At 34.6% G+C, this 71,804-nt stretch overlaps 6 protein-coding genes across 13 annotated transcripts; 1 reads left to right on the top strand and 5 right to left on the bottom strand.

Moving 5' to 3' along the window:
- Positions 1-10,682: 10,682 nt before the first annotated feature.
- LOC121237922 (NAC domain-containing protein 12-like) lies at positions 10,683-12,898 on the bottom strand. Its single transcript, XM_041134854.1, has 3 exons — positions 12,474-12,898; positions 12,067-12,335; positions 10,683-11,731 (listed from the first exon to the last, which is right to left on the bottom strand). The coding sequence occupies exons 1-3, from the start codon at positions 12,658-12,660 to the stop codon at positions 10,934-10,936; spliced, it is 1,254 nt and encodes a 417-aa protein (XP_040990788.1). The 5' UTR covers positions 12,661-12,898; the 3' UTR covers positions 10,683-10,933.
- A 14,555-nt stretch (positions 12,899-27,453) lies between these two features.
- LOC121237972 lies at positions 27,454-28,464 on the bottom strand. The gene is made up of 2 exons (XM_041134906.1): positions 27,576-28,464; positions 27,454-27,487 (listed from the first exon to the last, which is right to left on the bottom strand). Exon 1 carries the CDS (start codon positions 28,253-28,255, stop codon positions 27,641-27,643), a length of 615 nt encoding a protein of 204 aa, XP_040990840.1. The 5' UTR covers positions 28,256-28,464; the 3' UTR covers positions 27,454-27,487; positions 27,576-27,640.
- Positions 28,465-30,746: 2,282 nt separating this feature from the next.
- On the bottom strand, positions 30,747-35,681 carry LOC121237265 (polyadenylate-binding protein-interacting protein 12-like). 4 transcript variants are annotated; one of them, XM_041133938.1, is made up of 11 exons: positions 35,428-35,681; positions 34,718-35,287; positions 34,349-34,462; positions 34,190-34,234; positions 34,036-34,108; positions 33,830-33,942; positions 33,679-33,738; positions 33,538-33,585; positions 33,361-33,429; positions 31,271-31,332; positions 30,747-31,153 (listed from the first exon to the last, which is right to left on the bottom strand). In XM_041133938.1, exons 2-11 carry the CDS (start codon positions 35,252-35,254, stop codon positions 31,096-31,098), a joined length of 1,179 nt encoding a protein of 392 aa, XP_040989872.1. In that variant the 5' UTR covers positions 35,255-35,287; positions 35,428-35,681; the 3' UTR covers positions 30,747-31,095. The 4 variants fall into 4 exon arrangements, 3 of the variants coding, with proteins under 3 accessions (XP_040989872.1, XP_040989874.1, XP_040989873.1); XM_041133940.1 differs by having other exon boundaries at positions 34,349-34,456; positions 35,428-35,674; XM_041133939.1 differs by having other exon boundaries at positions 34,718-35,282; positions 35,428-35,673.
- A 7,893-nt stretch (positions 35,682-43,574) lies between these two features.
- LOC121236432 (ubiquitin carboxyl-terminal hydrolase 9-like) lies at positions 43,575-52,707 on the top strand. The gene is given in 15 exon segments (XM_041132859.1): positions 43,575-43,970; positions 44,076-44,242; positions 44,909-45,163; positions 45,956-46,103; positions 46,428-46,487; positions 46,584-46,679; positions 47,405-47,525; positions 47,528-47,802; positions 47,921-48,061; positions 48,642-48,812; positions 49,720-49,977; positions 50,084-50,232; positions 50,980-51,540; positions 51,666-51,936; positions 52,086-52,707. Coding segments are annotated over 14 exon segments (2,823 nt in total). The 5' UTR covers positions 43,575-43,970; positions 44,076-44,090; the 3' UTR covers positions 52,251-52,707.
- Positions 52,708-53,228: 521 nt separating this feature from the next.
- On the bottom strand, positions 53,229-57,096 carry LOC121236433 (glucan endo-1,3-beta-glucosidase 11-like). 2 transcript variants are annotated; one of them, XM_041132860.1, is made up of 3 exons: positions 56,580-57,096; positions 55,324-56,453; positions 53,229-53,396 (listed from the first exon to the last, which is right to left on the bottom strand). In XM_041132860.1, the coding sequence occupies exons 1-3, from the start codon at positions 56,632-56,634 to the stop codon at positions 53,307-53,309; spliced, it is 1,275 nt and encodes a 424-aa protein (XP_040988794.1). In that variant the 5' UTR covers positions 56,635-57,096; the 3' UTR covers positions 53,229-53,306. The 2 variants fall into 2 exon arrangements, with proteins under 2 accessions (XP_040988794.1, XP_040988795.1); XM_041132861.1 differs by having other exon boundaries at positions 55,324-56,485; positions 56,580-56,961.
- A 1,235-nt stretch (positions 57,097-58,331) lies between these two features.
- LOC121236846 (granule-bound starch synthase 1, chloroplastic/amyloplastic) lies at positions 58,332-63,091 on the bottom strand. Of its 4 annotated transcripts, none has more exons than XM_041133323.1 (14): positions 62,960-63,091; positions 61,996-62,372; positions 61,778-61,858; positions 61,401-61,499; positions 61,209-61,298; positions 60,607-60,670; positions 60,409-60,509; positions 60,201-60,310; positions 59,847-60,090; positions 59,584-59,760; positions 59,300-59,491; positions 59,097-59,183; positions 58,851-58,979; positions 58,332-58,694 (listed from the first exon to the last, which is right to left on the bottom strand). In XM_041133323.1, exons 2-14 carry the CDS (start codon positions 62,350-62,352, stop codon positions 58,578-58,580), a joined length of 1,848 nt encoding a protein of 615 aa, XP_040989257.1. In that variant the 5' UTR covers positions 62,353-62,372; positions 62,960-63,091; the 3' UTR covers positions 58,332-58,577. The 4 variants fall into 4 exon arrangements, with proteins under 4 accessions (XP_040989257.1, XP_040989256.1, XP_040989259.1 ...); XM_041133322.1 differs by lacking the exon at positions 62,960-63,091 and adding an exon at positions 62,862-62,931 and having other exon boundaries at positions 61,996-62,368; XM_041133325.1 differs by lacking the exon at positions 62,960-63,091 and adding an exon at positions 62,635-62,823 and having other exon boundaries at positions 61,996-62,368.
- Between the last annotated feature and the right edge of the window lie 8,713 nt (positions 63,092-71,804).

Below are 71,804 nucleotides of genomic sequence, written 5' to 3'. Positions count from 1 at the left end.
GAAGGTTTCCACGACATTCTATCGCTCTTATTACCTCTTATCCTCTTGGAAGAAAGCAAGCTGAAAAAACCTGCTATCTCCTCAACTTTCCAATCCTGTGCATTTCTAGAAAAAATCATATTCCGATCAATCTGAAAACACCTAGAAAAAAAGAAAATAGAGCTATCTCACCACACCATTCATCAAACCAGAATCTAATTTTTGTGCCCTCTCTAACTTCAAAATTAATGTGTGTTGCAAACACCTTCCACCCATTTCTAATAAATTTCCAAAGACGCACACCATAAGACCCCTAACCCTCCTTGGAACACCAACCCCCCCAATCACAACCATACTTCTGACCTACAACCATTCTCCACAACAAAATCCCTTTTGATTGGAATCTGCACAACCACTTTCCTAATAGAGCTTTATTGAAAGTAATCAAGTTACACACCCCTAAACCTCCCAACTCTTTTGGACTGCACACTTTTTGTCAATTCACTAGATGGAATTTATTTTTCTCTCCCATGCCACCCCATGAAAACGCTCTAAATAACTTTTCAATCTAATTAGCCAGCCCCACAAGTAAAGGAATAAGGAAAAAAAGTACATGTCAAGATTGAAAATAGTATTTTTTATGAGAGTTAATCTCCCTCCTTTTGAAAGATAGAGTCGCTTCCAACCCTACAACCTTATATCTACCTTCTCCACGACACCATCTCAAATAGTTTTCGCTTTAAAAGAGGCTCCCAATGGGAGTATAAGGTATTTCATAGGAAGAGCAGCCACTTTGTATCCCAACAACTTGGCTAGAATGTTGATATTCGCCACCTCCTCTACCAGAACCAATTTCGACTTGCCCAAGTTCACCTTAAGTCTCGAAACATCTTCAAAACATAATAGAACAACCCTTAAAGCTTGAATCTGTCTGCTTTCAGCATCACAGAAAATTAAAGTATCATCTGCAAATAATAAATGGGAGATGGATAAAACCTCATTATTAACATTACCCACTGAAAAACCAGCAAGAAAACCCTCCCCTAACAACAGCCTCCACCATATACTTCAGGGCCTCCATTACTACAACAAAGAGGAAAGGAGATAACGGGTCCCCTTATCTCGAACTCTAAAAAAATCCACAAGATTGGCCATTTACTAAATCAAAAAATCGAGCAATCGAAACACAATGTTTAATCCATCCACACCACCTATCCTCAAAGCCACATATTCTTAACATATATAGCAAAAAATCATAGCACACGTGATCGTAAGCTTTTTCCATATCCAACTTGCAAAAGACTCTCGAAATGAACATAGGTGAAATTCTATGCGCAGTGAAGGAAGAATCTGTCATGAAGCCCGGGATGAATGTGCCACTGACAATTGGCATTACTGATCTCTCTCTCTCTTTTTCTCTCTCAGTCTCATACACACACACACCCCCATTGCTGAGAGAATCACCATTAGGGGTGTAAATTGGTCGGTTCAGAGGGGTAATCTTTTGTCTATCATTTCTTCCGAACTGGACCAAACATCCATAGGGATTGGACCGAACATCCATACGGACCAGACTGGTAGCTATCGGTCCTTTCGGTTCGGCCCAATTATTTTTTATTTCTTCTCAAATAAATTAATAAAAAAATTATTTAAATTACTAGATTAAAATTAATTGAATTATTAATCTGAATTATGTAACTAACTCATTAAAAAAATAATTAATTATAATTATATTGATGATATTAATTGCTAATTTGTTACTAACTTAGAGTATATCAATGTATTATGATAGTTAATGCATAACGAATTATATTAAACTTTTTACATTTTGTATATGAAGCATAAATAATTGAATTATCCATAGGTTCCCATCCATACATGCTTTATATTTGCTTGAAACTTAGGTATTTTACAAAAGAATTACCTAATAACTTTAATTAGATCATAAATGTAGATGTTAGTAATTAGTTAATAGTAAATTGGTGATATATTAGTTAATTGATATCATATATTAGTTAATTATAATTTACAATAATATTTGTAATTGCTTTATATTTACAATTTAGGTATTTTACAAAAAAAATTATCTAATAACTTTAATTAGATCATAGATGTAGATATTAGTAATTAATTAATGGTGAATTGATGATAGATTAGTTAATTGATATCATACATTAGTTAATTACAATTTACAATAATATTTGTAATTGCTTTATATTTACTAGGGGTGGGCAGCGAGGCCCTACACCCTGTTGCATCGCCCCGTTCCCCCTGCACCCGCCCATGCAGGGCGGGGCGGGGGTTCCATCCCGTTTGTGCGAGGAGCCCCACCCGCACCCGTGGAGGCCAACGAAGGTGGGGGAGGAAGGGGCTAAGCCCCGCTCCGCTTTTCCCCTGCCCCATTTAATTATTAAATTATGATTAAAATTAAAATTATATATATATATAAAAGTCTATAAGTAAGTGAAACGACACCGTTTTATCTCTCTCTCAGACTCACACTCTCTCTGTCTCTCACACTCAGACTCACTCTCTCGCGCTCTCTCAGTCTCTCTCCTGATCTCTTCTCTCTCGCACGAATGCACGAGCACCACCGTCGTTTGGGACTTTGTTGCACCAAACTCCAAAGGTAAGACTCTCGGACCTAGATTTTTTTTTTTTTTTTTTTTTTTTTTGAGTTTTGGATTGGAGATTGGAGGAATGATGGGTTGAATCGGAGATGAAAGATGAGAATGATTGTGAATTTGTGTGATGTGGATTCTAATTTGTGCATGTGTTTGAAATTGATGTCGCCTTTGTTACTGTGTTTGAATTTGTGTGATGTCGCCCAGTAGGGCGGGGGCTAATGGATTGACCCCCCCACCCGCATCCCGTTATCCGGGATGGGGTACCCTGCCCCTGCACGCGGGGGCCGAGGGAAGGGGAGAAAAACGTTGACCCCGCCCATGTGGGGGCGGGGGGCGAGGTGGGGGCTACTCCGCCCCGTAGGGGCAAGTAGCACCCCTAATATTTACTTACAACTTAAGTATTTTACAAAAGTAACTTTTATTACATCATAGATGTAGATGTTAGTAATTAGTTAATGATGAATTGATGATAGGTTAATTTATAATATACATTAGTTAATTAATACAATATTAATTTGTAATTACATATTTAAAACTTTATATTGTTAATAATGATAGGTTAGATAAAAATTATATAATTAATTATACAATTATTATATAAAATAATGTCTATAAAATATATTTAAAAATTAAAAATATATATTTTCCTATTCGGTCAATCTGAGAAAACCCCACCCCGGGACTGGACCAAAAACCAAAAAAATGAAATTTTTAGACCAAGACCGTTCGGTCTCAACTTCGGGCTGGTCTGGTCCGGACTGAACTAATCGGTTTCTCCGATCTGAACAGACCGGTTTACAACCTATGCTTTAAATACTGTTTCAGTCAAGGCATTGAAATGAGATATTTCGGTACCGGTACCGTTTCAGAATAATCGATATATGAATAAATTATATATATAAATACATATAAATTATATTCCAAAATAATAGTCTATATATGAATAAATTATATATAAATTATAAATAGTCTGGTATGAATTGGGGGTCCAAAAATGAGCTTGCAGTTTGAAGAAATGAAAAAAAAAAAAGTAAAGGTCGAAATCTATATATCAGCCAAAATCCAATATATTGACCTGTACCGGCCGAAATTATGCCTGGTCCGAAACAATGGTCTTTTATGTACTAGCTACCCGGCCAGTACGGCATATTTCAACCATACCGGCCAGTACGAAATGAAATTTATAACTTTACATACAGCCCTAATCACCACCCAATTTCACAAATATTGAGTATCCTCTATTCACTACTCAATTATTGGTCTCTTTCCCATGCACACAAGCAGGGAAGTTGGCAAAGTCAAAACAAATGCAACACTACGATCTGTAATGGACAATACAGGATACAGGAGTGATTACTCAACCATCAGCTGCAAATTGCGCCCTTTTCAAGAGTTAATGATATGGGTTTGCGTTTCGTGTATGTGGTCATATATAGAGTAAGGGATGCATTTCCTTTCCTGTATTATATTATAGAACCTGATGATAAATAGTGCTATAAGAACCTAATAACTCTAATAGATCAGAATATTATTCTACGGTATAACCTTTATATAGGTTAATTCTTGAATAATAAGGCGACAATGGAATGTCAATGGAGGGCAAAACACTTTATGGTTAATTTATCGTGTATATCCTGAAATTTTATGTGAAATTAAAAAATATTTTTCATGAATAGCTCAATGAACCTCTAGAGATTAGCTCAAGTGGTAAAGACTTTGGTTTTAATAGTATGCTCTCTCTAAGGTCCATGATTCGAATCCCATTCGATGCAAACAATCACTAGGATTGGGGGATTTTACCCTTAAATCACCGGATGCATACTTGTAAGAAATTTTTTGCCAAGAGCTTGTGCAATTTCAAGATTAGTCAGGACACTGTCTCTGGACACTTGGTACCAATAAAAAAAATAAATAGCTCAATGAATATATGCTTAAAATCTAGAGACAAGACTTGGCATTATGTACTAATTTGGGGTAAAACAAGCATAATTCTTATTAACATCTAAGGGATTCACTTTCCTACAGTGATATATTGTTGTAAATTTGTAATTCAAACTCATGGTTTTTTTTGTGATAGATTTTTGGCTTCATGCTAAGAAATATGAGACTGGAATACTTATTAAAGGTTTCCATCCCCATTTTATACAACCTTTTAATTTAATAAAGAGAAATACTTTAATTACAAAAGGATTACACATAAAAAATACTTGATGTGATACATAAGTTGTAAAATTACTTTCATCATAAAATAAATATAACGGATTATATGAAGTCACGTCAGTCTGTAAATTTATTTTTATGTAATTTATTTATGTTTGTTGCACTCCTTTTTAATAAAATTAATATCTTGCTCATTTGGGTACTTTTTGCTTATCTGAGTTATCTTCCATTCTGTTGGGCACTCTTTGACATCACCAAATAATTGATAAAGCTTACCTACTAACCTAAAAGTAGCTCAATTCAATCTTCTGGATCTTGATAAATTGGTTGAAAGGAAGTTATCATATGGGCAGGTCAGTTCAATTGTTAACTCTTCCATTCATGTTCGAATATATTCCATTTCCTTGTTTGCTTTAATAATGGCTATATTGAAACCTCCCAAATCTTTCTGCCATAGGTCCCAAAAGGACCCAAACATGTTTTGTTTTGTTGCCAACATTATTTCTAGGAGATAAAGGCCTCTCTACCCTTTGATCGCCACATGTAATAATACTACAATTGATTCCATTTCTATGATTTACTAGCCACGACTTAAACTTGTAGATTTTAAATCAAACCTAAAGTTAAACCATTATTGTAGGGGATGGGGTCCCTTTTACCTTATCATCTTGTCTTTTATTTAACAAAATAATTATGTTTTTTTTTTCTTAATCCTAAACACTTAACTATGTGTGTTATACATACGGTTTATAAATATAATTTTTTTTTATATAAAATTATTTTATTCTCAAATCGGTGTGAAGAGCAACCATATCGATACTATTTAAATGGTAAGATTTAAATGTAAAATTCATATAATCACATAATCATATTTATAGTCTATCAGACATAAAATAAAAATAAAAAATAAATCATGAAATACATTATTTTAGAAAAGAGATTTTGTCCATTTAAAAAAATATATTCAAGTTCTCTCATCAATAAGAGATTAGGACGACAATTCAACTGCTCATGACATCTGAATTTTCTTTACTTCAATATAATCTAACAAAGTTACAAAATTAACCTTCAAGAGTTGCAAATGTTAGGATATTTATCCCAAAAACTCTCACATGAATCCATTTCTCAAAAGATGATACAGGTAAAGCATTGGGGGTATTGGTCCAAATAAAAATGATTAACAAGATTGCTAAAAATCTTTGCTACTTTTAGAATCTGAGTACCCAGAGATTAGCTTAGGATAGGAAAACAGGGGAGTGTCCGTCTATCCGTCCATCCATGGTTTGGACTTTGGACCTTCAGCTTTTGGGCCTACAACTGCAACAAGGATGATTACCCTCTCTGACTCCATCCCTTCCCTTCTATGTGGGGCCCATAAAAACATATCTTGTTGGATCCACACTTTTGTCGCATTCGAGCCCGGTTTCATCCCATGAATATGCACATATTTCAACGAACGTGTCATTGAATTGTGAAAGTTGTCAGGGTGGTATTTTAGGCACGATTATAGGTTGAATTGATTTGAAATGAATTTAATTTTTTATAAATGATAATAAATTGAGATGGTAAAGTAGATTTTATAGAATTTATTTAAGATAAGTTTATATATATTTAGATGTTAAGATAAGTTTAGATGTATTTATAAAAAATTAAAAAAAATTATGAGTCCCGTGTGTAAAGATGTGTTAAGTTGAAAAAGAATAAAGATCTCATATGTAAAAAGATTTTGAATTGAAATAAGTTTAATTTGAGAGTTGAGTATTTAGATATTAGATTCAATTTAAAATTAGAGTGAACTGTCTAATTTGGGAGCCTTAAACGATTTTTCTCATTATAATTATACCAAATAATGTATAAGATCATATTTCCAACACTCAAATATAGTACGTATGCCGCCCTTAATCACATTGCTAATTGAGATTTGGATCATCTAACTAAGTTGATTCTCTATTAATCTATATATATGTCTTGATATATTATTTTAGAGAGAAATATTATTAATCATTGTTTTAGCTATATTATTTCATAGTCGTCATTTGACATCAAAATAAATAGTAAAAATTTGAAAAATGATAGATAATTTTATAATAATTTAATATTACATAGAGGAATCATAAAAAGACTAGTTAAAAAAAAAAACGATAAATAGTATTTTTTAAGACTAACAACTTATTATTTTATTATTTTTTCTGATATAAAGTAGATAACGTATTTGACGGGTGAGAATTGATAGGCTGACACAACGAGTGAATGATACATCCTCCCGGGTCAAGTCAACGGTGGTTACTCTGATCAATTACATTCGAATGTCCCAAAAATAAAACAAAACAAATTAAGCACCCTCAAATTATTACTATGGTGAACAATTTGTTGAACTTCCTCAATTAATCTATGCTATATATATATAGTGAGATGAGATGAAATATTAATTTTAGATGAAAGTTGAAAGTTAAAAGTTAAATAAAATATTATTAGAATATTATTTTTTAATATTATTATTATTATATTAAAATTTAAAAAAATTAAATTATTTATTATATTTTGTGTAAAAATTAAGAAAATTTATAATAATAAGATAAGATGAGATGAAACCGTTTTTATATCCAAATAGAACCTAAGTGGCTCCGTGCAATAAGGAAACTGATTTATTTTCTGAAAAATAAATTAATAATGCTAGAAAACTACACCATTAGAACACCATGCTGACATGATAATTACGTGTAATAATTTTTGTTTTGTTCTTCTTTTTCATTTTTATGAATTGTTATTTCGAAATCTTTCTATTTTATTAGAAGAAAAATAATTATTTGTAACTAATTATTTGTGACAAAAATAACTATTTTGCGAGGAAAATATTTTCATTTTAGTAATACTACTAAATAACTACTACAAATAATTAAGCGTTCCAGATATTAATTACATGGCTCACGGAGCATTTAAGATAACGATAATGATCAAATCAAAGGTGGAAATCAACTAAAAGGAATTAAGTACTACGTGCAACTAGGAATGCTGTATAACGTGTATTGCTATAAAAACTGTAGAAAGTCGGAAATTAAACACGTAAAAGCTTCGTTTGGTAGTTGTAGGGCACAAAAGAAACCGATTAAGCAGATTATATATGATGATCGTGATCGTGATCGTGATATTGGGGTGGATCGATGAATAATGAGAGACGTCGCTGTTAATTAAAGTATACTAATTGATTGAAAGTCCCCTCTCATATATATATGGGTCATCATCTTCAATTACAATTAAGAGACACATTCATTCCGATTAAGAAAATTCATCTGTTTTTTTTCTTGGTTACGTGCATCTGATCATGATCTACGTACGTACATGCTAGCTAGGCCAGCCAGCAGGTCATCAATCGATCGATCATCTTCCAGGTAGTTGCGAAACCTAACACATGAATATATTGGTCAAACTAGCATTAATCCTACGCAAAATCAGCCTCTTTTTGGAGAAGAGACCTACACTTCATTTATTTATAGCTTTCAAAGCTTTGACGGACAGAGGATGGATGGCACATCGATCGGGGACTGCCGCCAACTGTTCCCTTGGAGTCTTGGAGACATTTTTTCTTTGCTTAATTATGTACTTAATTTGTCCCTATTTTTTCTTTTTCCTTTTACCAAAGTATTTTCTACGACAAGGCTGCTTTTTGTAGAGTCATCATGTATATATTGTTACCAACTCCGAAGGAAGTATGATTAATCACTTTCATTAGGTCTAAAATGACGGCAATGGAAGAAGAAGTAGTGCGTGCCTGCTATATATCATGAGTGGCTTTAGATTACGTCGTTACGATCCTTGGGCCAATGCACTGATTTGGAAATTGACCAGTTTGATGAGATGATCCTCAGGTGGAGACCGCAAGGATTCCCTCCCAGGCCAACTTTTGCAGTCCTTTAATTTTATAACACGTACGTACGCATACATATATATATATATATATATATATATATATATATATATGTTCATGCTGTGTGCGCGCGTACACGTGATCCTCTCATGATCAATATCATGTTTGCAAGCATGCATATATTATAGATCAGATATAAAGCTGGAGACATTTGGGTGCCAAAAATGTACGACCAACTTAACGAAAAACCGAAAAGAGAAGCTAGATCTAATTCATGCGAGCCTCCTGTCTATAGAACGACCGGTCCGCCACCACATTGATCTCTTCCGGAAGCCATTTTAATTTGTCGCACAGGCCGGGGGCGGATGATCACTGGCCTCCCTGTCAGTCCTCGTATGAACCGACTTGATCAATACTCGGGACTATATATCTATGTATATAATTAACTTACCATTTTATATATCATGTGGGTTATTCATATTTTCGATTTGTACACATGCACATTAACAGTACTACATGCATGCAACGCGCCTCGACAGGCGTGGTTCTTGTGTGCTGCATGCAATGCTCTAACCTCGTACATACGTGGTTTTTCACTTTTGTGTATAATATGTGTCCATTTTTTGCTACGAGTTTCATACTTTTTCCACCTAAAACATTACGCCAAAGTTTAACAATAATAGTTTCAATTCAGAAATACTAGAGGGTGAACTTTGCAACAAGTGATCATGCATGTCTGAATTGTCTCGAAAATAGCGTGGTGGAAATTAATATTAAGTACATGAGTTCAGGGCCGACCCGACAATTAGCAATTTCTCAATTTATATATTTTTATTTCTCAATCCAATATTAATATATAGTTGCATTGGGTGTTTGTGAAATCTTCCTGATCTTACCATCGATCTGTACATAATATTTATTTTAATATATTCCTATCTAGACATGAAAAATATGTAGATTTTCGATCTATACTAGGCTACTTCATTCTGTTATAGATTCCGAAGTTTGTGAAATATTCTAATATTGATCTTACATGACTTGCAGACATTTTGCTAAGTCCTACAATATCAAATGTATACCCAAGTAAAACCAGATCATCCGAAGAGAGATATATATATACACGGCTTGCATAATATTTATTAAACATTAATTAATGGTAATCGAGAAATTTATGCAGACAACATCAAATTAATACATATTGTAGTACTGGTAATTAGTTTATGTATGTATAATTTGGACAACAACTCTTAAAAATTTAAATCCATTAAGAACAGTACAATATTCATCAACAATAGTACTAATCTTTCTAGCAGCTTGGATTATATGGACGTGATTTGCATGGTTTGGAATTTTCGATTAATGTTGTGACCTAGTTAGTAAACTGATCATGTGCATAGCACGAGCTCAAAATCCATCAATCATACTGTACTTCTTAATTTTCTTCCTATATACTTAATTATACATATATATATATATATATAATGATCTTGACTTAATTATAAAGAGGGGGAAGAAAAGAAGGGCGAAAATAATGAGATATTAATAAATAATACAAAAAAGTGCTAGTACTGATCCATTCTTGGACTCTTCCCCTCCTTTCCCCCGGCAAAAGAGAAAAATATGCTATGTTTTTTTTATGATTCTCGTATGTATATTTACTTAATTCATAAAAGGCGATCGACTTTTGCTACAACATCTTTATTGCCTTATTGGTGCAAACGTTAGGTGCGACCCAAGAATCTCACTCAATTGTCGACACCAGGGATAACAAATAATTCGGTCATTAGAATGACCTCTTACCAACATATATTGTGACCATGCCGGACCATCGATCAGCTATATATATATATATATATTGGCGTTAATGTTAATTAATGTGTGCAGCGCAAGATCAGTACGTAGACCCCAAATAAAATTAACGTACCGATCGATCCGACTAAAAAGTCAGCATAATGGCATGATTAACTTGTCAAGATTTTCTTTGTGGTTAACGAATTGGGGTCAGGGATATGATGATCACAGGTAGAAATTAGTATATAAAAAATCATCAATAGCACCCAAAATATATATAGCTGGCTTTTCTAAACCAATTGATAATAGTGGTGGACCGAAAACATAGTTATTTAGGCAAGAAAATTAAAATTGCCACCCCCACGTACGTACGTACGTACATCTCGAATATATCATGATCGCCTGATTATTCATGCAGTACATGTGTTAAGTCCATGATCATGATGACTTATATATTTATACCTAGCTAGAGTACGTACCAGCTGACATTATTAGATACCAAAGACTTGGGTTATACCGACAAGTGGGATAAAGGGTCGGATGATGATGATATTGGTGATGATGACGATTTGGTGAAGCTCCATATGTCATTCTCGCTAGTATTGTAGACATGTGAGATTTGACTTTGCCTACTCAAACGTATGTCCGAGAATTGTACATCATCACGATGAGGAGGACAGAAAGCCATGTTGTTGGGGTCATTAAAGCAGGATAATTGCTGGGCTGTCTCCTCGTCCTCTTCGGTGCCATTAAGCTGCGACGCCACCATCCGATCGAAGGCAACCCAGTCACTAAGCCTAGTTTTGGCCTGATCATGGTCATGATCATCATCATCAACCAGCTGGGTCTTGTCCTCGTTGCCACCACTAGCATGATTTGTGAACGAAGATGGTTGATCAGTATCTGTGACCATCTGATCATGATGATCAAATGATTGATAAATGGGAAGCGAAGGAAGGGTTGGGCTCTCTAGCCGTGGGAGATGAAGGAATCTGTCATGGAGACCTTCATCGATATGCTTTGCAGTGAGAAACATCATGTTGCTAGAAGTAGTACTGTTGTCAGAGATACTGATGTTGTTGCCGCATGATTCGTTTTCAGGCTTGCAATTATTCCTTCCCATGTATAAGATTATTTGATCCAGGACCCCATCATTTCTCGAAGCAAGTATTTGATGAGAGTTTGAATCCCTAGAGATCATAGACGAGGTTTTAGGACTCTCTAGGGCCTTCTGAAAGTTCTTCTTCTTGAATACACGGCAAACCACCCATCCGTCTTCCGCCATTGATTCTCCTACTGAATTACAAACCTAAATAATGCACATATATAACTGAATATTTCAATACATTTTGTCAATTAATGATTCAATATTTGTCTTGAAGGCTTTAAACTGATTACAAATAATGAATTCTCATTTGACGATTATTCTAATGCCTGCTTATGAGCACCGAATTGAAGAAAACAAAAAAGTTATATATCTTAAGCAAATAGTACACACCGGAAAAAAAAACATCTCTCATATACGTACGAACTTTAGATAAAAGGCAATTTTTAGTTTGTCGCATTGAAGATAGAGATTAATTAGTTACTAGTGCTTGATTTTGAATGATTATACATTGAAAGGCATGGAGAAGAATGTCTTACGCTAGTTTCATGGATGCTTTCATCTAGCCTATATTCATGCATGATCCAGTCTGATTTTTGTCCATGTGGTGCTCGTCCTTTGTAGAACACTAGAGTTTTCCTCAATCCAATTCTTCTAAAGCAGCTATAGATGATCTTATCTCGGCCGGTGGCCTTCCAAAACCCAGCTGCTGTTGCACGATTTGTTCTAGTCCCAGTTGGATACTTTTTGTCTTTGTGACTAAAGAAGTACCAATCATTTTGAGGGGTGGATCCAATCTTGCACTTCTCTACAAGGCAGCAACATAATTATGATCAAAGCAAAAGAAAAGGAGAGAAAATATTTGCATATATATATATATATATATATATATATATGTTGCAATTAGTAAATGCGGGAAAAGTAGACGAACAGGCACCCTAGCTACCTTGAATATCCCATGGCTCGAGCTTATTAAGATCAACTTCGCGGATTACATCAAGGTCAATCTTCTCATCGGCAACTTTCTTCCTCAGATAGTAGTGCAGAAGTTCCTCTTCTGTAGGGTGAAATCGGAAACCTGGAGGAACCTGAGATTTGCCATTTATGGACAGATTCATGGTATCTTCTGCCATTAACAGGAAGATCCTGATAGTTCTAATGATCAGTGTCCAGGCGTTCGATCGATTCTGATCCTTGGCGATGCTGCTGTCCTTAAATCCCCTCAAAATCTTCTTTAGAATTAGTACCAAACAATGAATTAAACAAGAAAACAAAGCCGGTACTATAGAGTCTGGATTAGAGGAAAAGAAGAGAATAAAGAAAAAGGAGAAATAAAGGGCAATAACAAGGTGTAGGGGTGTGCGTAAGGGGTAATGCAGTCATGATAATTTATAATGGTTGTAGGACATGGTCAATAGGTGCATCCAGCAAGTTTCTTGACATAATAATTTACGGTTAGTTTGTACATATAATTTAAATAGTACAAAAGTAATATCATTTAATCTATTGACTTTGGCATATAATTATAAGACATAGACGTTGTGAATTAAAGGTGATGATCACAAATTACTAAATTACAGATTATTATGAAAGCTAGCTAGTGCGTTCCACATTTCATATATAAATATATATATATATATATATATAAGTTATGGATGTGGAGAAGACTAAAAAGTAAAAACAAAAAGAAAAGGTCAGAAAAAATTTGGAAAATAGTTAAAAGCCACACACGCATTCAGAAGAAAACAAGAAAATATATATTTTGAAGATAATTCAAGGAAATATACAAAACATGCACTACATAAGATCAGTTTTTGTAAAGCAATATATTTATATATATTTTTAACTTTTAAAAAATTTTAGGAGCAAACTTTTAGGTTTTTAAGGAAAGTCAATCATTTTATGAGATTAATTGAGACTAGATTTTAAATTATTTTGGCATATATAAACCTAGCTAAATATAGAAAAATGTTATTTGTATTTAAAATTTTTACTTAGATAATAATACGTGCTTATTAATATGTTAAAAATTATGAAATTTAAAATTAAAATTTGAATTAAAAAAACTAATAAAATAAATTTTGTACGTAAAATCATAAATAAATTTATAAGTACATGTGATGTATTATTCATACTTTTTGAACTTCTTAATATGAGGTCGGGGGGGGGGGGGGGGGGGGGGGGGGGGGGGGGGGGGGGGGGGGAGTTGTCTCTGATAGCCCCCTTGAGGGGGCGGGGCGGGCGCCGGAATCAGCCGCAGGGTATGGGAAGGGTCCAAAAATGCTTGGAAAGCTTAGGTAACATAGCCATCAGTGTACTTGGTGTGGGGTCAGGGCCCGCGAGATGAACCAACTACCTAAACCTAGAGACTAGAGAGACAGATAGAGATGAGGGTGGGCCGGGTCTTTGGTCCCACATTAATACATTAATATAATAGGCAGTAAAAATAGGGTCCACCCAAAATGCGTTAATAGTTGAGAGAAAAAGGAAACAATATGTATAGCTAGTGAGAACGGAGGGCATGCCTCCATCTTAACTATGTCGACCCTCGACCTTAATATCTGAATGGAAAGCACCTCCAAAACCACCGCTTTTCCCCTAAAGAATCTCTCTCTCTCTCTCTCTCTCTCTCTCTCTCCCTAACTCGTTTTATTTGTGCAACCAACTCAAAGGACTAGCTAGAGGGTAAAAGAGATAGATGATGAGGTCGGAGGCACTGAGCTTTCATGGTCCCATGGTGAAAGAAAATTAGACATGATCGATGGGCCGGTTTATGGAGACTCCGAGAGTTTGGATCTCCTACTCTCACTTATTTCTGCTATCATTGCTCCCACCAACTGCAGGGCACTAAAATCAACGCATGTTGGTACCCAAAAATTCAAAAAAGATCAGAGGCCAGGTTAATCACTGCTAAAACTGTCATGCATGATCATGATACGATCAGTCATGCTATATCTGGAAGAATATACGCATGCAAATTTTAAGTCCCACAAAAATGGAATGCGCACGTGTCAAAACCCTCAAGATCATCTGCTATGTCTGCAGTAATACTCTTGATCAAATGCCCTGATTAATGAAGGTGCTGCCACTCTTTTTTTTTTAATACATGAAGGCTGGTTTGTACCGCTGGTTATTTTTGTATTTTTTTTTATCATTTTTCTTTTCACATTTTTTTAATATATTTAAATATTTTTAAAAAATAAAAAAATTATATTAATACACTTAAAATCACTTTCTTAATTACTAAATAAAAAATTAAAAAAATTGTCAGAGCGGTATACGGTCAAGTATGGCGGCATATAAGCTTTTCTCCTCACTTCAATTCATTAATTGTGAAAGTGCAGGTCCCAACCGTTGCATACATTTTTTCAAAGTAACTTCCTCATGTCCTGCATATTCTGGAGATCTTTCTTTCCATGACTGTGTCGACGTACGGCCTGCTAGCTTTGCTTCTTTTGAATCTTTCATTCCATAATAGATGATATTTCGAGATCACTAATGCATAAGTCTTGAAGAGGCACCAACCTTTGCCATAATCAACCTCTCTTCTCTATCCATTTTTTTCTCTATTTTTGAATTGTCTATCTCCAACGTCTGATATTTCCCGGCCGGCCTCGTCCATATTAATGAGCATTCAAGTCTGTGCACGACTATTAGCAAGTATAGACCCTACATGGCAATACTAAAGGCGTTTCATGTTTATCGCACCTTTTTATTTGTAAATGAAAGAGTTTGGCTAGGACTAAATGACCAAGATCATAAGTCTCGATATGACTAGGTGACTAATTAAGATGATAGACTTCATTTTATGTTAAGTTTTGTAATTTAGATAAATGCAAAATACTTTGAGTTTATCTAAAATTGTTTTGGTCTAATCTACAAGTTGTTAGGAAGTGTTTTATATAAATCAAAAAAGTAGAAGTCAAGTTCCAAGAGATAGATCTTATCCAGAGAAGAGTTCGAATGTGAAACTGTCAATGTTGAGAAGATAAGTATCAGGCGCCAGCAAGCCGTCAGCAGAGTTTCACTATGACTTGGAAACTACTTCCAGAAATCTATTTAAATTGTCCTACTAGTTAAGATCTGTAAAGATTCAATTTTAAAGAATTTTTAAGAACACTTTCCAGTGTAAATTTTGGTGAGAAAATTCTTTGGAGAATTTTCAAAAATTTTCATATTGTCTCTCAAAAAGTGTGATCGTTGATCCAAGATTGAGATTGAGTGATCGTGATTCAACCATTGAAGTTACAGGAGAAAAAGTCAATATTTGAAGATCGTTAGAGGTTATGGTTGTTACTGCGATAGAGACAAATGGGTCATTGTCTGGTCAAGTAAGAGTGTCAATTAATAAAGGTTTTGTAATTGAAACTTGCTTATAACTGATTTTCAAATAATAAAATTGATTTTTCTAGGTTTTTCTGCCCCTTGGAAACGTTTTACCTTAAAAAGTTTTTTAAAAGATTTCTATTCGTTACTAATCTTATTGTTATGCAATTTATTTATTTTTATGTTATTGTTTGGTTATTAAATAATTGCATGATTGACGACTAATCAATTTACTGAGTGAATTGGTAGATCTTTGTGTTAATATACAGGGATAAGGGGTAATCTGACTTATAAATAAAAGGGTTGAAAATAAAACCAAAGCAACCTTTTTTACACAGGATTTAATTATATAAATTGTGCTTTGAACTTTTGATAACTAGCCATCGTAATGGATAGATATATCGGAATTGTTCACTGATTTTTCTCCAAAGCATCGATCGAGCGTACGTGTTGTGACAATTAGTAAATATTTCATGCTAGCTGCATGAGCGCACCCTTAATGGCCGTAATTTAGGCAATAATGAATTTTGGCTGCCGGGTCAAAAAGCTAGCTGCTAGGAGATCATCATCATATTAAAATTCATTTTTTTTTCCCTGTTGTGCGTCGATCATGTGTTAATCTTTTTGCAGTACATAATTGCTTAATTTCTACAAGCTCATGATCATGATTAATAATTAAGTTTGTTAGAATTTTTCTAATTGTACGAAGAGATCATAGAGAAGTTCTGCACACAGAACATGAAACTATTTAATTAATTAAGTGGCCAGCCGTGTATCCTGCATATATATATATATATATATATATATATGAATTATGAACACCATGAGTTGTCTGTTAGTTACCTGAGAATCCAGGTTTAGTCAAGAGAGTCGGTTACTTAACACGGATAACATATATAGTACTGATCGATCAGGCGACCCCAAGAGGCGGCAATTAATAAATTAGATTAAGCAATCAATGATGACATCTTGCTGGCCTCTACAACTTATATATATATATATATATATATAATACATATAATTGAAAAATGATTTAGCTACAAAAATAAATTTACAAATTGATCTAATCTAGTATGATACGTTAAATTATAAAATTACTTTTATTATAAAATAGATCTAACGTATCATATAAAGTCATATTAATTTATAAATTTATTTTTGTAAAATATGTTCGTAACAACGTGACTTCCCTAATTTGTGGCCTAGCATTCGGCATCAATGTGGCCAACACTGAGCACTCATGTTATAACCGACGAGGTGGGTTGTTTTCTTTGTATAGCACGCTAATTAATATTATATATAGTTTCTCAGACATACTTTATCGCGTCTTGGCCAATTATAATTCTGCTGCTGGCCTGCCGGCTGCGAGCTGCTGTTCCTGATGATCATGATCGGCCTCCTTCCATCTTTCAAAAATATTCAAGTACGGTACCACCTAAGCACTACTACACATATAAATTCCGTTATGAGGGTCTCGTGTCTTAACCCAAATCATGATCCTTACTGCTCCAAATTCTCTTCTTAATCATGGTTTTCTGTGGGACAATTGATGGAACAACCACTTCTTACTGACCTGCACTGGACATCTCATCTCCCCTTGTCATCTAACTTAATGTTTGTTGTAGTTGGTTGCTGTTGAAAATTTTTTTTTTCTCTAATATCTATATATATATATATATATATATATAATATCTAATTACCATTAATGTACAATATTTCTCCCAATTAGTTTCTTTTAGCTAGCTCCAGAAATAATAAATAAATAAATAAAATCTTTCATACTTATATATATGGCTAATTTCATGATGATCAAATGACGTGTATTGTGATGCAGGAGGATTCGAATTAAATGATGTTAAATTGTCAGATTACACATTGACTGCATTGAAATACCTTGAGGTAGCAGATCAGTGTAAAGAGGGTAGGAAAGCATGATCTTTTCTTGATTGTGATAGTTTTGGACACGTTTCGATATTTTGATCATAACTTTGGCTATAGGTATCATAATTGCGCATATGATCCCAATTCGAAAAGTTCTTTTCAACGCGCACATCGTGGGCACCAGCTATGCTAAGTGTGCATCATTATGAGGCCAAATTCTACTGTTTTCCCATCTGATTTCTTATTTTTAATTATTTTGTGTCTTTTATGGTAATATTTCATTTACTATTTTGGAAGTGATTCTTAACTCGATTTGGGCCAGCTTTTTGACAAATTACTTCTTTTATTATATATTTAATCTTGGCATGATTATTGGGACTTTGTTATTTTTGGTAAAATTCTCACACAATTAATTTTCAGCTATTACAGTTCAGCTTGTGGGTTGATTTGGTCATTCTTAAATATTGATAATTTTGAATTGAACATTAGAGATATTTTCTCTGTATTTTTAAGCGATTCTCTTTTTTTCTTTTCTATGAATTATTATCTGTTGAAATTAACCTATAAAATAATTGCTATTATGTCTAGCGTATATTGTGACGACAAATTTCTTGAATTCCGGTCAGAGCCAAAAAAAATGTGATCAACAGGCCATGATAGCATGAGACGATCGAGGTTTGAAGTTTTCGTGACAAGCAATCTTGAGGGATGTACGTACTAATCTGTCATGCTGTCGGTAAAAAGCTTCATTTTGGCGTAATACATACTGTATGTAGCAAGATATTGCAGACAATCCTAGTTAATTTTTAATTAATTTATTATTTCCTAGCTAGCTAAAAGAATAAAATAGAAACTGTTCTTTTACAATTGATCGACGAGCTTTTATTACTACTGGGTTTGGTTTTGCTGACCTAATGCTATTTTGTACTCAATTTGAGTCATAAATATTATGGCTGCATGTATGCATGGGTCACGTCTGTTAAGCGGGCGTAAAAAGAAAACCGGAAAATTGGTTAAATAAGATCGGGCCAGATCAAATTCATAATCGGTTCGGTAGTATGATCCAGTTCGGTTTGATCCGTAAGCGGTCCGGTAGGATACTAATTCTTAAAACCGGTTTAAATTGAACCGGACTTATATATATAATATATATATATATGTTAAATTGTTAATTAATATAACATGAAATTGTAATCTTATTATTCAAGTCTATTAATCTTATAATCTTATAATTTTTAATATAACATTTGATATAACATATAAATTTTAACCTTATAATATAAAATTAATATAACATAAATATTTAATCTTAAGTATAAACATTAAGATGGTAATATAAACTTATAACTTTTGATATATATATATATATAAAAGAAAACTATATTTTTTGCATAATAAATTATAATATATATTCTTCATTTTTACACATTTGATCATATGTACTCATATAAAAAGTCTAAAACTTATATAGACTATAGTTAAATTCAACATTATACTATTATGTGTTAATTATTATAAAATAATATACTTATACTATAATATAAATAAATTAATAGTTTGGTATACGTAGACATCATATTATTACTAACATAGATAATCCGTAACACCGGAAATACTAGAAGTCAATTTCGATAGTGAATCGGTTCTTAAATTTTTAAAACTGGTGTATATCAGTTCAATTTTAAAAAATATACAAAATCGAATCGAACTGAACCAGTTATACCCCTAGCAATATATATATTAGATCATCGCGATCAATCAACTTGTAACAAAATGATAACAAAACTTAATTATTAGGTACTAGTTTGCAGAGCTTTTTGTTGAAATTTTTTTCTACCTTTTCTTATTGCTATTGAATAATTAATTAGCGTTTCAAGATACAAAAATAAATAAAAAAAAAAAAAACTGTCAAAAGAATATTAATGTTATTTTTTTAATAATGCTAGATATAGTCAGAATGTGTGCAAGTCTCGTGTACTCTTTTTTAAAAAAAGTGAGGTCCATCATTAAAAAATATTCTTTTATGTGAATCTTAAATTTGCCTATTTTTTTAAAATGAGTGCATATGAGGACTCACACCCTAAGATTGCATATATTATTTATCTTATTTTTTATCCTAAACTTTATCAATCTCAATCACGCATCAAATTTCCAATGATTTTTTATATTAACTATTTAAATGATATCAATTTAAAATATGTTACATCATCAAATATAACTAGAAATCGTAGATTATAACGAAAAGGAGTATTATTCTTGTGAAAACATAAATATGGGAGGAACCAATCAGTTCCATGTAAAACTACTAATCAATGAAAGACTAAGCCTGCGTTTTGATATTAAGGTGGTCTTAGATGATCTGATTTGATATGTGAATAGTAATATTTTATGTATCCCAATGATATATGTTTGAATGTAAATATATTGAGATATGTGTTTGAATGTATAAAATAGATTGAAATAAGTATTAACTTTTTATAAGAAATTAAAAAAATAATAGAACCAATTAATCATTAATTTGAAATAAACTGAGATGATTTATCTTCCGGTCTTGGCCCACGAATGGTGAAGTGACAAATCCCGTAAGCCATTATTTTCCAATTAGTTTTTTTTTTTTTTTTTTTCCTTTTCTAGAATCTCATGCATACTTATAATGCCCATACTCTATTATATAGCTTAGATTATAACAGTTTGACAGGGGGAAACATTACAATAAATTGACAAGGGAAACAATGTCGACGTGTCGTCATAGCCTTGTAGCTAGCTAGCTAGGATGGTATTCGATCAATTTTGATGAGGGTAAATTTGTCAATAGAATATAGTTGAGGGTCTAGTTATTGTGAGATTTTTTTTTTTTTTTTGATAAACTGAATTCATTCATTCCTATCTACTATTAAAATTAGGATTTTAAGTTTAACTCGGCTCTCTACAAATTTATAATTAGTCTTCAATTATTTTACAACTCTATTTAATATACATGAATTGTAGTTATGTAAAATTAAAATTATTTATTAATGAAGTGATAAATTGCATTGGTTGATTTAAAATGGATTTTAAAATAGTTGTAAATATATCATTACTCTTTTTACGTTTCATGTATCGATGCCCTGATTCTAACCAAACTGTATATATATGTGTATGTCTATATGTATATATATAGTATTGTCGCGACGATCGATTGGAACCTTCGAAATTTTAAACAACATGCTGAATGATGACCGCATTAATAAGATATAGGCTGTGCAGAGATCTAGAGCACTGCCTTTGACCTTCCAAACGATCATAGCTAGGTGCGATTATATTCATCTATCAAGTCAAACTAATGCGTGGGAATTCAACATTATATATATATATATATATATGCATGTACATGCAGCTGATAGATCGATTAATTAACAATGGAGACATCATGCATTGTCCCGTCAAAGTTGGAAAACTTTGATCCAAGCTACGACGACGTTTTCTCCACAATTCACATTTTCAAACAGAAACAAAGTGCGTTAATTGTGGGTTTCTCTGACGGTAATGGAAACGACAGGCTAGCAGTCGTACTTCAGCCGATCGAATTCAAGTACTGTTCAATCATCGTACGTGGAAAATTAATATATAGAGACTGCAAGAAATCAAAAAAGTGAGTAGAATTCGCACCATGTCAATTATATATATAAAGGATCGATAGCTAGATGCTTTCGGCAATAATTCACAAAAGGCAAAGTTAATTGGACAGCTATACATAGAACGACGTACATAGCTAGCTAGGGATCAATTAGTAGCATTGACACATGACACACACAGAGATCAGTAGAGAGTGCTATATATATGTGTGTGTGTGTATTATAGTGTTGTACGTTGCAAAAAAAGCTCCCTTTTGCTTTAAGTAGGCATGGGTTGTTAATTAATCGATGATGACTATCGGGAGGTTCCCATAGTCCAAAATAAGAACTCATGTTTGTCATTGCACACTGTGTTACAAGGTAAAATGGAAAAACACCCATTATTTTACATACTAATTTCATGATATGTGAGGTCTCATGCATGTGTATCCCTTATCTTAGAGTACGTATTGTTTGAACTGTTAATTGAGTCAGCCCGCGTTAGGCCGGGCCAAGATGATCAGTCCAACCAATTTTAATCTGAACCTCACCTCTACAAGAACGAGACGTACATCTATCTGCCAGTACCTTCGCCTTATTCCCTAACATTGGGAATCCTTGTGGGTGGGGCGAATAATTAATGAGAATTTGGTAGAAAGTAAAATGATGATACAAAACAAAGTATAAGGGAAAAGAGGGGTTCGCGCACACTTTTCACTGTTCATTTACCGTAGAGTTCATTTACCGTATAGAAAATGGAAATAAATCCTCGAAAGAAATAAATATTGATGCCCAATCTTTACTACTTTGACCTGTAGTTGTCTGATCTAGCTTTCTTTTTGTAAAATTACCGCTTATTTTAAAAGTTCAAACTAATGAAAATATGTGTAGATTTAATCATTTATATTATATTCTCAACAGTCGTTTCTTAATTTGAATACATGGTTTAATCTATATACCATGCACCTGGAGTTTTTCATAGACCCAATACTAGCTAATATTGTATATAAGTTCAATTTACATTTGCGAATGCCTTAGGCCTGCATGCGTGCCTCTGTGGCCTGCAGATAACCATGCATATTGCGCTAGTCCTAGGTCTCCTTTAATTAATTTGTCCATTCTGCAAGCTGGTCATGTAAGGCCCCATTTCACCAAATAATTAAAAAGATGATTAAAGCTGATTTAGTAACAGCTAGCTAGCTTGTTCTCCGGAAATTACTTACATGCAATCAAACATTGGGTTTGTCTTAGCAGAATCTTGATAAAGCAGCTTTATTGTAAAGTAACAATGCCATGAGTAGAAATTATCAGTGAATGATTTAGTTTAGGTCGAGGTTTTGTATCAGTAGGGACACTTATTGAAGATATCGATAGGGAGATTAATTAAGTTGCCCCCCATGCATGCAATTAGCTGGTTGGTACTGCCTAACAGGGAACATGGCGTCGATTAGCAAATATAGTGCCTTTGCTCCAAGCAATGTTTTAAAGTTCGTGGAAATTCACGTGGCTGGGGCTGCTCCAGATCATGTCATGCAGTACTAGTACTACATATATGCAACTTGGAAACTTTGATGATGCTGCATGGGCTGCCCATTTCGTACCTTCTTTTTCTTTCTTCTCTTTCTTCATGTCTAGCTCATTAATGTGCTCTTTTGAGCTTTAGGGAAAATTAATAATTAATTATCACAAAAAAAAAGCATGTGGGCGGCATCACTTCAATCTTCATCGAATATCAATTCAGAGAAACTACATCAACGTATTAAAAGAGATTGCATATCCGGTAAAAGTTGAAAGTTTTGTTTCCCCAACTTAAGAAACATTTAATAGAAAATGAATGATGCTTTATAGCCAACATGCATGTACGTTGATTGTTATGTGATGGTCTAGGAGTACCATTCCAAACATGTGCCATATATATTATATCAGTAATGCTACATACAGTCGTGAAATGCGCAAAGGCCGCGCAGTCGCTTTGAAAAAGAGTGGAGTCCACTATTAAAAAATTAATTTCTTTTCATGTGGGTCCTATATTTATTTACTTTTTTCAAAGCGACTGCGCGGTGCTTGCATACTCACAACTGCAAGTATCATTTCTCATATTATATACGGCCTACAAATTGATCAAACGCAGTACTTAGTACTTATAAGGTGGCAAATTAGGAAATGAGGAATTGCATCTAGATATAGTACCATTACTACTGTATCTATTTTACAAATAAATTAATCTAGCTCTTTCCCAAGTGATATATGTAGGCCGCACACGTACATGATCACCACACTAGGAGGGTCGTAATAAAGAAAGAGATATCGAGAAAGTTGGCCGGAGTACTAAAGAGGAATTGGATGATTAGTGTTGGTTTTCACCATGTAACATGACCTTCATCTATCAACTGATTGAAAAAAAAAATCCCAAAAAGAAAAGGAGGACCCGAAGGTATATATTTAAACTCAAATGAATCAGATCAAACATGCTTAGAGCGTTCAAGGAATTCATGTTTCAGCCATCTTAGACCAACCAAGCATGCAGATAGCTAGAGCCTAGGTACATTTTAGGGAAGTATATAGGTCCGTGGGCGGACTACTCATGGAGAGATCAGAACTTAACTCTCCCAACTCCAACCCTTTGAATTGGCCATATTGCGTTTTAATGTACGTTTGGTGCTTAATTAAAGCGAAAATGACGTCTCCTTGACATGAGTGTCATAACAACTCATTTGGACCGGCATTATATGTATGAAAGACAAGAATTATGCATTTATGATCTTCTTGCCACGAAAATCGCATGCTCGGTCGACGTTGCAGTACTAGTACTCTACTTGTCGCGCATGCATTCACTATATATTTTTTGTTTTATTTTTTCCCATCTCTTTTCTTTCATAGGTCAAAAAGCTTCATTCTGCATATCTATTTTTCAGAGCACCTTTGATTTGGGTTTCTCTTTTTCATCGCCCACCTAAGTTGAAATATTTAAAGAATTTAATTACGGCTAAGATTTAACGTGTGATTCATGCATATATATCCACGTTTTTGCCACCATTTCTTATGATCATCTGCTTTCCTGATGAGAGATTCCGTCCATCATACCATATTATTACCAATCAAGCCTTGAAAATTAAAGTTGTTTGAGCTAGCCATCGATCGAGCACATGTTGAAGATGGCAAATAACTTTTTCATGCATTAATTATTTATGGACAATATCAACAACCAACAATTAGTGGAAACATAGAGAAATATACAGAAGATCAATCGCGATCCTTTGAGGTCTGTCTGGGCTATCTAGAAGCCAAGCCTACAGATCGATGGTTGTGTCCAATCAATAAGTACTTCTTTTTTTTTTTCTATATATATAATTAATGTAACAATTTTTTTAAAAAAAATAATAATTAATGTCTAACAATGATTTGATATGTCAACTGATGTTGAATATATAGTCGGGTTGGTGATTAGCTAGAAAAGAAAAGGCGGTCGGTTGTTAGTTTTTCAATTGCTTGATATGTTATATCAAGCCAATGTTTTCAATTTCTTTCATGTTTTCCTTTTTCTTTTTTAACATAAAGACATGTTTAAAGCTAGGTAAAGAAAAAGATCAAAGCATCATATATTTTACTACAACGTGACATTAATATCGAGTCAGTGAATAAAGATAATACGCATGAGTATCGTCATTATACATCATATTTATATAAATTTAAACTCGTGATTCCTTATCTACTAAACTATATTAGAGTAAATCTCTTGCCACTAAGTCGATATCCTTAGTGGTTAATTTTGAAACTAGAGAAAAAGAGTTTTATGCTAATTAAGGCTAAATTGATTCTAATATCAAGTGTGGTAAGAGCAAATATGATTCAATAAACAAGAGGTTGCCTATAATCTTTTGATATATGATAAGGAAAACAAAGGCACAGCCCAGGCCTAAAGAGGAAAAGCCCAAGAGCCATAGTCATGTACTTTTTGGCGGCCACTCCTTGTTCGGTGATAAAGCCCAATGTCTGAGTCGGCCTAGAGCTCTGCTTGGCATGGGTTTAGCTCCAGAAAAAAGAAAAATGATTTGTACAATATTTAAATAGATAAATCTCATATAACTCCTTATAAAAATATAGATTACACATTAAAAAAGTGTTAAAAAGCTATTTCTTATTAGTAGGATTCACTTTTTTACAAATGACTTGTATGAAGTTTGTCTATTTGAAACTTGTACTTAGCATTACTCTTTTATGATTATTCTAATTTCTAAAATAAATGAATGTGTTTACAAATCCACTTATAAATAGTAAAAGATTATCCAATTTGAAATGGCTAGTTTGTGATTTAATTTCATTCAAAAGGTTGAGATAATTGGTGGTCGAGCCAGATATCAAGGGGTTCAAGAGATAATGAATTATTGGAGAGCCCAGCAGGAAATGGCACTCCCTAGTCTACCCGGCTGTTTCAGGCTTCAGCCCCTCGGAATGGGCTCCTTTTTAATACTGCAAGTCTGCAAGCCTAGAGAATGTTGAACTCCTATTAATTTCCTTCTTTACAAGTCTTTCTCTTTTTCTTTTTTTTATCTTCCACCTTTACAAGTCATTAATTTGAGCTTCATGTAATTAGATAATATATATATATATATATATAATATATATGAGAAATAATATTTAAAGTTTTAGAACTTTGAAATGAAATGAGATGAGATGGTTTTAGTGAGTTGAATAAAATATTATTAGAATATTATTATTATTTTGAGATTTAAAAAAGTTAAATTTTTATTATATTTTGTGTAAAAATTTAAGAAAATTATAATAATAAGATGAGATAAAATATTTTTACTATTCAAATAGGTCGACTAGAATAAATAGTTCAATTGAAATTTTGTAAGAACACCATCAACAAAATGATACAATAAATAAATTAAATAAATAAAAATATAGAAAAGAGAAAATAAATTTCAAATTTTCATTTTTATAATCATTTTGAAAATTTTGCCGCGTATAAGATCTTCATAGGTTACAATTAAAAGAAAGAGTAGTTTAAACTTTAGAAAAGAGTTATATAAAAAATAGATAATTATATGTGAAGGATAAACTAAGCTGTGGGTTTTCTAAATAATCTATAACAGTAAATTATATTAGAAGGTTTTGAGTAGCACGTGAATTACATACTGTGTAGTTATCTACCATCCAAATGTGAATTTTCTCGTTAGATATATTTCATTCAGATAATTATAAACTTTTAAAAAAATAATATGATATTAATTAATTATAACTTTTTTCAAATTAAATACAATAGAAAAAAATTACTGGAGACCAAAAGCTAATTTAATGATGATAAAAAAAAAAGTATGACAATATACATCCCTTAATTTTTTATAAGAGATTAGTCATATTGTAAACTTATATGAGCAAAATTGTCAAAAGTTGGAAATGACGAGGCACACGGTCAAGCTGGTTTGGGGCACAAGACAAAATATAAAATTCTCATTTCATATCATCTCATCATTATATTTTTTTCAAATTTACATACAAAATATAATAAACAATTCAACTTTTTCAAATTTCAATTCAACTTTTTCAAATTCCAAACAAAATACAAAATTCTTATCTCATCCTCCAAACATGTATGTAACACCTAGTAAAAATATTTCGTCGGAGCCTTGGGGCCTCCCCCCCAGTGCAGGGCTTCATCTTTGGCTAAAATTAAAAAAAAATACTTTTTTTATTTGTCACTATTTATCAACTCACATTCCAAACCTCATAAAAAAAAACTCTCACATCCTATGAAAACACTCTCATATTCTATTAAAAAATATATATATAGGTATGAGTGTGTGATGTGAATAGTTATTAATTTGTAACAAAACTTATAAAAAAATGATTATTTAAGATAAAAATTGACTTATTTTAATAGAAAATTATCATTTTCCATTTGGATAGTAAGATTAGATGAGGTGAGTTGAAATGGTTTGTAAATATTAATGAAATTATTAATTGAAATTAGATGAGATGAGGTAACTCTCTATCCAAGCGGTATTCATTTTTCTTATAATTAACGTTGAAATAAACTATGAAAGTCTGACAAAAAATTAAATTAAATTCATGTTGGAAGTTTGACAAAGCTAGCTGCATTAACTTACATATATATAGATAAGACTAGACACGAGCTAGTTTTCATATGGAAACTAATTCATATTGGAAGTTTGACAAAGCTAGCTGCATTAAGTTACATATATATATATAGATAAGACTAGATATGAGGTAGTTTTCATATGGAAACCTAGAAGAAGAAGAAAAAAAAAAAAAAAAAAAGAGATATATTTAATTCTACTACCGCGTACTAAATCATGTCTACTAATGCTTCTTTCTTGGAGGAAGCATTCCAACTGCTTGAGAGGCTCCATTGATCTGAAAATTCCAGATCCGAAACACCACCCTTCCCACACTTTGCCACGGTCCTCACGCTCTCTATCAACTCTTGGGTGCGACCCTCTTGTGAAAGTATCTCCACCAACTGCTCTGGGCTAATCACCAGCTTCACTTTCCAGAATCGCCCATTGTTGTACTTGGAGAAAACATCCGTGTACGACCTCTTCAGCAACCCTTGGTAGTCGAGCGACATCCTATATGAGGCAGCCAACGACGCAGGTACGCTACTGTTGGATCGGACGTGTCCTCTCCGGACGATTTGGCCGTGTCGACTCATGTCGTCCTTGTCGACGTCGTCGTTGACTGGGAGCAGATAGTATGACTGTCCCGCGACAAGTTCTTCATGGGGAGAGAGCGGTTTCCAGAAAAGATCATGGCTGCGGAAAATCCCGTGGCCAGGGAATTCTTGGGTGATGTAGCCTACGGAAACTGGCGCGTAAAATTCCATGACACCTCCGTTGGAAGTAACCACTTCGACTACTCCATGATCAACATCTCCCAAGCCTCCAAACAGACAGTTTCCCATGAATGTTTGGATAGAATTATAAGATCGATGAAGCTGAGTTTTTATGGCTTCTAGATGGCTATATAGAAGCCATCTATGAATTGTGGTGGGGTTTTTTAGGGTATAAAAGAGGAGGGAAAGCCATGGTGGGATAGGGGTAGTCGTCGGTGGGATTCTTCTTGGGAGGTTTCTTATTTCTACCAACAAAGAAGACAAAAAGTTGCAAAAGACAGAACAGAATGTGGCAAAGCCAACTGGTGGCATAAGTACTGTATGACTAAGAACATATATACATATATACATACATATATATATATATATTTTTGTGTAGATAATTTTTACGAATTTATTGCACACTTTATTGATATAATTGGTTGGTCATTTTTTTTAATAAAATAACTATTTTAATCAATCACATCAATAAAATATAAAAAAAATATATAAAAGTGATTGTATCATAACTCTCATACATATATACATATGTATGTATGTATTGTTTTGAAAAGTGGTCCACTTGCTCATACGCGTGTAAAAAACAAAAAAAAGAAGGTATTTAATTTTGAGGACACGGTCGATGGGTGATGGATGGAGCTAACTGATCTTTTGGGGCCCATATTGGCTACAAAATCCTCGAGAGTGATTTAAGATCTTTAGCGAGTTCCCCGCTCAAATGTACAAGGGGACCGGGGCCATTAGGCTTCCTTTGTTCTTTTTTGCTTTATAAAAAGAAAAAGAAAAAATTTATTCATCGTTTAATTTTTATCATCCTCTTATTATTTCATGATGTGTTATTAAATGATAAGTTTATAAGTAAAATATAATAAATAATTTTTAATCATCTAATGTCACATTATAGAACAATAAAAAAATGATGAAAATTAAAATAATAAATAGAATTACTCAAATCACACCTTAGAGAGTTTAGGTGTTGGACCCACGAGTGACATCTACAGCTATCAAAGTAATTATCTTTTTGTCACCCCCCAAAAAAAAAGAAAAAAAAAAAGGAAAAAAAAGATGAAAAGAAATCCCCCCTCTAATGGGCAAACTGCCAAACTAGTTCGAGAGTAATTATTTAATTACGAAGGCGCATGGGAGAATTAATAAATAGTCTTAAGAATTAATCAATTTGGATTTTACTTCTTAGGTTGTAGCTTTTTTTAATGTTCCATTTATCGTATATATAGAAAATAATTAGAAAGACTAAAAACATATTAAAACCCAAAACAAAGAATTCAAAATTCATGGAATGGCTCGTGAGCGCAAACCAGTTGAGGGGTTGTACCGAGCAAAGGTGCATGCATGGAGTATCTTCTCTTTTCATTGGAGCAGCAATTTTAGAAGGAAGTCGAGCCAAACCCTTTCGCACTTATTTCGCTATCTTTATCAGGCTAACCCAACACTAAAGGCATGTTCTTTTACCCTTTTTTTTCTTTTTGTCATGAATTGTGGTTTTTAATAAATTCCTTGAAGATTTTTCTTTTTCTTGGTGGATATAGATCAATTTACCTTTATCCCTACAACTCTCTAGCTTGTATCAAAACCGGACTATATCCTTATGAGTTTTGCTAGTCATCATCCACATACACCATACATCACATTTATTTTAATTTATTTTAATTTTATTCTTCTTAAACTAATTGAATTCTTATACTCATCATCCATACACTACACATTTCATATGAGAAAAAAGTTAAAAATTAAAAAATTATGTGTGATGTATAGAGATAATGAATATAATTTTTTATCCTTTTTATACATTAAACTGAATGCTATCGCAATTCGCAATTAGTTTTTATTTTTATTTTTTTGAGTTCTATTATCTGATTGATATGTTACATACGCCATAAAATTATAAATCTTTATGAACTACTTGAGGTGCTCATTGATGGGAAAGTGGAAACCATGGAGATGGACCATACCATTAAGCCTTTCTTACACGCTGATATGAAGGGCAATAAGGTTCCATGTCACAGAGCTAAATCAACATGCATGTGGCAGAATTTGAAGGTGTGGCTGATTCTACACTACCACCCCTAATAGACCTCATGTTATAAGGATGTATGATTCGACAGCATTCTCTCGTTGCTATTATGTTTTGGTTTAATAGCATAGGAAGTGGTCACATAATATCCCCAAGTCATCAAAATCCACTACCAATATGCTGGAAGACAGAATTAACAGTTAAAACATGCATTGCATTTAGAAGAGAACTGGCGGTCTTTGATCAGCAAATTTTCTACAAAGAGTAAGTTACATGCTGATTTGGCGGTCTTTGATCAGCAAAAAGTTCGGTAAAATGTTCAACTCATGAGAAAGTGTGCGACGCATTAACGACCACTTTTGCAGAAATCTTGGTGCAGATGAAATAATTCTCCATTCAGAATAGCTTGTTGCGTAAGATAAAAAAACGATAGACTAGCGACTAGTGTGTTCTGTGTTATCTGCGCTCGCAGCATGGACCCTCGCAAGCTATCTTTGAAATACCTGTAGTGGAAACTACAACTTTGCATAACAAAAGGACCACTTCATTAGTGTCACAAAGATGCTATAGATGGGGTCTACTTGAGTCAGAAACCTCAGTGTAGTGATTAATCTTGGGAACAACCCAATCCATGAGTCAGAAACCTCAGTGCAGTATACATAACATCTTCCAGAGACTCCAAGGTTCTGTCCAACTCTATATATGCTAGGATAAACATGACATGATCCCTATGATGACAAAAGCTGGCACAGCATCGATGCACGGCGCGATATTTAAATAGACCAACCAGGGATGGAAAACATCTTTACATGTTGTGTGTGTGTGTTTGAATATAGATAAACTGGAATGGTTAATCAGTCTGGGGAGCCAAAGGAGTTCAATGTATTGGAGGACGAGGAGCACGCGGGCGGACAGGCGTCTTCGATGGGCTTACCCTGAATGTGCAAGACACCAAAAATCAATTCAATACATAAAGGAAAGAGTTATATACTACAAAACATCTCCAAAAAAATGAATTTCGGGTTTGGGAATGAAAGAGCAAACAACAAGACCTTATAGGCAGGGAACCCAGAATCACACCACTACAGTTGAGAGCAGCAATTGCACTTTCAGCCTGCAGGTGATATATTGAAGTTTATATTGCCATACATTGCAGCTACCAACAGAGGTCAATGAAAACTGAGATGAGACATTGTATGTGACCTAAACCCACTTAAATAATTAAATTTTATGGTCATCAGTCATACAGGGCAGACAATCTCGGAAATGTGCAACATGACTTAAAATTATAAAGCTGAGCCTTTGTACGAACACTGTAACCAAGTGGTCTTGTTAAACAACCTTGGGCCCAAGTCCTCCACTATAAAGTTGAGCATGTTTACAATTATGTAGTCCTAGAAACCCCATCCTGGAACCCATTATGTCATCTCTCCTGACAAGTCTCGCAAGGCATTTGGTCTTCTCAAATAGGGCACCACTACAGCCAGCGCAACAGATCACATTTGCCATCTAAATATCATAAAGACATTTTATATTACAGGGAGGTTGATAAAATAGTGCAGCGAATAAAAATGTTCTTTTGTTCAAGTAAAGAAATATAATTTTCATTGGTTTAATATTTACAAAAAAAAAATAATGTCACTCTAGACAAAAGTGCGCCACAGTAGGGATCAATCCAGGGGTAGTAGTCTTTTGTGGAAAAACAAAGTGAGCATATGAACTCATGTCAGCCAAAGTGGCTCATATCTTGCCAACTCAAAGAGTTTGGTTACACAAAACCAAACTATCTCATCTCATATAATCATTACAACTTTCCTAAACTTCAACACAAAATATAATAAACAATTCAACTTTTTCAAATCCCAAAATAAACATTATATTAAAAAATTATATTATAATAATATTTTATTCAACTTTTAACAAAACTCTCATCTCATCTAAACTACGTAGCCAAACGAGACCTAAGTGGCTCATAACTTCTTGTTTGTGCAACAAGCAATGATCAAGATGTTTCAATATTGGACACACCATTACATTTTACCTCCTGTCTACCTCATTTCTGAACCAAAGCACCAATTATAGTTTTTCTTGTCAGTCCACCCAATTTATCAAATCTGAATACACTTTCTTGTTGGTACACTCTTCTGGGTCTGAATCTACACACCGCTATAAATGGCGCAAAACTCGTCTCATATCTATATCTATGACCCACTACTAATGACTTATTGGACTAATCAAATCCATAGTTTTACCCCATATATGTGTCAAATATAATTTTTTTATGAGTAATATGCAATAAGTAAATTAGTAACAATACAATGCAAATCTGCTGAAGGGAAATATTCTATTGAATAAAGAGCATGTCCTCATTGTTCTAGCTCTGGGAGTTCAATCAACACATCCTACAACTGTTAGTACCTTAGCATGAGACCGTCTCATTAAGAGTTAAGGGTATCCTTTTAAGTTATATGATTGTGGATAATATCACCATGGCAGAAATTATCAATACAGACTATAGATTGAGACATTGATAGCATATGCCAAAAAACAAAAATTGTTAATCACCAATTTCTACTATTCCTTGATTTTACTAAATACAACTACATCCAATCCACGAATACAACTGTTGACAAACCTTATTCTAGGCAGCTATAATTAAAGAAGGAGGTTTAAATCCATATAGAAGAATTTATCAATTCAATCCCAAATTACTCAAAAGATTTTTTTTTTTTTTATAAGTCCAAATTACTCAAAGATTATTATCATTAAAATATAAACACCAGCCTCAAAACCAGCAAAAGTTATACAGAATATAAAAAAAAAAAAAAAAAGGCCCATGAACATAGTTTGAACTATCTCATTCCAATCTAACATAATCAGCATAAGGGAGTAGCAATCTCTGCTATCGAAGTAGCCCTTACGGATTTCTCAATCACATTAGTCAGTACAATCCTTACTGTCCACAAGAGAAATTTTTCTCAACGTTAACAGGATTTGGCCTAGGATCTAACCTTCTTTCCAAGTACTGGTCATTTGAAAACTCTTCATTTCTTACAAATCTAGATACTTTAAAGGAACAAAACTATGCATGAAAAACAAAAAAGATTCAGCATGCAGTAATAAAGAAAAAAGGAGCAATTACCATAAGAAACTCAACAAAAGCAATACGAGTGGAATGGTTGTAGTCCCCTAGTAGCCTCAGGCGAAAAACCTGCATTAAAAAAAACAGGTTATCGCCCCCATAGTGAATTTCTTGTAAATAGTAATCCATCAACAAGAAATAAAATTTCAGAATTATATCAGAGGGATGATCACAAACCTCTCCACAGACTGATTCAAAAAAGAGTTTGACATCAGCTTGAGAAACCTGTGCAAAATGAACCAAAAAAAGTTCTGATAAAGATGATCTTGCAGGCACACCATGGACCATATTCAATAATAGACAACAACAAAAGATAACCTTCTTGTCAATATTTGTACAATAGATAGTTCTTGCACATATCTCACGTTCATCTTCTGTCTGAAATCGTAAGAACCAATCAAATCAATACAAAATAAAGCAATTGCGGATAACAAAAAATGCAATCTTTAGAATAGGTAGGCTCCCTCACCCTAGGCAAAAAAGTTGGGTTAACCGGTGCAATAGCTGTTTTAGAAGGCAGCACCCTCACAGGGTAGAATCCAAGCATCGTCCCCGACAGATCTAAAGCAGCCCTTGCACTTTCTGCACAATGAACAGAGCCATTGATTGAGTAGTCATCACAATTCATCACCACTCAGAGAACTTTTAACTATGCACAATATAACTACACATTACCTTCATCAGTAAACTCAATAAAGGCAAAACGAAGTACAGAATTAGGGTCACCACATATTCGGCAGTCAACAACCTTCAAGCATAAAAGCACTTGTTCAAGACCAAAATCTCAACCAACCTATGCCAAAACCGTAAGTAGAAAAAGTTCCATTACCATTCCACAGTTGATAAACAGAGCTGCAAGCTGCTCTTCTGTGACCTATGTCCCAAAAACCAACACATGAATCTTGTTACTCATAGACAGAGACTGAACACAGACATAAACCACGAACTACAGATAACAACTGGCAACCAAGAGCGCCTATTGTTATACCTGTTGATCAATGTCAGACACATAAACAGTCCTCCGAATGGACTCCTCTCGCTGAGCCAAGCCTGTCCTGGTGTTCGGTCTCCTTTTCCCTTGATTATAATTCTTCCTCTGAGACTAACACCGACCATGAAACATTTAATTACTAAAACCCGGAAACCTAAACCCTATTAGGGTTTTGAACCTAAGAAAAAAAACACTCTGTACCCAACTAAACCCAAGAATTATCATGCTTCAAAGACCAAATTATCCTGCAAGAAAGCTAGAAAGCTATCATTTTTATGTTATTTTTTCCATTATTATCTCGATCACCAAACAAAGGATCTACAAGACAAGAAAGGGAAATGATATTTATGTATATATAAGACATACCCGTCGGCCGGCGTTGCCATTAATAAACTCATTCCCGTTGTTGCCGTACATTGCCAAGTTGTTAGCGTGGAACCCATCATTCAAACCAATTAGCGACGGAGGCACAAACTCCTTGGCCATGGGGTTCAGCTTCGAGAACAGCTCCTGTAACTCCCTCAAGTCCCGATTGAAGCTCTCTCCGCCGCCGGTCATGGCGTCCCCATTCCTCGCGAAATCCCTTTCGTTGGATCGGTGGGCCACGATCTTCGCATCGAAGCTCGTCTGGGGCATCTGGCCGCCGCTTACGTGCACCGTGGGAGTAACGTAAAGCGGCTGATCGTGATGATGCATCAGAATCGGGACTTCCCCGTTGTTTTGTAAGCTCTGCGGGTCGATAAGGTGTCGCACGTGGCCGTGGTTGATCTGATCGTAACCGTTCAATGATGACGTCGGTGCCGCAGCTGCACCCCCTGATTCCAGCAAAGGAATCTCCAAGTTTCGGCTCGAGGAGCCCACGCTCAACACCAACTCCACCGCAGCATTCTCAACGACGGCCATGATGATCCACTCACGACGAAAAAGTTCTCTGATCTTTGATTAAAAAAATCAAAACCAAAAGACAATAAGTCCAATTTTTTTTTCGAAAACACCGAATAAAGGAAAAATGAACCGACATAACACAGTAAAGGGACAATTTTTCTAAATATTTAATTCAACATTTAGTAATTTACCTACGGTATGTTAATGTTCTGTTGGGGATAGAGTTTTCTGGGTATTATAGGGTTCGAGGTTGTTCGGTTCGGATAGCGATGCGGATCTGCTTCACATCTTCATAACTAAGAACGACGAGCGGAGCCTGCTTCTTGTTCAACTCAGATTACTCCGCTCCGCTTTGCTATGCTCTGGCCCTTCGCACGCGTGCGCGGACATACACAGACAGCACAGAACGATGAAGTTTTTCAGATTTTTCTTTTCTTTACAAAAGAAGGGACCAAATTCTATAGGATCCGACCGATTTAAGTTGGACCTCATTCTGGGCCTTTCTTGGGCCAAAATAAACATCTCAAATCCAAAAGTAGAAGAAAGAACAAGAAGGGACCATCCTCCTCGAGCGGAAAAGCCCACGACGGTGTTGAATGGTCGGATTATAGATGGCTGCCTAGCAGGAAACCATCTTAAGTGTAATTTTAAAACTGTTGAATAGAAAGTAATTTGTACACTGTGTAAATTCTATATAGAACTTTTGATAAAATATAAATTTATAAAAAATATTTTTTTTATAATATTTTTTTTTCCAAAAAACCTGTATAAAACTTGTACATTATCTAACAATTTTTCAATAAAATGAATTATTATATTCTTAAGTCGGTATGTAGAGCACATCACTTACGTCACTTAAATGGTAAAATTTTATTTATAAGATTTAGATTTTAAATTTTATCTTTTAAATTAAATTAGGACATATAAATATGCGTTATCAAGAATGTTTACCACACCAACTTATAAATATGATTTTTTCGATCAAATTAGTACACTCTGAAGTAGGATCTGGGTCCCTTTAAACCCATATGATATGAATGGTTCGTGTAAGATGAATGTACTATTCCACCCTATAATTATTGATGACTTTTTGTCACCAGACTTATTGAGAGTGGGCTTTAAATATTGTCCGAAAAATGTTAAGGTGTTGGGATGTTACCCGCACCTTAGAAGGCAGGGTTGCTCTCTTCCCGCACCCCGCCCCCACATGGGCGGAGGGTGGAGTTTTCTCTCGGAACTCACCCCCGCACAACTGGGATGGGCCCCTAATCCCGATTCAGGGGGTGGGGGTGGACCCTGATCCGTCTGCCCTCTCATCCACCACCCACCTACGACTTTACAACTGTAAAAAAAATAAAAATAAAAAACAAATCACAAATACAAAAAAAAAATTGAATCCACAACAAATTCAAAAAAAAATCCCAAACTAGTAAAAAAAAATTTGCAAAGAAATAGTCAAAAAGAGGGGGAGAGAGAGAGAGAGAGAGAGAGAGAGAGAGACTAGGGAGAGGTGTCAGTGGCGACGTGGCAAGGCTGAGAGCAGAGAGGAATTTGAGGAGAGAGATAGGGAGGGGGGAAGAGAGAGTCAGACTCAAGGGGAGGAGGGGGGTTAGGGTTAAATTAAGGGATGCTTGGTAACATATCCCATCTTATCCAATCTCATATCATCTCATTTCATTTGCAAATATTATTCAATCACAAATTCTTTCAAACTAATCATTATGATTTTTTCAAATTGATCATTACAACTTTTTAAAATTTTTAAATAAAAAACAATTCAACTTTTTCAAATTCTAAAACAAAAATTATATTCAAAAAATATTTTTTAACTTTATAATATTTGTTATTCAACTTTTATCTCTCATTTTTCAAAACTCAAACTATCATATTACTATTCAAAAATCATCTTACTACTATTTATAAAATTTTCATATCATCTAATCCTCCAAACATCCCCTAAACCTCCTCCAAAACGACGTTGTTGCTTTAAAAAAAAATAAAAAATTTTATCAAAACAACTTCATTTTGGTAACAAATTTTTTTAATGTGTATGTATGTCTTGGGCTAGGCTTAATCTCAGGTTGGGGTGCGGATGGGGATAGGTTTAGGCCCAACTCGCCCCCGCATTGTGCGGGTGGGGTTGCCCACACCACCCATGCGGGGGTGGGGCGGTGGACACAAAGTAGTGCCTCGCCGCCCACCCCTACTGGGGTGGATTTATTAGTGCCTATATTTGATGTGAATTAAGGTAATGTTTTTTATATAGAGTTGTGTTTTTTTGTGTACTAGTAGATTCGTGATTTTTGACAAACACAACGTGCCCAATGCCCAGATATTTCTTTATAAATTCTTTGTTTAATCAAAGAGCCTTGCTACTCTACCTTTGGAGTTGCTCAATTGATGTGACACTATTATTTGGCTCCACATGCCTTATTTAAAAATTATAAAAATGTAAAAACATATATCTAAAAGAAACTAGAGTCCGAAAACACGAAAAAAAAAAAAAAAAAAAAAAAAAAGGCTGAAACCCTAAAATTTGTCTACCTTTTATGTTTGTATCTTTAATTTTTTAACTAAGTCGTGTGAAACCACATTGCGGCCATGACACGTCAATGGGACAACTCTATCGATATACTTCAAGTTGCATAATAGCATTTCTCTTAATCAAATATTGCAGGAATAGTAAGATGTTAAATTATCTCAACTAATAAAAAAATGTGAGTATCTTGAGATTGAGTAACGCTACCATACCTCCTAATTTATATCATTTACTTTATCCTATTAAAGTGACACTACAATGTGCTGTAATATGACTTATTAAAAAATTTAAAAATACAAACATAAAAGGTTATATGTAATCTATGGTTTTAGTCTTCATATTTTTATATTTTCAAACAACATTTTGTTTTGAATATAAATCTTTTTAATAAGATACGTTGCACCATATTTTGGTGTCACATCAAGAGCAAAGCGAGTGATATAAATTATGGGCTATAATAGCATTACTCATTGAGATTATACAATATTTACAACAAATATTATTTCATCTTAAATTTTATCAATAGTTATTCACATAAGTTGATAAGTTTAAAGTAATTTTTGTTTATAAATGATTGCTCAAATTTTAATCTGTATTGAAAGTAATACTATGTACAAATCTTAGGGATGTAAATTTTGCGAAGACCCTTTGTAGAAAAGATGGTTCCACCAAAATATATATATATATATATATATATATATATATATAATATATCCATTTTTTACAAAAGGTCTACACAAAATTTATATACTCGAAACTTGTATAAACCGTTATTCTAAAAAACATCATCCAATATTATGAATGAGAAAATGTTACATATATTGTTATGAGAAATGATATTTATAGTTTGAGCTTTGCTACTCATCACCTCACACACCACACTTATTTTTATTTTTTATTTATTTTTACTTTTGTTATTTTATTCTTCATAAACTAATTGATTTATTCTACTCATCATCCAAACACTACGTATTTGGTAAGAAAAAAAAATTATGTGTGATGTGTAGTGTAAGGATGATGAGTATAATTTTTTTTTATAGTTTTAAGGTGTGCAAGCACCATTTCAAAGTAAATCTAGGACCCACTGCCATATGAAAAAATTATTTTTTAATAATGGACTCAATTATTTTTCTGAGAAAGTACACAGTGTTTGCATACCCTGAAATTGTATATAGCATTCATCGTCTGTTATATACAATTTTTACACAACTCTTTAATAAAGTATGATTATATTTTTAATTCAAATATATCAAGATCATAAGATTTTTAATACTATATATAAGTTTAGGCTGTGCAAGTTCATGCAATTTCTTTAAAAAAAGTAGAACCCACTGCAAATAATATATGCTTTCATGTGAGATATATATATATATATATATGTGTGTGTGTGTGTGTGTGTGTGATCCACATTTTTGCATGTGTTTTTAATTCATTATATTTAAGTGTGTTATTTTATTTTGATATTGTAAATTTATTTTAGTGTGTTTTTATTTTGAGTTTTAATTCCTTACTATTTATTTATGTTATTTTATTTGTGTTATTTTAATTGTAGTGTTTTATTTTTAATTGGGCTGAGTGTGTGTGTGTGTTTTAATTAAACCCAGCCTATTCGGTTTTGACCCAACCCGTTTGGCTGGAACGCCCAACCCGTGTGTGTGTGGAACCAGCCCGTGTGCAAGCAAAGCCCAGCTTCCCCTTAGCGGTGCGTTAAGTGTCAACCCAGCTTCCCCTTAGTGGAACGGCACCGTTTTGGATGGAACTTAGGGTTCCATCACTTTCTCCTTTGTGCCATGCACCACTTTCTTCTTCCTTCTTCTTTTCTTCTTCCAGCTTCTTCTTATACCATTTGCTGCCGACGCCAGCCTCTCCTCCAATCGGATCTTAAGCCACATATTTCACCCACATCAAGCCACCACCACCTTCGCTTCCACCTCCTTCTTCCTTCTTTCTTTTTCGTGTCATTCGGTAGAGGCTCCGAAGCCTTGATGTCGAGCTGCCGCTCCTCACGGCCACCACCACCTTCCACCGTGAGCAGCTCCGTGTCGACCGGTAATGAGCTTCGAGTTATGTTGTCCAGCTGTCGTGCCACACGTCCACGCCTTAGCCTTCCTCTCCTCCATGGCTTATGGTCGTTTTTGCTCATCATCTACCCGAGCGACACAGCTCCTCAAACCACCACATTCGGTCTATTTATAGTCCACAGATTTCCTCAAATAAAATCTTCCGAGATCCTCATCCTCTTTCTCTCATTCAAGCTATTTCATCTTTTGGTGTTTGAGTTTTGATCTGTGATTTTGTTGGTAAATCCAAGAGCTTGAAGTTTGGTCATGCTTTGTTTTGTTCTAAAATTGTGGAATTTCAATCGGTTTATTTTGGTGAATTGTTGGAACTTGCCGTGAGTTGAGTTTCTCATCCTTTTTCTTAGATCGAATTCATTTGAGAGAAAATCCACTAGAAAAGCCATTGTTTTATTCTTGAAATCATTGTTGACGCCGCTGTGCCGCCACCTTAAGCAACGCCCCTTTCACTTGATCTTCCAAATTTATTTCCATCTTCAAGTATGTAATTTTCAAACCCGACTCAAGTGATTTAAATTGACTTTATAATTGTTATTTATTTGTAAATTGTTGGTTGTTGGAAATTGGGCCTTGGGCCGTTAAAGTGTTAGGTTGTGATTAATTGTTGTTGGTATTGATGTTGAGCCTCGAGCCGGATTGGAGGACGGGATTACGCATGTAGTTGGTTGTAAATTGTATTTTTTGTAATTAGTGTGAATTTGTAAATGAGATATTTAAATGTATTCCAATAAATTGTTGAAATGCATATTTATTGTTTTTAATAAATTGTGTTGTGATGTCACGTTGTCTGTTTAGAATTGTGACTGATTATGTGGGTGCGTGTGTATTACGACCCAAGCCGAGATGAGACATTATCTCGGTGGAGCTCCTCTGGTCAATTGGGAGCGTAACAGACTGACGTGACGTCCTCTGAGTTGTCGCAGGGCGACGAAGGGAACTGATGAGACGACAACGCTCTCTTACCGATTCCGTGACCTTTTGGCTAGCAAGGTTAAAGGATGCTTGGTCATGTACGCATTGGGCGCGGAATTGGGCATCGCTCGTTACGAAGTCTCATGCACGGACGTTACCCGTGATGTGACGATGAGAGCCAGGGTGTGCAGACAGTCCATAGGGGAGACCGTGGTGCATGCCTAATTTTGTAATAATGATTATGATTGGGCCAAAAAATAGAATTTTTGGCGTGAGTATTAAAAGTGTATTTTTGGAAAAAAAATGTGGTTTGTTTTTCTGCATATTTGTCCGTATGAGAACGTGTGATTATATTAATGTGTTTTAAATCTCTTAGATGTTGTTTTAGTTAATTACTTGCTGAGATGTCATAATCTCATTGTGGTGTTTTATCCTTCAGTTCCGTCTTATGGTGCCATAGAGTCTGACGCAGAGCCCGAGTATGAACCTGATGGATCAGCTCCGCCGGAGGTCTGAGTTGCTGAGATATTGTTCAGCGTTATGAGATTTGTTTCCCTTATGTTATTTCATGTCTTTAATTTATCTGTCGGATGACTGTATAATTCTTGTAAAGTTATTTTACTGTTTTTGAATAATTCTGATACTTAATAAAGAAATACCTTTTTATTTATCCACTGTGAATATTATTTTGTACATTTATTGCATATTGTACACACTCTGAGCATTGGTCGTTGGGGTGCGTGATCCGTGTAGTCAACATCTCAGTGTCACGAACTCCATAAAAATAACACGTGGGAGTCGAGGACGCTACAATATATATATATATATTTCAAATTGTCAATATAGGGTTTGCACGCAAAGTTTTGAATTTTGTATCGTGCCAGTCAATGTGGTCGAAATATTTCGTTTCTGTAGCATAGCCATTACAGAGAAGAGTATACTTTCGTACCGGTCAGAATTTCGGTTGTTTCAGCCCGTACCGATTTATATTTCGGCCGTTACTTTTTTATTTTTTTTCATTTCTTCCAACTGCAAGCTCATTTTTTAACCCCCAATTTAAACTAGACTATTTATAATTTATGTATATATTTACATATAATTTGTTTATATATAGACTATTATTTTGAAATATAATTTATATATATTTTTTTATATATAAACTATTCTAAAACGGTATCGGTTTTGAAATATCTTGTTTCAATGTCTCGACTGAAATGGAAAACATTGCTTGCATGTCCTAATCTAAGTCTGTATGACTTTGTTTTTAAAAAAAAAAAGAAATGATTTTTATTAAGTAAAATCATAAAATATGCTATGTCTATATATTTTCAAGAAAAATGTTATTTTGACCACTCAACTTGCCTCCTCATTTTGACATCTCATGTATTTTGTTTTATTTTTAATTTTTTCTTTATTTAATAGTTAAAGAAGTGACTATTAGTATATTGATTTTTTTTAAAAAAAGTTATTTTAAAATGATAAAAAAATATGAATAAAAAAATTGAAAAAAATGAAAATGTTAATTTGACCTAACAGTCACTTGGAGAGAGCAACTTTGAGCAGCAGAGTAGCACCGCTCTATTTTCAATGGGTGATGCTTCAAAGTTATCATTAGTTCAAATTAGTTTTTTGTGTTTTTTATTTTTTATTTTTTAAATGTTAAAAAAAATACACAAATATACTAGTGGTAACATTTTTAATATTTTAGAAAAAAAATTTTACTCATCATCCCACATACCACATACTATATTTATTTATTTTTTCTCTTATCAAATGTTTAGTGTATGAATGATGAGTAGAATAATTCAATTAGTTTAAGAGAAATAAAAAAAATAAGTGTGATATATAAAAATGATAAGTAACAAAATTCATTTAAAAAAAAATTCAAATATACTAATAATAATTTTGAAAGGACAAAATGAGGGATAACTAACATTATTTATTTTCAAAATAAATAATAACAAAATGTATCGTCACTTAAGACGTGAAATATGGCATGCGGAATGCCACGACAAGACACAGGCCGCTCGTGTTGGATCACAGGGTCTTTGCCACGTCAGAACATCTAGACGCACCGTATTAAATGGTGCAGCCTGGTTGATCAGTTGTTTAATGTTGTTTTTTACGTTTCATTTCTTTAATTTTACATTTTTATCAGCTTTCAAATAAACAAATCTCATATAAATACTTTATAAAAAACAAAATTATACTAATAAAACAAAATTTTTTTTACACTTTTTAAAGTCTTTTTTAGAGTTAAGTCTACTTTTTCTTATAAGGATTTGTATAAAATTTATCTATTAAGACTTATACAAATTATTTCTCTTAAAATAAATACAAATAAATAAATAAAATAAATATAAAATTCATATATAAAAGCCTATCTTTTAACAATGAATTTCGTTAATTTAGGATACGTTTAAAAATTAAATTAAATTAAATTAAACTCATCATTATAATTTTTTTAAATTTTAATATAAAATATAATAAATAATTTAATTTTTTTAAATTTTAAAATAATATAATATTAAAAAATAATATTTTAATAATATTTTATTATCTCAATTCAACTCAACTCAATTTAATATTCAATCGGAGTTTAAAAATGATAGTCTGACTTGCTGATCTTAAAACTATTTATATCGAGATGCTAATTTCAACTAAGCCATAATTATAGAAGATGTGATCACGAAAATATGAAGCAACTTTTCAGCTGAATATATGGATAAATCAGTGAAATCTTTTGTCTTCATTGACACAGTCTAACGTCAAAAATCTTGAGAGAGAGAGAGAGAGAGAGGGGGGGGGAGGGCATACACATTTCGATTGGTACACGGTCAGTGTTGTTCTGAGAAAATCCAGGAAAAAAAAAAATGTTATAGAAAATGAACAGCCAAAAAAAGTCATAATCAGCTCCAGGCATAGGAAAAGTAAAACAGTTGGCATTACTTTAAGGCCTTCTTTGCAAGTTCCTTTCTTGGAGGCTTTAAAAGCGTTTGTGTGTCTCAAGAAAAATATATGAAGGACAAGGTCGTTGGAGGTCCGTAAAACAATTTTCTCTTGTTAGTTCTTTATCTTTCCCAGATCATTTTTCCCTCAACCCCTGCAGTATAGGGTCTCCCAATCCTGTAAATTTTCTCTTTTCCATCCTGAATATCCGTCCCAGCTCCCCGATCGCTTTCTTCCCTCGATATTTTAACCTAAGGTTCGTCCAGTTCGTGAATCTGAACACCTTTTGGATAAAAAAATCCCAAGTTTTAAGTTTTATTTTATTTGGATTTGAGATCTTCATCTGATTTTCAATTGGCAGGTTTTGTGATTGATCATGACGATTCCGGATTCGGGTTTCATGATGGAAAACGGGCCGAGTTGCTTGCCGCATCCGCCCGAGGAAGAGAATCGGATCGTAACGGATTTGATGAATATATCCGAAAATAATTTGAAAGAAGGCAACATCTACTACGTCATTTCCAACAGGTACTTTTTAGTTTTTGGTCATTTTTTCAAATATATATCACACACATTTACACATACATATACACCCAGTTGGGATTTTCTAAAGAAATGATCGTTTGCATGATGTTTATATGAAGAAACTATGGTGTGTTGCTCCAGGCATATCATTATCATGGGCAATAATTGTCATTGCGATATTTGTAGTTTTTCCCCTTCTTTTGCTTGCGAGTTTCGGTGTGCATTCGGAGGGAGAAGACAAGAATTTTACGAAGCAGTAGAATAGAAGATCACTCTGTTTTAGGTACTTGTGTAAAATACTTTAGTGGACGGAGTAAGGTATTAAATGTGGCTCTTTTGCTAGTTTTAGGGTTTTGGCTTGTTGCGGGCAGATTGTTCTTCTAGGAATTAGGAGAGAAAGCGTTGAAGGCTTTACATGGTAAATACCTCGAGTTTGGATTTTGTATAGTGGGCTAAGGACGGGTTTTTGGTGGCTTCTCTTTGTCTGAGGGCTGGTTTCAACTTTGAGTAATGGCTACTAATGTACTGAAATATAATCTCTCTATATTTCTTTTTTCGCTGTTTTAAGTTGGTGTCACTAATAATACTTGCTAAGTTGCTTTTTGATCCTGAATGTTTAATACTAAAAGGCTCACGTTTGTGATTGCAATTGGTCTAAATTTTCTCTAGGTGGTTTACAAGCTGGCAGAGGTATGTTGGTCAGGGTAATGCTGAATCTCCAACTGATAAGCAGTTATCTGGTTCTTGGCACTCGAAAGTGGTTCCTTCAAAAATGGCAGATAGACCTGGACCAATTGATAATTCTGATATTGTTCTAGACATAAATGATCATGGGAGCAATGATTTAGAAGTTCGAAAATCTTTGCACGAAGGGGTGGACTATGTTTTAGTTCCTCAAGAAGTTTGGGAAAAACTTTTTGATTGGTAATTTTTACATACAATTTAAATTCTGTTCTTAAATAAATACTATCACTGTTTGATTTTTCCCATCTTTTTCAATTGTGAAGGCTGTTTGTTAATTTGAAGAAAATGTATCATTTTGTATGACATGGGGTCTCACTAAGGTAGGGCCTTTCAGACCCCCCCTCCCCTGGGAAGCAACCCCCAGATACACAACTCCACTCGCTAAAACCATGTATCAGTTAATATAAGAGACCTCCTATTGCAGTATTGAACTCAAGATGTCTAACTCTGTAGCTCATCCCCTGCCCTAACGGCTAACGCTAGGCTGCCTGCACTCTGACAGGTGATTTGAAGAATATATGTGACATATTTAGTTTAAGGAATAATGTAAAGTTTGTACTTCGAGGCTGGAGTCACTTACATACATGTCTTTTTTCTGATTGTTGTGCATGTGGAATGTGCCTCCTTTGGTGCTATTTGTTGCAAATGTTAACTTATCAAATAGAATTAAAAAGGAGTCATATATAGATATGGCATCAGTTATCACTAGATATTCTTGTAATGAAAGTCACCACCTGGCATGCTTTTGGTAATTCAATGTGAAGATGCTCATCTTTAGGTCTCACATTCAACGGTGTTCATGTGGCTTATTATTGTTGAATGTATTTCATAGGGATTGTGAAATTATGTCTTTGGTTGAGGTCCCATATGTTCAAAGTGCAGCCATGACATGAACTCCATATTGGAGGGTAGGATGTACCACAGTAGTACAGTAGTTAGTGGGTGATAATTTTCTCATCTTGTTTTTTCAAGGTACAAAGGAGGACCGGCATTACCGAGGAAGTTGATTTTACAGGAAGGTGTCAAACACCAGCAATTTAATGTGGAGGTTTATCGACTTTGTCTTAATTTGATTGATTCAAGAGACAACAGCCAATCAGTTGTAAGGTTAAGCAAAAAGGTACTGGCTTCTTCTTTTTTGCACGATATTTTCTCTAGATTATACATTTTTCTGAGTTCTCTCTTTTAATTCTATAATGCTTTTGAAGTGTTTGGAATGATGATGGTATGTCTCCATGAATTTAATGCTTTGATGATCTTCCCTTTTTTAGCTTTTTAGTTGTGCCAAAAACTTGTGGATTGTTAATTTGTCAAACTCAAGAACCACATTGCTTTTGGTGTTTTTTTCGCTTCTAAATTAGGATTTTCACATTTGTGAGTGCTTGTGAACCATACTGCTTTTACCTCATTTTTTTTTCTTTTTGTTCTCACTCCTTTTTTTCAGGCTTCTATACGTGAACTTTATGATAGGGTGTGTGCACTTAAAGGAATAGCGCAAGGAAAGGTGCTTCTCTTTTTTTTTTTTTTTTCCATTGGGCTATTGTTTTTGTTTTCTTTGAGGTAATATAAAGTTCCTTTCTTGTTGGTTATTGGTTTACAGGCTTGTATTTGGGACTACTTCAATGAGAAGAAGCATGCACCTTTAAATATTTCAAACCAAACCCTGGAGGAATCACACTTGCAGATGGATCAACATGTGGGTACTCTGGCAACTAATTCATCCTATAAATGATGAAGCCTAAATAAAGCTTTTTTTGGGGCTTCGAATTTCAGTGGAGATGGCTGTTCTAATTTTATTGCTCCTATTAAACTTACTATAGTTGATACCTTCTGCAGCTTAGATGCTAATGATTAGTTTTATTGACTCTGCTAGTTTTTTAGCATCTTGTTTATGTCGACTTCAAGTTGTATAAGAATCTGGTCAGATTGCTGTGACTCTTAGGCAAGTTCTTTAGTGTCATGCTTTGTTCTAAACTTTTAGTTGGGTAGGAAGTAGAAACATTTCATGAGCCAAAGAAATGTTTTCTTCTATTGGTAATTCATAGGAACACCTAATTTCTTTTGAGCTCATGACTTTACCCTCCATCTGGTTCTTACTGGGGGAAGATGTTCCATTTTAGTTTGAGCTTGTTGGCGAAACAATATGAGGCGACTATAGTAACTGTGTCACAAAAGACGGTGAAAGTGATAAATGTGATTTTGTAAAGATATTAAGTGAAATTTTGGAAATGCCTATTTTTTTCAACTGACAATATACTATTTTCTAGTAGAAATTTGCTGCCCTACCGTAATAGAATGCATATTACTTGTTAGGATGTAAGTTCTATGTGTTCTTTTGAAGATGATCTCCAAATTTGCGTTTTTGGTGATTCATGTAAATTAAACCACAGCTGCATTGTTGATGCATTCTTTTCTCCACAGATCCTTCTGGAGGTACAAGTTGATGAACATTATTCTTCTCAATTTGGCATGGATTCAACAGGAAATGAGTTAGCTCTGGTACCCCTAGAACCTTCAAGATCATCTTTGACAATTGCAGGGGGCCAACCACATCAAATGGGCATTCAACAGGTTATAGTTTTAATTTGAATCGGGGAAGTGCATTGAGCACCGGATTTAGTGATATAGATGGTAGATATGATAGTTATAACTCTGGGAGAAAAGGAGAACATGGAGGATTAGCAGGACTGCAGAATCTGGGGAATACTTGTTTCATGAATAGTGCCATTCAGTGTTTAGTTCACACGCCCCCTCTTGTTGAGTATTTCTTGCAAGATTATTCTGAGGAGATCAACACAGAAAATCCACTAGGAATGAATGTAGGCTGTCTATTCTTCCCCTTCTGCTTGTTTCCTATGGATTGAGATAAATTATGGCTCATTGTGATAGCTGGTCTTTCAACTACCTAAAATTTAAAACTTCGTTGGCAATGTGCAGGGTGAGCTTGCACTTGCATTTGGTGAGCTACTGAGAAAATTGTGGTCTTCAGGGCGAACAACAATTGCTCCACGTGCATTTAAGGGGAAACTTGCTCGATTTGCTCCACAATTTAGTGGTTATAATCAGCATGATTCTCAGGTTAGTATTGCAAAATGTCAAAGTGCTTGACTTCTCTGCTATTTTTGTCAGTTGATATTAGCCATGCTATATTTTATAGAGACTGTTGTCTCATCATGTCCGTATTATATTGTGGGAAGAAAGTCAATCTGAGGAAATCTTGGAAAAGCTTAAAAGAGTACATAGACTTTGTTATGTGATTAATATCTCAAGAATTCCATTTTTTAATCCACCTCATATGATTATGTTTTAAAAAAAGGTTGGTTGTTCCCTGTACAATCTTCATCCATTCCTTGAGTCTGATCTATTAGTTCTATGCTGCTCCCTTCCATCTGATAGTTATTTAGTAAATGATTGTGTAAGTAATTATATTTAGTAATTATATGTTGTATCATGTGCAACATCTGACTGCATAGATGTTTTGACCTAGCGAGCTGTATTTTTGTGCTTTAGTCTTGCTGCTTCTTTGTCAATTGTATGATTGCTCGTCACATTTGATATTGAGTAGCCTTTTGGAGTTACTGGTGTTTATTCTCAGTTATAGTTTGTATTTTACATTACCTTTATGTATGTTCTAAATGATGATATTTCTTCTCTCTAGGAACTTCTTGCCTTCTTACTAGATGGGCTGCATGAAGATCTGAATCGTGTCAAACAAAAACCTTACATTGAAACGAAGGATTCAGATGGTCGACCAGATGAGGAAGTTGCATATGAGTGCTGGAAGTATCATAAGGCCCGGAATGATTCAGTAATTGTTGATGTTTGCCAAGTAAGCAATTCTTTTAATTTGTATCAGTTTTTCATAGGATTAAAATATTCAATACCTGTGATAAAGTCCGTTTCATAGCCAATATGGTCTACCACATTTGAAAATTGTGCTTTTATCAGTATGGCCTCACCATACTGTCAAAGAGATTTTTAATCAAGTAGGAGCCTTCAAGCACCTCTATGAATACGGTTGCTCTATAATCTTCTAGCCTTCTATACTAAATTATTTTATTTATAACAAAATAAAGATCTTGTCAAAAAAATATTTTTAGTAAATAAATTAGTAGATTGGGTATTTTTCCTATGAAAAACACTACTATGCCCACTCCTTTTAACACCTCCATTTGACCGCTGGTCAAAATTTTTTATTTTATTTTTACTTAATGATTAAGGAAGTGATTTTAAATGTATTGGTGTATTTTTTTTATTTTTTAAATGTATTTAAATATGTTAAAAAAATGTGAAAAGAAAAAAGAGAAAAAAAAAACTTTTTTACGCTGGGCCGTATGCCCAGCAGTCAAGATGGGGCGGCATAGTAGCCGCACCCTTTTCCTATTAATATTTTTTTACAAGTAATGAAATTTTATTAAAGAGGGCAGAGGGGTGCAACACAAGTACATTGGAAGTATAGAAAGGGAAACACCCAACTAGCAAGAAGAAGAGGAAGAGACAAAATCTTTTAAAACTTTCCTGGTAATAATTTTAGGAACTAACCTCAAGGTTTGATTATTAAAGAAGCCATTATCTGTTTGGGAAGTAAATTGGCTTTAGGTGTTTAGTCCAGTTAGTTTTTTTTTTTTTTAATAAATAAAGATGAAATTTTTACACCATGCTGCAACCTTAGGATTAAATTTTGTTTCCTAGATACTGTTTTCTTTGACTCTAAATATCCTTATAATTTTTCTCAGGGTCAATACAAGTCCACGCTGGTTTGCCCTGTATGTGGCAAAATCTCAATTACTTTTGACCCATTCATGTACTTATCATTGCCACTTCCTTCAACTGTGACACGGATAATGATGGTTACCATGTTTTATGGTGATGGAAGTTGTCTTCCTATGCCTTACACTGTGACTGTGTTTAAACATGGTTGCTGTAAAGATCTTAGCCAGGCATTGGGTACTGCATGCTGCTTGAAGGGTGATGAAAGCCTTCTGCTTGCAGAGGTAAACATATCTTTCACTGCTTTTGAGGTCTTTTTTGTTTCTCTCTAAAGTAACTTTTTCACTTCTGATAATTCTCGGAGATGGGAATTTTTTTTTGATTTTGTAGGTTTATGAACATCAGATCCATCGGTATTTTGAGAACCCTTTGGAACCGTTGGCTTCAATAAAGGATGATGAACATATTGTAGCCTACCGACTATCCAAAAGGGGAACAGGAAGAACAAAGCTAGAAATTATTCATCGACTGCAGGAAAAGTAAGTTTAATTCCTTCAATCTCTGGCTACTTGCTTTCCATTTGGTAATTTTACATTATGTTAGAAATTTTCTTAGTAACAGCCTGTTTTGGATGGCCAGCGGTCTTATGGTTGGGTTGAATGAGAGTGTTGACCCAGCCCAGCACAAGGCTTTTTGGTTCCTTATAGTTTGAGCCCCATAAAGGAAAGGAAAATTGATTTACACTTGTGTGATAAGAAAATTGGAGGAAAGAATGCCATAGCGAGAAAAATATTTCAGAGTCTCTGCACCTTCCACAGCACCCCTAAAGGCCTCTCTATTTAGGGGGCTATAAGCCCTATCTATCAGCAAATAATATAAAATTGGAAGCTGAAGGCTCCGTTCCCTATGTTTGATAATTGTAATAATATAAAATAGTAAAGGCTTGAAGGCTACTTATAAAATAGGTAGCTCCGCCCCCTTTCTTTCTATAAAAATTAAGAAGCCTGTGAACAAGAGAGGGGGAGAGGAATGCTTCTTGCATTTGCTGTGCCTATGGTGCTAGCTCAGTTTTGATAAATAAATTTGTACTATAGTATGTGAGTTCTTTTGCAAAGTCTCTAACTGGGTGTCTGTGAGTGTTTAAAGAGAGAGGAGCAACTACCTTCTAGAGAGGACTAATGATCTAGTAATTGCCACGTATCGTTTAAGTTCTTCACTGTCCTTTTTTTTTTCTTTTTTCCTGGATCAAATTTTCTCACCAAATGCTTTTCATTTGTTATATGTAGATGTACATCCGACAATCTAAAGGGTGGTGGTAGGAAGCTTTTTGGAACCCCTCTAGTGACTTGCTTAGGAGAAGATGCTCTAAATGGAGCTGGTATTAGTATTGCTGTTTCTAGAATGCTATCACCTTTGAGGAGGAGATATTCTTCTTCGACTAAGGCTCATAGCAGTATAGAAAATGGCTTTGTTTCAGAAGCTATGGACGAACCATTGGACAGCTACAATGCTCAATCTGTACCGGGAGGCGAATCAATAAAAAACACAGAAGTAGAGGAAACATCCAGCAGGGACTTACCCTTCCAGCTCTTTTTAACTAATGGAAGTGGTTTGAGTTGCAAGCCGATTGAGAAGGATTCTCTCATAAAATCAAGTCAACTTGTTAAGGTGTTTCTTGACTGGAGTGACAAAGAACGTGAATTATATGATTCCAGTTACCTCAAGGATCTCCCTGAGGTTCACAAGACTGGGTTCACTGTGAAGAAAACCCGGCAGGAAGCTGTTTCTTTGTTTTCATGCTTGGAGGCATTCCTGACTGAAGAACCTCTAGGGCCAGATGACATGTGGTAAGAGTACTTTTAAGTCCTGACGATGGCTTATAGATTATATAATTAGGAATTTTTTCCACCAATATTCCTCTAATATTGGGCAATGTTCTTGCCTCATTCTATCTTTTAAATTTTAAATGCAGGTATTGCCCAAGGTGCAAGGAACATAGGCAAGCAACAAAAAAACTTGATTTGTGGATGTTGCCAGACATCCTTGTTGTTCACTTGAAACGGTTCTCCTACAGCAGATACCTGAAGAACAAACTAGACGCTTTTGTGAATTTCCCTATTCGCAACCTTGATTTGAGCAAATATGTGAAGGGCAAAGATGGGCAATCTCACGTGTATGAGCTATATGCTATCAGCAACCATTATGGTGGTCTTGGTGGTGGGCACTACACTGCATATGGCAAGGTAAAGGATATAATAACTAATACAGATTTTTTTTATTTTTTTATTATTTTTTTTTTTTTAAAGTGGGAGATACTCGTTGAGACTCCACAGTACATGATTGGATATCATTAGGCACTGGTTCTTATGGCTCGACTTTGCAACTTGTGCAGTTGATCAACGAGAATAGATGGTACCATTTTGATGACAGTCATGTTTCTCCAGTGAGTGAAACTGACATCAGGACTTCGGCCGCATATCTGTTATTCTATCAAAGAGTTAAAAGCGAACCAAGGCCGGTAGCAGGAGAGTCATCCCAGTCTAACATGGAGTTTTGAAGGCAATGATTGGGTTCATTTTGCTGTTTCATTGCCTTTGAGCTTCCCTTTTACTATGTGTAGCCAACTTTGTTCAGGCATCAAGTCCATAGAATGGTGAGTCCGCTTACCGGAAAAACATGGAACTCTCAGCTTCGAGATACATGTCACGAGAGTAAAAGCGGTTGCGGAACATCGGCTGGTGGGAGCAGGGATAGTGACTTTTATCAATACCGTTTATATAGTGAAAATTTTGGCTGGCTATTAGGTTGCTGATAGTTTCCTGCCTGTGATGTTCTATGCCAGGGTTATGTAGGGCGGCCGTAGTCAATTCTCCTCATCACCTTGCCGTTTTACAAATTGTCCTTCCTCTGATCTTTTCAACACTTTATTCTATTGAACAATGATAACCATTATTATTCATGTTCTAGAAGGTATGTTGTATGAGCATAATGTAAGCCAGTGAAAGGTTTTTGTACGAGCATGTGCACTTATAATAGCAAGTTTGAAGACAAAAATGCGAAGAAGAAACAAATCATAATAGCATATTCTATAGATTCACGAGGGTTTGTTATGCTATAGAGCATCTATCTCCTCACCATGTAACTCTACATCATAAATTATGCTAATATACTCACATTTTAAAAAAATTGAAGATCCTCTTCAGTAATAACAGTAATATTCCCCTTCACAGCTGAAAGAGGAGCCACAACAAACATATCAAGCCAAGAATCTCCTTAATCTTTCACATACCTATTCTTAAAACGAGTGAGAAATATTTACTGTTGATTGCCAACTGGAAAGTGAGAAAATATGTATGAACAAGCACCAAATCATCCAACTTCAATCCTCAATAAAACCCTACAGGCCACACCAGCAATTATTAATCAAATGAAAGAGAATGCATAGATGGGGAAAAGGGTCCCATTAGTTTGGTTTGATGAGTATAATTGACTCCCAGAACATAGTAATGTACACAGCATAGTAGCCTCTTTTTTCTCTTTTTTTTTTGCAGTTTTTTTTTTTTTTTTTTTACTTGGAGGCTGGTAAAAGTTTGAACGCTTAGCTCTCCCATCTTTAATGGTGGACCAATCCCATCATCATCATCATCATCATAGACATGAAGAAGAAAAGGAATGCTGGAGCAGCCACAGATTGGTACCTCTCCTGAAATCAACAGCACCACCATTAGTGTTGGGTTTGATGACAAAGATCTTATTGTTATTTTGAAGGGACCTCCACAATTTACCAACTCTAGCCATCGGAGGGACCAGTTTTGAGGGCTCCCAAAACTTCAAAATGCATGGAGTGTTGATAAAAATTTAACACTCGTGAATATCTTGTCAGGATTTTAATGGCAATTAAAATTTGGAAACTGGACCAGGCGACAGGTAGGTAGGTATCTTGTGCATTTATGTGCACAAGATCTATCATGTCGTATTTGCTGTTTGGGACTGTTGATCATCATCTTCTTTATTAGTTTTTTTTTTTTTTAAATTTTATTATATATATATATATATATATATATATATATGTATGAGGTTGGATTCGTGGAAGCAAGGTCTCGAATCATGGAATCCTTCGTTAGAGCACTCTCATTGGATTAGTTAAAATTAAATGACATTTTTTAAGAATGTAAGAGAAATTTGACTTTTAGCTATTCCATTCATATAAATCTCCACATTGGAATAGCTATTTTTTCATTATATAATAATAAAATAATATTAGATAAATTTAATTTTGATTATTCACATCAAATCTCTACATTAGATTATATATTTATTCATTATATAGCAATGAATATTATATAATAATCATATTCTTATTAAATTAATATATCACTAACTCAAATTAATATTTCAATTGTAATAAAATATGTGATAGAAAGAAATGGAGAGAAATAATTAATAAAATATGTATTTGATGTATGTACAGTAACCTTCAAATTTGAAAAAATTTTTGAAAGTCACTGTAACTAAATTCTAAATATTTAGAATTTAGCTAATCCAATATGAGCATATTTTGCTCTCTAATAGCTAAATACTCATTAAATTTAACTTTTAGCTAATCCAATGAAAATACTCTTACAAGGTTAGAAATATGAAATAAAGTATTTTAGTTATAGTTTAAGAAATAAATATAAAAGAAATTTTATTAGGAGGAGACCCATTACCTAATGCCAACAATGGTTTTCCCAAGCAAAAAGTATCTTGGAATTCAAGTGAGAGCTACATGAATGTTTATATAGCATTTATTGTTGTTTATATACATAATATTAAGGCTTGTTAAGAGCATTCACATCATTTGTAAATAATAGTAAAATAATTTATGAATAATAGAGAAATAATAGTGAATAATTTATAAATAATAGTGAACTGTTTATAAATAATAGTGAAATAATTTAAAAATATCTTAAAATAATTGTATTTCCAAACACAACCTAAGAGTAGTAGCAAGGATACAACTATTTTATAGTTTTTTTTTTTACAACTCTCTTTTAATTGAGTGACATTTTTGTATAATAATAATAATTATTATACTTTATAAAAATATCATCCATTTAAAACAGGATTATAAAATAATTGTACAAAAGGTTGTATCTTAGCACTACTTTTTTCAGACATTAGACTTTTATATGATTAATGATAAATTATCAATAAAATAAATATTATTTTAATTTATATTTGAATAATATTAGATACATTTTTAAAGTCTTCAAATCTCACATACTACTTTTGAATTTCAAAACAATGACCAAAATTTAAAAGTATTTTTATGAGTGTCATATTTATCTATTTTATTTAAACGGGAATGCACGAAGCTTGCACAAATTTATAAAATTAAGATTTATATTTTCAATTTTAGCAAAAGGTATAAATTTATAAAGCCTATCTAATAAGACTTACGGTACTTTTTGTTAAGATGATACATCTCCTTGCGGTTAGAATTAGGATTTGAATTTAAGATATGCATGTTGTTTTCTTCTACCTTTGAACAGTTGACCTGAAGTATTTTTCACAGTATCATTATCATACACTAAAAACGGCAAAGATTTTTTTTTCTCTGAAAAAATTATTAACAAAAATTTACTCACCGGAGCAGCAGAGGTAATGGACAAATAACCTGTGGGCGGCGTCAGGGGGGTATCAGAGCTGCCAGGAGTAGAGCTGTCAGCAGTAGAGCCGCCAGGAGTAGAGCCCCCGAAGTTCGTAGTGTTACTAACGCCGTCGTTTGTTGCAATGCAAAGGGCGTACGCGGGAGTCCCGTCCGGCTTGAACAGCCCGTAATTCCTCTCCGAAGTCGGTCCGGGCTTCATGTTCTCGTTGAACAAAGCAAAGACGTAGATGTTCAGGTCCGAGCTCGGTCTCATCGGCGTACCCTTCTTCTTCATCAGCTTAAACAGATTCCCGTTGTACTTCTTGGCGTTCTCCGGGGTCGCGCCGACCTCGTCCTCGTCCCCTCTCGACGGCCAACCCGTCTCGGAGATGTGAACCGGCAGCTTCTTGTAGCCAGCTGAAGCGAGTGCGGCGTACACGGCGTCGATCTGCGCGAACAGCATGTTGTCGTAACGGAGGTTCGTAACAGGGTCTACGACCCCTGGGTTCGGCTGGAAGAGAACGAAGTCCAGCGTGACATGCTTCGGGCTCGCCTTGTACGCGAAGTAAGGGTACGCGTTGATTAAGAATGGCGAGCCCGTCTTGGCGTGGAAGCTCAAAATCTGGGTGATACAGCCCGACAGATCGCGGCGAAAAGCCCCGGCCGAAGGTGGGTACGAGGTTTCGAGAATGGCCAGAGAGTGAGCGGTGGTCACAGCCACCTGCTTGTCTAACCCAAGATTCACGAGCGCCGTGTGCACATTCTGCATTGCCGGTAGGAGACAACCTGCGAGAGCGGTGTCGTTGAAGGTTAAAACTTCGTTGCCAACGAAGATGGAGGTGATGTTCGTTGCCGGAAGGTAGGCCTGGACGTTGGTCTTGACCCAGGCTTGGGCATTTTCTGGGTCCTTCATCTTCGCCAAGTACTCGTTTCCCAGCCCGACAACGAATTCCACGCCGGTGTTGGCGAATGCTTTGAGCACTCGTGGATCTGCGTCGTAGAGCTTCACCTTAGTGGCACCGATGGTTTTGACAAGAGGTACCACGCTCTCTGGCGAAGGTAGATTGTTCGCTATTTGGCCGTAGTTTATCCCAATTGAAGCAACCATTACAGGAAACAACAAAATTCCTAGTAATGCACATTGAAACCCGAAAATGGAACTTCTTCCAAGTCAGCGAATTTAGAAACCAATTTACCAAACGAAGCCAAAAGCTACAAAATACATCAGAAGAACGAGATGACTGTGTAGCATACCTGAGATAAAAAGTAGTATTAGCGAAGAGCAGTCGCGAAATGTGCTCAACTCCATGGGATCGGGGATCTCTCTCAAGCAGACGATGAGATAAACTTGGTTGATCAGTAATTGGGGTGAGCCAACTGAAAAGTTATGCAGCTGCGGCTCTTAAAAAAGAGTAAAGCTGTAAGGATACGAGCGAGAAATGGATAGCAAGCAGCCAATGCGAGTCTGAGACCGTACGTGTGGACTGCAACCGGGAACGCTGTAGACCGAGAGAGAGAGAGAGAGAGACGGGTAATTTATGGTTTGCAAGTGTGATTATGGAGCAGGGTGTGTGAGTGCGCGAGGCTCTTGACTGTGAGACAGTAGCCGTCTTGTCATTTTCTTAAAGAAGCATAGGGAAACGTAGTTTGTTTGATTCTGACTGATTCTCTCTGCGGGGATGGTTAAGACGAGGCGGGGCCCAGGGCTTGTTCTCCGACACCCTTCACATGGTCACCATTTCCAGACCAGGAAAAGCTTTTTTTGCGGTAAAGGGTAACTACGTTTTATGTTATTTGTATTTATGTTTCTTCCTTCCTCTGGCTGAAAGAGAAACCAGCGCAGAATTGGCCTACAGGCAAAAAAAACAAAACGACTGCCTTTCGGTGACTCTGCGTTTTATGCGGTAAAAAAGCTAGAATTTTTTTTATGAATAGTGAGGAACAGAGCTAGAAATGAAATTTTTTGAAACATATTCGGGGTGGGCCCAGCGTGCCAAACATGCACTAGCTTAATCATTCGTATGATTAGTCCCCGGCTCCAGCTGTTTATCATGCAGGGAACACACAGTCTGCGATATCTCCAAGTATTGATCCTAACCGTTCATTGAATTCCACTGACTTCGAGAATTATTTCAGGGGCAACCTGAGTTTGAACTTGGGTTGAGTTCTGAGAAGTTTTAGAACCCAACCCATTTGATCTCAAACCAATTATAGGATCCAATCCTTTGGAATGAATATAAAAGTAAGAAAAATACTATAAACACAAAGAAATTCTATAAAGTAATCTCACATATTGATGTAGCACCAGTGTGCCGTCTCTCCCTATTTTTTTCTTTTCTTTTCCTTTCTCTCCTATCTCCCGCCATCTCCCCGTGGTCACTCCCCACATTGGCCATGGTGGTCAGGGACCACCTCATGGTGGACAGAAGATGTTGGCGGTCCAAGCGACACTACCGGCGTGGAGCGTTGATAAGGAGATTACTGAAAGAGGGAAGCGCTTTATCGAGAGAGGGAGGAGCTGCTCGGGGAGAAAGGAGAGAGAGAAGGGCTCTGGTAGCTGGGAGAGAAGCTTACGTCAACGAGGGGCTGGGTGCGGTGGCGCAGTTGGGCTGCGATGGCAGCACTGACAACAGCGAGTGAGAAGCAATGTGAGAGGGGTTCGATTTCAGGAGGAGGAGAGGGAGAGGGGCTGCACTGTGGGGGGGGGGGGGGGCTGGGTCCGGTCGGGAGGTCACCAGTGAGGGGGAACGGCCACTAGTGGTGGCCGACGACGAGCTACGACAGCGCTGCTATGGCTAGGAGACCGAGTTGTGTGAGGTGCATGGCTGAAGGGAGAAAGTAGAGAGAGAAAGTGGGGAATGAGAGACTAGGAAAAATGGACATGTGGCACACTAATTATGTGCCACATCAGTATGTGGGATCCCTTTCTGTCTCTAGCAGCCCTCTAAAAGCAACCATTTGCCTATGATGAAGATGGTGAATATGCAGGAGAAAGAGGCACTTCACTTGCCAGCACAAAAACTAGATTTATTTACTTACATTTTGCTTAAAAGCATTTTTAAGCACTAACTTCCAAAACAAGATCTTATATCACTTTTATACACAGACAGCTTTAAAGACCATTAACCCTCAAAATACTGCAAAACAGCAATGAGTTCTTCATCAGGCATGTTGCTTTTGCCCACGGATTGATACTTGAATGAGGTGAAAGCGCCAACTCCTAATATGATGTAGATTATGAACGCGTGGTGCTCAAGGAGCGGCAACATTTTCCTTGGCAAGAGGAGCAATTTCCTCTCCTTCATTCCCAGGTTCACCGCCTGCAACCCCCAGGCTCAGCAGCATCTTTTCCCATAGTTTGGCTGGTCCCTGCATCATACGATTCAAACCAGTGAGATAGAGAAATGTTTTCTTTAATTCAAGCTTTAACAAGCTTTAACTTGAGCAATAGAAAACTTTCTTGATAGAATGCAAGTAAACTTTACATATGGAACAAGCAGCCCAAAGGACGAATATTATACTAACCTTCCATGAAAGATCTTGGGCCATGCAATTCTGGATGATCTCTTTCAAGCCAGGGGTACCATAGGTTGCAAGAGCTCTCTTGACAGTTGCTGCTATTGCATTCACATCAGCTGGATCAACAGCATCACACTGTAAAGCATACCGGCAACACGGATTCATTAGTTTCCATATGAAGTAGAACAGAGAAATAGAGAGGAATTGATGCACTTTGGTGTCACGGAGAAGCAGGAAAATTCATTTGCTTACTTCAACATTGAAAGCTCCCATATGAAATCCTGTAAAACCTTCTTTGACAGTGTCTACGAGCCCCCCGGTCGAGGCACAAATAGGCACCTGTGGACAAGTTACACAATAAGTGATGATTAAAGCTATGCAAAGTTTGTCAAGTGAGCTCACGTGGTAGAGAGAGAGAGAGAGAGAGAGAGAGCGAGAGAGGGTAAGGGCTCTACCGTTCCATATCGCATAGCATGCAACTGAATGAGCCCACATGGTTCAAATCTACTTGGGAGAAGTATAAAATCAGCCCCAGCAATAATCATATGAGCCAAGGGGACATTAAATTTTGCCACTCCCCTGGCCTTGTTGGGATACATTGTCTCCAGCATTTCAATTTGCTTCTCCAAGGGTTTTTTGCCGGTTCCCTGATAGAAACAAAAGATTTCATTGTCAAACTCAATATGGTGCCTGTTGCAGCAGCTACACTTTAGAAGAGAGAACATCCTAAATGACTTACAAGGACTACGACTTGAACATCCTCCCCAATAAACTTTGGAATAGCCGCTGCCAGAATATCTGAACCTTTCTGCTCTTCCAATCTTCCAATGAAGCCTATCAAAGGAATATTCCTGTCAACAGGCAACCCAACTTCTGCTTGAAGGGCTTCCTTTAATAAAGGCTTTGCATCCATAACCTATAAATCATATATAATACCCATAAGTAATGACTTTTACAGGCAGATTTCCAAAGGAACTCTTGAGTTTTTTGCAAGTTACTTACAGTTGTGGCATCATACTTCACATCTACGTATTTGTCAGTGGCCGGATTCCATTCTTGAACATCCATCCCATTCACAATACCAGTGATGCCAGTCTTACGAATGATGTTATCCAATTCAACACCTTTCTCAACTCCAGAAAGAAGTTCCTGGGCATAGTATGGGCTCACAGTTACGACCCTGTCTGATTCTAATATTCCGGCCTTCATCCAATTGATTTTCCTTCCCTTGACTGGCTTTTCATACCTGCACCACAGAAATATTAACAACACATTTAGCAAGAGGATAATTCCCCAAATCTTGTCTATTTGAAACTCCTCGTTCTAATACAAACAAGAATCATTTAAGAGACTTACCCATCAATAAAGTCAAAAGAACCCTTGAACTGATCAGGCAAATTGAGAAGCGAGAAGTCCGAATTGGCAAATCTGCCCTGGTAGGCTATGTTGTGGATACAGAAAACAACCTGCCATCATTTATCAAGCTGCGTTAGCCCCTAAGTAATGAAGAGTCAAATTTAAGCACCATTTCATTAGATGGTACTTCAAAGCAATAGCACCTTACCTTGGCAGTTTGGTAAATTCCCCTTGGTTTGTACATGGTTTCCAGGTAGCACGGAAGAAGAGCAGTGTGCCAATCATTAGCAATGAAGAAAACATCCTCCCCTGCAAGGGGCAGAAAGGAAGATCCTTAATGAAGCTATTTATCAACAGAAACATCAAATTTTTTAAGAAACGAAGAAGGGGTCCGTGGGGTCCGCACCATATGGTCCAGAGAAATATTCACTGCTGTTTAGGTTCAGAACCCTTGGTGCCTCCAGAGCAGCCTGAAAGGTAAGAAATTAGAAGGTGGGGGGAAGTTTATTTGAGTTATCCTAGATGCCAAAGTTGAGAACTATGAGATTGATCGGCTACCAGACTACAACTACATACTGAATGCATGATGAGTTGGAACCAACATGAGTAGGCTGAATCATTTTTCGGTTTAAAAATGTCATACTAAAGCCTTCAAACATTGTGTTACGAATTAATCACTAGTAGATGAGCACTTTAAAGTTGGCAGAGCATGGGTTGAAAGTCTGGCTTAATTGAATCATCAAGCAAAAACTTGTAGGCAATAACACGGCAGATAGGAGCTCTTTGCCAATGTATTGCAAGTAACACAAAAAAAAAATACAGTTTAAAGTAATGAAACAAACATTTTTTTCACCTTAAGAGATGACAGATAATTGGGAAAAATTCACATTTGTTGTGTGCCATCACCATCAGCAAAGTCAATTTTATGCTTTCTTCAATTTTCATCCCAATTCAATGACTGAAGTTTGAAAATAGTAAATAAAATAAAGGGAGCAATGGATAAGTTACCTGGCACAACAAGCTGAAACGAAGTTGGTTATCTCGGTAATCCAGCCCAGCTCTGGGGCCATAGATTTTGGATCCAGTTTTACCCCATACCTGGAGTATTCAGAAAGTCAAACATCAGCTGAATATTCCACTATTTTAAGTGTGGCTCATACCCAAGATTTTGGTGCTAAAAAAACAAAAACAAAAGAAAACCTTCTCAAGGAACATTGGGTGATCCACAAATACACGATCAACTCCTCGTTTGTAGCAGTGGAAGAAGCGAACAGTTTCCAGTCTATCCCCAACTTTTATCTGCACATGAGAGAACAATCAGGGGGGAAGTCATAAGCCTAGAAAATTGAGCAAGATATGATCCCCGCAAAAAGGAAGAATCTCCATAAACATAAAAAGAATGCTAGATAGGGTGTGAAGCTCTGTGGACACTCTTTAGAAAAAGTAGTCTACCATGAAAAAGTTAATTTTTTCATTTGATTCACATTTCTCATACTTTTTTTCAAAAAAAGTGTATCGAGCTTATATATTCTAGGACTCTCTAAATCATTTTCGAAAACATAACCCTGGATATTTACCTCAACTAGAACTTCAGTGTCCCATGCATCTTTGTACTGGTCATAGCGTGGAGAGATTGTCATAACTCGGTGCCCCTTAGCCTAGACATTAATTGCCATAATAAATCATCAAACATATCCAGCCATATGCCCCAACTTATACCAGAACAGCTACAAATTACAATTGCAAATCAAGCAATGAGAATAACTAAACAGTGAAAGAGAACTCCGCTTATTACCGCCATTGCGGGTGGCAGTCCTCCGAGAACATCACCAAGTCCACCGGTTTTGCTCCATGGACCTACTTCAGCTCCCACAAAGACCAAATTCATTCCTTGTTCACATATAATTTTCCCAGCAGGCCTATCATTCTGAGTGTTTCCTACTCTGCTTTTTGCTTGCCCGGCAATTGCTTTTGCATTGGTTCTCATCTGTAGCATATCCAACTTGTTCAAAGATCTTAACCCATTATGGGTCATTGCTTGGCTTCTGAGCCCCATTTGTGCCAAGTTTGCTTTAGTTTCTGACCCTGAACTTCCATGACTGCTGGCATGTGAAGTTCTTGATACAAAGTGGGAGGCGGTCACCGTGGCCATCAATAATGCCCTTGGTCTGACATGAATAACAAAAGTAGTTCACAAAATGCTCAACATATATAATAATTAAAAAACACGATGCTGATCATGAAATGGAAAATTACTGTGAAATTCAGGTAGGTATCGAGCTTTCAATTAAGAAACTGACGACAAATGTTATCAAGACCGGAAGCAACACGCCCTTAGATTATCAGAATTGTTTTTGTGGAGTAATCAGATAATCAAATCGCTTGTAACAAATAAATTAAGTTTTTTAGTAGTGAAATTAAGGTTGATTCGGACCTGACATGTCTCAAAAGATGACAACAAAGCAGAGCCCACTAGGCAAGAGTTCTACGAAAACAGATACAATTTTCAGACTCTAAAACCAACACTTCAGCGAATGGCACAAAAATAGCTAAGGAAAGCAAATTTAACACGCTCATGATAACAAACACAACCCAGACGAGAAAATGAGAAACACAGACAGACCGTTTCAAAATCACATCAAACTGGGAAAATCTCTCAACTTGATTTCTGATAACATCAAGAAACTGAAGGCATCATAGGAAACCGAACATCCCAGAAATTTTCTAGCAAAGTTTGATCTGGGTACTTACAAAGTTGCAACCTCAAAGAGTAAGGGAGTGTTCTTCTAATCACTTCTCAGTCTCAGAATCGAGCTACTGACTGACGACTGTCAGGTTGGCTTTCCGACTTTACGTGACCGTGAAAGGGAGAGCACCGAAGAGCTTTTATTTGTACTTGCGCACAAAGATTTTAGTGCCATGACACGTGGCGACATAGGGATGGTTGAATCTTCCCTTTCCTAGGTTTGGTAGGCGAGCACGTGAGTGGGCCCGCTTGTCGGCTCAGCCCACCTCCAGAGGTTGATGTTTTTGCTTATTTTTTGAAATAAAACGACACAAGTGGAAGAAAACGACACCGTGGAGGCTTGAATAATTGCATTGCATTTGCGGTTCAGGTTGATTGAAGACGACTAGGGGGCGGGCCCCGTTTGAGGAAACCAACAAACTCAACATGTCAGAGCGATCTGGATTCCATTCCCGTCTATGCTTCTCCATAGGTCTCGTGGGAATGGAATGAAAATTTTATTATCAGCAATAAAATAATTTGTAAATGATAGTAAGATAGATTAAATTGAATATAAATAAAAAATTAAATAAAAAATATTTTAAATTAAAATTTTGTTATAATATAGTTTATAATATTATTTTTATTTGAGAATTTAAAAAAATTGATTTTTTTAAAGTTTACAAAAGTTATAATGATTAATTTAAAAAAAATTGTAATAATCAGTTTGAAAATGTTTGAATTGGATTGTGTTTAGAAATAGAAAAATGATATTTACAGTCATAAAATGTGCAAACGTCGTACACATTTTTTGAAAAAAAATGAATAAATATGTGACCTACTTGCAAAAGTTCTTTTTTAATAGCGAATCACATTATTTTTTAAAAGAAGTGCACGATGCTAACACAACTCATAATTGTATTTAATATTACTCATGAGAATGAGATGAGACGAGATTAAATAAGAATTTTGAGATGAGATCTATTTCTAAATAGTTAATACATTTTCTAATGATATAAAAATCATATATAAAAATTATAATGGACGATGGAGAAGTTAGCAAGTGGAATTTTGTTTAGTTAACGAAATTTTGAGGATTTTTTTTAAAATAAAAACACTTATTATGATGCATATTTTATAGAGTTTTGTGTAGATAAATAAATAATTTTTAAAAAATAAAGTTAAAAATTATTTGAATTATTTTTAAAAATGATTTGAATATAATTATTTTAATTTTTGTAAAACTTGTTTTAATTTTTAATTTTTAACTTCTCAGTAAAAATCTAGGTAGACGTCCAAATAAAAATTTGTAATTAATTTTTTTTTTTTAAGTTTAAAAGATGTTTGAACTAAAATTAGGGTTCGTTTATTTTTAAAGATGAGATGAGATTAAAGTTAAAAAGTTGAATAATATATTGTTAGAATATATTTTTTAATATTATTTTTGTTTTGAGATTTGAAAAAGTTGAATTGTTTATTTTATTTTGTGTAAAAATTTGGGAAAGTTGTAATGATGAAGTGAGATGAGATGAGATGTTTCCTGAAAACAAATGAGTAAAATTAGACTTTTAAAATTGAATAAGTTTACTTATCATCCTTACATATTACACACTACATTTCTTTATTTTATTTTTTATTTTTTCTATAATAAGTATGTGGTATGTAAATGATGAGTAGAATAATTCGATTAGGTTAATAATAATAAAATAAAACAAAAATAAAAATAATTTTAAAATATATAATATGTGTGGCATAAAATGATGAATAACATTCCTCTTTAAAATTGAAGCAAACCAAACAAGGCCTTAACTCTCACTCGTAGCATAATTTAAAATAAGAACCGGAGTCCGGACACGACATTTAAAAATGAGAAAATTCAAAAATAAATGTCGCATTAATCATTCAGGAGATTGATGTGATTAAGGTCGAGTACTGCAAGAGAGTGATGCAACTTTCACTCGTGGCTCACGTGTCTTTCCACCAAAAAGCAAGCAGCTGTCATAATTTTTGGAAGTGACAGATTTCCTCTGTGATAGATATTTTTTTGAGTCGGGCCGCTCCACCCGACTGATAGTTCATTTTACAAGTTTTTTTTTTTTTTTTTCTATTTAAGTTTTTTAATATATTTAAATATTTTTAAAAAATAAAAAAATACATCAATACATTTAAAATTACTTCTTTAATTATTAAGTTAAAAAAAAAATATATTTTTTTTAAACGATCAAATTGAGCGATCACATTTAACAGATAAAATAATTTTTTTTTTTTTTTTTGTTTCCAAAAGAACCAGTTGTGGCTGTAATCCCATTCAAATTTCGAAGCAAAAGAAGCCGAAGAGCCAGGCTGATCTTGTGGCCGAAAGCAATTTGATTTGAAATGGGTGGATCCTTTGCTTGCAAATTGCAATCATGCAAAATGCTATTTCTTCACGGCCATGATATCATGGGTCCTACGGTCATGCCGATCGCTCCTGGACGAACCTTCTGCTACAGAAGCATAGCATTTTTTAACATAAGGGCGCAAGCATTCATCAAATTTTGAAGATAGGTTGATGAAGTCAATGTCAATACAATTCATTTTATGAACGCATCTATGCCGTGGCTTTCAAGAAAACGCCAAACAGAAAGGATTTTACATGTTTTATCGCATACAACTGCTATAGATATAAAAAAAAAAAATTATATAAAAAAAAATTTATAAATTGATATGATTTTATGAAATATGTTATATATATTTTATAATAAAAATAATTTTATAATTTGACTAACCACGTCAAATTATATAAATTTATAAATTTATTTTTATATAATTATTTTATAATTAAGTATTTGGCCGATGTTAGGGATCTTTGTCACATGGCCATTGTTGATACAAGTTACAGTGTATTGAAGAACCAAAAACCTTTGGCCTTACATTGAACATTATTAAGATGAAAAATGCTATAGACCTGAATTTAGGGGTGCTACCCACCTAGTATGGGGCGAGGGTACCCCCTCCCCGCCCTCCGCCCCGCACCATGCGGGGCGAGGGTTTCAACCCCGCCCTTGTTGGAGTCAACCCGCCCCCGCTAAGGGTTTTTCATGTGGGGTGGGGGCCCTCGCTACCCCGCACCGCCCATGCGGGGGCGGGATCCAGGTCCTTGCTGCCCACCCCTACTTGAATTAGACTCACAAATCCATTGATACTTTTTTGTTAAAATATATATATATATATATATATAATGGTTAATGAAGTATTTATTAGTGAATTAATTTTTTTAAAAACAATTAAATATGTGAAAAATCTTGTTTTTTAAAAGGATTGCACTTATCGATTTAGCTATCAATACCTTTTATCGGACCGGTAGCATGATCCCATTATGACATTCTCAATATTCTTAAATATTTTTTTTTTAAATATCATTCAAATATAAAATATTTTTCAATTTTAAATCTTGAAAATTTTCATTTAGACATTACAAATTTTTTAAACTTTTAAATAAAACATAAAAAATAATATAATTTTTTTTATTCAAATTTTCTTTCTCTTTTCAAGAGTCAATAAAATATCTTAACTTAAATTATTTCACTATTATTTATATATATTTTAAAATATTTTAAATGTCTAAAGAAGCCTTTTAAGTGAATAGAATTCGAAATTAAATAGTACTAGCAACCGCAAACCTGAACTGATCTCCTTGGCGCTTTTTTTTATTGCATCATGTGTTGGAGAAAGTTAGTAAACAATAGAAATAGGTTTCGTTTGAATTTAAAACTCACTTCAACTCATCTCAATTTATATAATCTCATTATTATAATTTTTTTTAAATTTTACACAAAATATAATAAACAATTCAATTTTTTTAAATCTCGAAATAATTTTTCTAAATTTTTATATAAAATATAAAAAACAATTTAATTTTTATTTTATAATTTACAAATCATTTCAACATATCTCTAAATCCAAACCACTCATAAAATTGGCAAGGGTCACACAATTTTGAGGTTTGAACGTTAGAAGTGCTTAGACTATTCTAATTAAAGAGGAAGTCTATTTCAATTAAAACCTGTTAGAAAATATAATAAAATAGAAAATAAAATCGAGAGAAAATGAGAGAGATAGAATTGGAGACCTACATGTTTAGTATTTTTAATTATTTTGGAATACATAATATTTATCCATATTTATAGATGAACGAGATTAGAGAAATAATAGAAATATAATTAATTAATTGAATTATCCAATAAATTATATGATAAAAATAACTTAGATTACTGTACATATTAAAATATTATAAATATATTCAATAATAACAGAACCAATCACAACGTGGGACAAACCAAACCCAACTAGTCCTGGAAAACTAACGAGGTTGCGTGGAAGTTCAAAATTAGAAAATTCTTGAAGCTTTACTTGTAAACCAAGAAAGGGCACTCTTAAAGAGCTAATTTTTTACTCTGTCCCGATCAATCTATTGCCAGTAAAGTCCTAAGAGCCCCTGCATTTAATTGAGAGGAAATTACATTTAGGTCTGGTCTGTTTTTATAACCTCATTTTATTTAATTATTATAATTTTTTTTAAAATTTTAATACAATATAAAATAAATAATTTAATTTTTTTAAATCTTAAAATAAAAAATAATATTAAAATATATTATAATAATATTTTATTTAACTTTCAACTTTTATCTCAACTTATCGCATCTCATTTTATTTACAAAAACAAACGAGATTAAGTGTGCAAGTGTTGTGTTATATTTTTAAAAAGAGTGAATAAATATAAAGTTTACATAAATAATTAATTTTTTAATGATAAATCTTATTTTTTATTCAAAAATAGTACATTTAATAATATTTTATTTAACTTTCAACTTTCATCTAAAACTATCTCATTTCATCTCACTATTCAAACCCTACCTTAACCTTACTCATGCTACAAATACTCTCAATGACTTTTGTATTATACACAAAATGTAAATTATTTAAAGAATTGTTCTAAAAATGAGTTCCATCCAATTAGATAAAAGAAATTATAAAATATAATTAGTTACAGTAACCCGCTACATATAGTAGGTACTGTTTATCCAGTAATTTTTTATTATTATTAATATTTTATTTATTTTCTTATTTTCTTTTATTTTGATTTTTATCATGTAAATAAATTTTTTTATTGTTCATCATTTAAAATATAGATATTTCATTTTCTTCTAAAAAATATATTAAAAATATTTTTAAACCAATTTTTTCATATTTTGATTTTATTTAGTTTTTATATTTTTGTTTTTCGTGTATAAGATTGAATTATTTTGCATTGTATCTAAAAAAAAATTGCAAATATAAAAATAATAGAATAAAGAATCCTGCTCTGTTACGTTACCCATGCTGCAAGTGCAAGCCAACTAGCCCAGCAGATCAGCTCAAAAAGGGTAAAGCTTAATAAATGAATGAAGTTGAGGGATAATGAATGCAGTCCGTCGAAGGTACGTCGTGTCCTAATCCCCAGACACATTCAAGATGCAACTGCTTCTCTTAATGCGTTCCTATCTATGTATCTATCTATTATAGCATTATTTGCATTGGGTTTTGTAAAATATTGGGCAGCTAAAATATGGTTCAAGTTTCACTGCCATTGCCCATGCCCTCTTCTGTCTCTCCCAAGAAATAGATGAATAAATAAAAAAGTAAAAAAAGAAATAATAATTTATTGATATAGAGAAGAGTCGGCTAATCAAATATGGAGAGAAATACATTGAGCCAAGTTAAAAGAAGAAAAGCAATACCCATATAGAGCTAAGGTTTTATTTGTTTTATTTTTACAGATGAAATGAGTTAAGATTAAAATTAAAAAATAAAATAAAATATTATTAGAATATATTTTTTTATATTATTTTTGTTTTAAAATTTAAAAAAATTGAATTGTTTATTTTATTTTATATTATAAATTGAAAAAATTATAATGATTAAATAAAATAGAATAAAATGAAATGTTTTCTAAAAAAAAAACCTAAGAAAAATCTATGTGGGTCAGAGTTGTGTGCGGAAGATGTACTTGAGTTTGAGATGTATCCATCTTACAAAGTTAGCCGCATGCATAGCTTTGTTACCTATTGTTTGAAATGTTGCGACAAGTTATGTTAATTAAAACAATGTCGACGCAAACGAATTCTCACGCATTTTATGAAACCTTCATGAAGTCTACTTGAATTGAATTAGTAAATGAAAATTTGGGGGCAAGAGACGTAACGCCATCTACGGCACTTGTCTGTTTATGAGCACGCCGACTTTGTGAGTCCCAAAGTCTCTGATTCTTAAGGGCCGCCATTGATCGTGGCTATTGATGTCATTAGCTTTTGCCATTTTTCATGTCACATGTAGACATAAAGTCTTCTTTTTAAATGAAGATTAGTCTTTCGTTTTGCTGGCGCTGGCTCTGGCTCGTTTAGAGAAAGTGATGATAATTTTGTGAATGATAATAAAATAGTTTGAATTGAATATTTTTTAAATTTAGAAAAAGAAAAGAGAAAAATTTGAAATATAAAATATTATAAAATTAAAATATTGTTAATATATAGTTTAATAATATTATTTTTAATTTTTTTATTTAAAAGTTTGAAAATTTGAAAATTTATAATTATTAATTTAAAAATAAGATAAAATGAAATTAGATGTTTTGAAAGAAAGTCTTCCGAGTAAACCAATGCTGACCGTCGGTTACGATATATTGGAATCCTAGGCATGCACACTGGGGCATGGGGTCCAGTTGCCGTCGGTCTTTAGCTTTACACGCCATTTGAGTTTTGAAAGGACTACTTCCACGCTTTTTCGAGACTCACGCTTCCTAGAATTCCCACCCGTTAAGGGAATTAAACTGCTTTCCTCTATATATAACCTTCGTCTGCTGATCCTCATAATCAACGCAACCAAGAACCAACATCAATCTCTGTACAGCTTTCTCTAGACAGAAACCCTTTTCTCTCGTGGTTTGTCGTGCGAGGAGTAAAGACTCAAAGAAAGAGAGAGAAAAAAATCATGAATTCCATGTTCAGTTCCTTTGACGCCGTGTGCGCGGAGTTGTTGGGCCAAACGGTGGGGGCTTCCTTCCCTTCTATCGCCAAGGGGAGTAGTAATAACGCCGACGCCGCCGCCGCCGACGCCAGCATCGACGTGAGCAAAAAGCAACAACAAGGGGACTCGCTTCCACCGTCGGCGTTTGTTAAGAAAGACAAGCGGCAGCAGCAGCAGCAACGGAGGGCACCGAGGTTCGCTCCTGAGTTGGATGGACTGAATTGCTTCGAGACCCTCGTCTCTCACTAGTTTTTGCTACGTTTTTCATGTTGCGCCATATGAATATGTTGTGCGGCTGATAGAGATCGGAATATACGGATATAGCAGATGATAGAGATTAGCGTTACCGAAAATTTGAAAACTTTTCATCCATTCTTTGATGAATCGATCTTGATTCTGACGGTTATGTAAACTACTGGTTCTCTAATTGATCAGCTGTTATTCCTCTTTATTATTTGTTTCTCTTTTTTTTTTTTCAAGATTCGTTTCTTGATTCTTATTCATTCATCTGAACTTTGTGCTAATTGATAAACTTTTCATCTCTTCTTCGTTTAAACGAGGAATTGGCAATTGGAAACTGTACACTGTACAGAAGTTCCTACGTTTAACCCGATGAGTAGTGCTTCGTTTAATGTATTGATCTCGTTAATATATCAATATATTAAAAATTAGTAAAATTAAAAATTAAAAAAATAAATAAATATAAAAGCAGTTAAAATGAGAGGATAAATTCATGTGGCATAATAACATTTTTTTCTTTTTAATCAGGTTAATTAAAAAGATAAAAGAGGAAAGCATTTGAGAACCTAACAAAAAAATTATTACAGAAATTGCAGAGCATATAATTAGAAATTTAGAACAAATTGAAATGAGTAATTGGTCCTATTGGGTATGAAATGAACTGGCCCAACCCGTTAGGAAACAGTTACCAATAATGAAGGTGTTGTGCAAAACATACGTAGAAACAATGGCAAACTAAAGTAAAAGTAAGCACGATCAACACACGACACACAATATATATGGTTCGGCCAATTGGTCACGTCTATAGAATTGAAGAAATCTTATTAACTAGAGGAGATTATAATAACTCAATCTCAACTCACACTCTTTAGAGCTTTTTGTACTTTCACATAATATGCATTCACTTGACAATTGTTTTCTTTCAAAATATGCTGAAAGTTGTACAAAATAAGTCAAATATCACATATTTATAGTTACGACGCTGGAAACCTTAATCTAACAAAAAATACGTTCTTCGCTCGAGCGCCGTGTCGATCGTGTCTCGAACGAACAACTGATGAACATTAGCTCAAGCGGGATGTCGAGTGTGGCTTGAGCAAATACTAGAGTTTGTGTCTCGCTCGAGCCTACTGTCGTGCGAGACTCGAGCGAAACTCACGGGTTGAGTTTCGCTCAAGCACCAAGTCGTGCGACATCGAGCGAACTTTCTGTTCTCAATTTTATGCTCATATACCAGTCTCCACATGCAACCCAACAATCTCCCATTTGGAGACTAGATTTCTACATGATAGCCATTGTTTACAGCCAAGCCCTATCATCTCTGCAGCTCATAGCTCCCGTCTTCAAGCTAGAAGACGCATTGAAGTCAAGTCTGACTTCAGTTTTCCACGTACATCGCCCTTAGTCAGCACATCCACTGAGCGACGCACAACTCTCACTGCACTAGGAGTATCCAGTCTCGAACCGATCTTGTCAACCTCAACCAACTTTCCCGGACTTACACGAGGAACGACAAAGATGACTCCCTTTGGCTTCCTCATATGAGTTAGATCTCCTACCATGCGCCAAAATTAGTGCACCCTTAGTGATATTCC

This window comes from Juglans microcarpa x Juglans regia, chromosome 6S, assembly GCF_004785595.1.
Source record: "Juglans microcarpa x Juglans regia isolate MS1-56 chromosome 6S, Jm3101_v1.0, whole genome shotgun sequence".
NCBI classification, from domain to species: domain Eukaryota; kingdom Viridiplantae; phylum Streptophyta; class Magnoliopsida; order Fagales; family Juglandaceae; genus Juglans; species Juglans microcarpa x Juglans regia.
Note: the sequence above shows the minus strand (reverse complement) of the source record. Positions and strands in the feature narration are given on the sequence as shown.

Coding starts and splice junctions, on each gene's coding strand:
- LOC121237922 (XM_041134854.1), bottom strand. CDS start 12,660: ATGGCAGAAGATACCATGAATCTGTCCATAAATGGCAAATCTCAGGTT. Junction 12,336..12,473: donor CGAGCCATGGGATATTCAAG/GTAGCTAGGGTG, acceptor GCTGCCTTGTAG/AGAAGTGCAAGATTGGATCC. Junction 11,732..12,066: donor AAAGCATCCATGAAACTAGC/GTAAGACATTCT, acceptor TGCATTATTTAG/GTTTGTAATTCAGTAGGAGA.
- LOC121237265 (XM_041133938.1), bottom strand. CDS start 35,254: ATGGCCGTCGTTGAGAATGCTGCGGTGGAGTTGGTGTTGAGCGTGGGC. Junction 34,109..34,189: donor TGTTTATCAACTGTGGAATG/GTAATGGAACTT, acceptor TTATGCTTGAAG/GTTGTTGACTGCCGAATATG. Junction 33,430..33,537: donor TTGAATCAGTCTGTGGAGAG/GTTTGTGATCAT, acceptor TTTTTAATGCAG/GTTTTTCGCCTGAGGCTACT.
- LOC121237972 (XM_041134906.1), bottom strand. CDS start 28,255: ATGGGAAACTGTCTGTTTGGAGGCTTGGGAGATGTTGATCATGGAGTA.
- LOC121236846 (XM_041133322.1), bottom strand. Junction 60,671..61,208: donor GTTTCAGCTTGTTGTGCCAG/GTAACTTATCCA, acceptor CTTACCTTTCAG/GCTGCTCTGGAGGCACCAAG. Junction 58,980..59,096: donor TGGGAGCTTTCAATGTTGAA/GTAAGCAAATGA, acceptor TATGCTTTACAG/TGTGATGCTGTTGATCCAGC.
- LOC121236433 (XM_041132860.1), bottom strand. CDS start 56,634: ATGGAGTTGAGCACATTTCGCGACTGCTCTTCGCTAATACTACTTTTT. Junction 56,454..56,579: donor AATACTACTTTTTATCTCAG/GTATGCTACACA, acceptor GTGCATTACTAG/GAATTTTGTTGTTTCCTGTA. Junction 53,397..55,323: donor CCATTACCTCTGCTGCTCCG/GTGAGTAAATTT, acceptor TGTTGATTTCAG/GAGAGGTACCAATCTGTGGC.